Here is a 52,225-nt window from a genome sequence, read left to right as displayed (position 1 = left end):
CAGTCAATGCTCTATTTTGGAGGGAGTGAGTGGAATGAGCTTGACAGATGGCCATTGCCTCCCTTAAACCACCAGGCTTAAACCAAGATAATGGTGGCCTTATGCTGCTTCCACATCTGTGGCGTGAAACACTCCCCAACCCCAATGCAAGGTTGGGAAGACCGAGGCAGAAAGAGGCTAATGTGGAGACCACAGCAACACATATCCTTAAGGAATGTGGGGCCAGAGAGTAGGACTGGTTCTCCTTACAAGAGCCCTAATGTTCGATGGATTTCCCAAGATCTTGGTACACCAGTGGCTTTGGAGGTTCAAGCCCACTTCACATTCTGCAAGAGGACAGCCGTTCACTTCAGCTTAGAAGATAGGTGGAAATTGATTTTCAGTTTATAATGTTTCCTAGCACCTACATGGGCTTTTCCCTTGAAGGAAATAATAACCTTTTATTTTGATGTTTAGGGTCAAATTCTGCTTTTAGTTACACCTGAGCAAATCCAGTGCAGTCAACAATATTTCATGTATTAACTGAAGGCAGAAATTGTTTTAGGGTACAAATTTGAAATAGGTTTGAATGGCACTTTCTTTGCAAGTCTGGTGCAAGGCTGCCAGCTGGTTACATATTTTTGTGGTAATTTTAATTTATTATACCTTCTATGCGATATACTCTCACATTACAAGAGTTGAATAATATATGTATGCCTATTTCTGGATTGCAATTGATACTCCCGCTGTGTTCTCTATTGCTTGGAAGCATAGAACTTTGCAAACTGATGTACTCTTTGAAAACTGAATAATCTGTCACCTTGCACAGGTAATTTTATGGTTGGTGAGAGCATGGAGATGCAGACTCTGGGCTGGAAATGTTGAGGTATGGAATTTTGTCTCCAAAGGAGAGTTATGTCTGTTTTTGTGGAAATGCCTTATCAGCATTTTGCATCATTTTACATCTTTGGAATTTAATCCGGAAAAATATTTCATACATCTTGTCCATCCTTAAAATAAAGTCAAGAAGAGTGTCTTTTAAACACTTAAAACATTAGGAACCAAATTCTCAGCTGGTGTAAATCAGTTTATATCTTGTGAAGTCAACAGAGCTATGGCAATTTACACAAGCCAAGGAGAGAGAGAGAGAGTGTGTGTGGTCTCAGAAACAGAAGGCTTAATTCTAATCTCAATTATACTGGGTACAAATCAAGAGTAAATCCACTGAAGTCAAGGGAATTTACATCAGAACTGACTTTTAGGGGTGAATTCTGCACCCACTGAATCAGTGGAAGTATTTACAATTGAATTCAGTAGGTGCAGGACTGGCCACTTAATGTGCACCTCAGTTAAGCCCTGCTGGCATGTGTTTCAGGGTTAAAGTACTACCGTTGTCACCTATATTCCAGAGTCCAGACAATAAACTTATCATTATTACCTAATAAAACTAATTACACTCCTTTTGCTCATTTGAGTTCAATAAAATAGTCTTGCTGTTCTTCACAAAAGATGGAGTGAAATTTTAATTTTTCCCTAATCTATCCCAATCAAAATTTTAAAAGAAAGGAGTCGTTCTAAAACCTTGTCTGCATTAGGTAAGTTACTTATTGGTCATAATAATGAACTAGTTTGACTGAACATGTAGTTGCTAGGGTAGCCAAGAACAAACCACACTGATTTAGCTATACACCTTGATGGCAAAGGGTGCTACAATGGGTAATTTTATATGCTTCAGAGGAGTGGAAGTAGGAGGTTGTCAACCAGAATCCAGGGCAGCCAGCTCTGGGGAAATATGGCTACTCACTCTGTATGGTTTGTACTTTTCTGTTTTTTTGTTCTCAGTGTGAGATAACCGAGAAGAACCTCCGCAATCAAACCTTACCAAGAGACCGATTTCTGTGTACAAACCTGAGCCTCCAATTAATTTTGTTTCTCTCTCATTATTCTGCAACTTGCCCTGCATCACCTTCCCTATAGATGTTCTTATTATTAAATAATATCATTAGGCTGCTGATTTTTAGCTGCTCCTGTGCTTGTTTAGTTTGCCTCTTACATTTTTGCTTCATTTGTTTTTTTTGATGCTTTTTGTATTCAGTGTACTTTTGTTCACACAAACTCATTTTTTTAAATGAGCATCTTCAAGGTTCACATTGGACTCTATCAGAATACTTAGTCTAGCACTATTTTTGAGCTATTTGCAACTGTTTGGGTCATCAGTTTACACTATCACCACTTGGCATTGTGACAATTTTAGACCAGAACAGTTGCATTACTCCACTACTGCTATTTAAAGAAACATAGGTTTGGATCCGCAATGCTGCCATCCTGGAAAATTGGAAAGTGTGTGTGGGATGGGGGGAAGGGAATGTTATGATGATCAAAATGTTTGAGGATCTTCACACTCCTAAGAAAAAACAGATTTGAATGCTGCTGTGTTTTTTAAAACAAAACACGAAAAGAAAGAGAGAGAACCAAACAAAAATGAATGGGCTTTGGTCAGCAACCAAACTGCAGCCCTCTACTGACCAAGTGAAAATGAAGGATTCTTTATTGGGACTGTGATGCAATTGAACGTGTGTGATTCTAGTATGAAAAATCCAAATATAAATAGAAACATGATGAGGTTTAAAATAGACACTAGCATAAGCAAATGTAAATCCAGGTTTTTTTAAGTAACCCAGGATTTATGGGGCTCCTGAGAAGATCAAATATTAAAATTTCTACATATGGAGGAATTTGTGTACCAGTTAAAGGTAAATGTCTTACCATGGAGATACCACACTATTTTGTGACTTCTAATATAGCAGAAGTATATCTAAAACTAACACTGTGACTGAAAAGCAGTATCTGGAACCAATGAAACCTGAGATAAGCATTAATATACATGAAAAAGATATTATGGTTCCACAGAGTGATGTGTTTGCTGCCTTCATGTGGCTCAGTAATGGAGCTAGGAAAGTATCAACATCTATACCAGTGGTTCTTAACCTAGGGATGTGAGATGCCCTTTTGGGGGGTGCGAGACATGTCAAACAAATTAAGCACAGGCATGTAAGTACAACTACTTTTTCATCAAACCATTATACATTTTTTAACAATTACTGCCTTAAATTTTAACTGTGAAATTAAAATAAATATATAATTCACTCTCTTTCATTCTATAATTTATGATATATCTACGTTTAAAGAACTGACCTACTTCAACAATTTTTGATAAGGGGTATGAGAACATATTTTTGAGAACCAAAGGGGTGCAGGCTGCAGTAAAGGTTAAGAACCACTGATCTATACTGTCATGAAAATGTGTTTGTCACATTTCATGCACACTGAACTCCAGAATTAAATCCAGTTCTATTGCAGCATTCTTCCAGCAGATTGTCTGGTTGGGAAAGATAAGTGCATAGTGTATTTCAACTCCAATTAGGTAATGGCACTGCAGACTTCAGAACTAAGTGATAGTGCCAGTTGAATATGAAATGTGAATACTGTAACACTTTTTAAAGGGGTGAAATGGATATGGAATTGATTTTTTTAAACCATGGTTCTTCTCTGAAGAATGTGACACTGTAAATAGAACATGTTCTTACCCCTTGTGTGCACTCAGTCACATCACTAAAACAAGCAGATAAAAATAAAGTTTTCTTACTTTTCGCTCTTGAGCCTGTAGAGCCAACACAGCTAAGAGAGAATAAACTGAATTCTGAATTTCTTGCCCATTCTCAACAGAATTGTTAACTTACCTCCTCCAAACACTTATGTTTGTGAGTAGTCCCCTTGACTTCAGTGGGACTACTCATTTGCATAAATGTTTGGAGGAGTGGAGCCTAAATTGCAATTGCAGGGTCCTGGTCTACACTATAAAGTTATGTTGACGTAAGGGTGCCTTGTGTTGACCTAGTCGTGCATGTGTCTAGACTTAAATTTGTCTCCCAACAATGTAAGTGCCCTGTTATGCCAACATAGTAACGCCACTTCCCTGAATGACATCAAGCCATGATCGATGTACTACGGTCAACACAGCACGAGTATAGACACTGTTACCTGTGTCGATCCTAACAGTCCTCTAGCAGCTGTCCCACAATAACTCAAACTGACTGCTGTGGTCACCATTTTGAACTCCACTGCTCAGAGGCCACAAAAATTGGAACCTCACCCCCTCCTCTTAAAAGGAATTTTAAACATTCCTTTTCCTGGTTGTCCAGCTTGGCAAGCACACCTAGCGGCTCTCCATTGTTGAATGCAACTGCCTAATGACGCACTCCTGCCTGAAGTACACAGGAAATAGTGGATCTTCTCGGTGCATGAGGAGAAGATGCTATGCAAGTACAGCTCCAAACAAGCTGTAGAAATGTGGACATCTACAAGCAGATGGCTTGGGCGATGCACGAGAAGGGGTGCAATAGGGACCAGCAGCAGCACTGAATGAAAGCAAAGATGTTGCAGCAGGCATACCAGAAAAAGGCGGCCCAGGGATGCCAACAATTGATCCAGTGCCAAACTGCAGATCTACTGCTCTTAAAACAAGCTGCATACCTTGGGGGAGATCCCACAACCATCCCACATATCACTGTGGATACCTCTGAGGAGCCTGAGTCCCAGGCCCCTGCCATGAACCAGGAGGAGGAGGTGGTGGATGAGGAGGAGGAAGATGGGGGACAGGCAACTGAGGGATCCAACTGTGCAGCAAGACAGGACCTGTTTTTGACTCCACTGCAGTCCAATCAGTCCTGCCAGTCAAGCACCCGTGAACCAGATGGAGAGGAAGGAACTTCGGGTAAGTGTGTAGATAAATTTTCCATTACTGCGATGACATCCTCAAAATAGCAGGACACAGCTTTTGACTTTTCATTAATTTGCTAGTGGTATAACAGAGAGAGAGTTGCTATCTTTTCATTCTCCTCTAGAGTTAGGCAGGGGGGGCATGCAGAACAGTTTACTACTTAGTCATCTGAAATGTACTTCTGCCTCTAGCATGCAGGAAATGTCAGTGACAAAACTACCATTTGAAAACCTCCAACAATCCACAAAACAGTTACAGGCTAGACAGAGGCAGGATCAACTTCCCCAAGGCTGTATTACACTTTTACCTTCTAATGGTTGATGGGTGGTTTTAGTTGTTTGCTATTTTTATACCAGATTAAAAAGGTGACCTATATAATAAATGTGAAAGGCTTCCTGTCCGGTTACTAAGCACCTGAATCAAGAGACCCCACTCCTTTTGAGGAAAGATTATTAAGGCTTTTTCAACATTAGAAGAATGGTATTGTAAAACATGTTAATTTCTGTAATAGTCCCCGTGTACATAACAAGCTGAATGATGAATACATACTGTATCTCTTCTTATGCTGCCAACTGTCATTTTAAATATATATATTTTCAAATTTTGCCACTAACAATGGCATGATATTCTTAGACTTCTCTCTCCCTATATAGCATAGTTATGGGAGACATGAGTTTCAGAAACATTCTGGTCCAAAAAACTTACTCTGTGAGACCAAGAGACATTAACCCAAGGAATAGTGAAGTCTAAAAATAGTGGGATGCATGGACATAAATAAAAATTAGCTATGTCACTCACAACCTCCATAACAGTGTACAGAAATGTCAGCCTGTAGCTGTACTGTTAGCCAGGAATACCTTAGTGCTTTAGGACAGGTACCATGACGCTCCTGCGTAAAGTTCCTCACATCTTCCTTAACTGTATTTGGGAGCTTTCTGTGAGTACAGGCGTGGCGCTGTGCATAAATAGCGGGCTTGTTTGCCTGTAGATTGATCAGCCTGGTTTGTGCTGTTAGAGTTGCTGGGCCCCCACCCTGCCAGGTGGCCTGCCGCAGGTAGGCTACACACGTGCCTTAGTCCTGACTCCGGTACCTGAGCCAGGCTACACGGGTGCTGTTGGCGGGGGGCTGGCTGGGCGGCGTCACTGCCCTCTGAGGCACCTGGCTGCGGGGGGAGGGGGGGTGCTCGCTGTGTGTACAAGGGGAGACCGGCTGACCGGCACGTTCCCGCCCCTCTGACGTCGCGGCCAGCCACTCCCGAGCCTCCTCCACCCCCAGCCCCGGAGCGAGCGAGACCCAAAGACAGTGGCGCGGGCCGATGACGTCACATGGGCGACGCGGTTCCGGTTGCTCCCTGAGTCGCGGGTGCCGCCGCTGAGGGGGCTTTGGAAGTGTCGTGGTGGTGCTGGCCGTTGGGGGTGGGAGCTGCCGCGCGCCGGTAAGTGCGGTGCGCCCGGCCCCAGCGCGTGCGCTGAGCCTCGGGACGGGACTCCCCCGTCACGAGTCATCAGCCCCGGGAGCCGGGGCCGCGCGCTCTCCGCAGCCGGGTACGGAGGCTCCCGCGGTTGGAAGAACAGCGACTGTCCCCAGTCAGGTTGCAGGCGATGCCTGTCTCCTGGCGCTGCGGCGCGCTCCTGCGGCTCAGCTGCCCCGGCACCAGGGCTCAGGCGTAAGTCCGAAACAGCTGGGGGTGCTGGTGCCCCACGTCCTGCGGCAGGAGCGTCTGTCTGGCTCTGGCTCTGGCTCTGGCTCGCCCCTGCATTGAGCAGACAGCGCCCTTTCCAGAGCCAACCAGAGAAGATTTTCTGTCTTCTTAAAATCTCTCTCCCCCCAGGTCTCTTAAAATCAAACTTCTGTCTGAATTAATTTCAACTTCTGTTGTTATAATTAATCTCTAACATTACTATAACTGAAAGGGTAGCAAAACGTGCTGTACTTTGTTCTGTTTCGCTTTGTGCCTTTCAGGGTATTGTGTATGCATGGTAGTTAATTTAACTCTTTCCCCTATACAGTTGGTCTGGGATCGCTCCCTATTTGTCTGCAGCATTTACACAGCAAAAGGATAGGGGAAAAGAAGAACACTTAAAAATAGGATAATGTGATTGGAAAACCAACAAATTATGAGACTTCCAGCTAAGAACTATATGCAACTACATATAATTCTTTAAAAAAAAATGAAGGGGTGAAACTGTTTATTGAAAGTGATAGCTTTGGGAAATTTGCAATAAACAGGCTGTCTAAACAGCATGGAACTTTATTTAAAAAACAAACATCTGAGCCATGCTTTCAAAATTCTGTCCTCCTGGTATTCTTTCTTCAGCATATACATTTGGAATCATTTTGAACTCAATTTTGATTTGGGTAGTTGCAGAATTTAAATGAGTCTAGTCAGAACACAGCATAGGCTGTCCCCTTCTGGGTTTAAGATAAATCATTAAACAGGTGGTTGTAGATTGCCACGTACTTTTAGGGGCAAAAGAAAAATGCAGACCTGTTATTTACCAGGCTGCACGTGGCAATAGACTGTATAGGTAAGGGATGCAAGGAGGGTATTGGGTCACGATGCAAACTGCAGGCACGCACACAACTAAAATTAATTAATTTAAAGTTTTATTAGGGATAGTTACAAGGGGTAGGGGAGCAGCGTATGATTAGCTAATAGGGTTAATGGAACTTAAAACATACAATGGCTAAAGTATTTACTATCAAACAATATTTATAAACAAAGATGCAGTAAACAATATTATAAACACGGATGCAGCATTTAGTAATAACCAATACTTACGAATACAAACCAACTCATAACGACCGGCAAACGTAGAAACTCTGCTTAAAACATGTGAGCTGAGAGAGGCTTCGAGGTGATCAGGCTCGGTTACGGGTGTGCACAAGGTACACAGGATTCGTTTTTCTTTCTCCTCTTCTGCCTGCACATGGCAGACCAGCCTAAAATACCCAGTATGACATCATAGAAGTGTCATAGGGGACGGGACCCAAAAACTGTGTGTGTTCATTTCTGATTGGTACAGGCAAAGTTTACACCAAGTAGGGGAGCAGGTGCCTGAAAATCTGGCTTTGCCCCCAAAAGGTAAGGAAATGCATATAGTTCAGAATGCGTTTAACACTGAATGACAAAAGAAGAGGTTAGAGCAATACCGATATGGGCAAGTTTTAGGATGCAGACAGGAACTTATCTTAACAGTGGTATGCTATCTGTAGCTAAGAGGTGATTTTCTAGAAAAGTATTGAATACTACAGTTATATTTGTTACTGCTTGCTCTTGTGCGTTAGTTGCTTGTTGAGGCACAGACCAAGGCTTAGAGTGGGGGAAAAGCTTGTCTACCATTCTTGTTTGTCTCTCTTCCTCCCACCCCCCCATTTACATTTGGTTTAAAGTGATACTAATCTAAATTAGACCTCTTGTGCTATTTCTGAACTATTATTTCTTCTGTTTCTTGCAGAAACAGTCTTGGGGGGGAAAAAAGACTTACTCTACAAATTCAAGCTTCTTTAGACAAGATCCACTAAAGCCATTGGAAAGCAAATGTCATCAGAAATGCCAGCAGAAAATCTGTTATCCACAGATGTTCCCGATGTGGAAGAAAAGATTAATTCAAATGAAAATCAAGTCAAGAAAGAGGAGCCAGGATCAGACAAGACGGAGAGCATTGGAGTTATGTCAAAGAGGCAAATGAAGAAGCTAATGAAGCAGAAGCAATGGGAAGAGCAAAGAGATTTACGCAGGTGTGATTTGAATTATGTCTCCTATGTTGCTGATTCCAATCCAGTATTTAATTTTAATGATTATATATGTGAACAGAATATGTACATAAACTTCGTGCACAGCAAAAAAGAGAATTAAAGCCAGTGTTGGTTCAAATGCTGGGCTTCTCTGTAAGAGCATCAGGGAGAACTTATTTTAGATGAATGTCCTCGTCAATAGTGTGTGATTAGCAACTGTTTCTTAGGAGATTGAGGATGTCAGGAGGGCAAACCTGCAAATACTCTGCACTAATTGGTCAAAATGGTTGTTGCTGAGCAACAAGAGGTATTATTTCTACTTTCTGAACTGGCAGAGTGTGCTGCCCCTGTATTACTGCCAGTCCCGGTAGCTGATGAGAGAGACTAAAACCAGGAATCAGTGAGAGTCTCTTCTTTTTGATAATACAGGATGTTGTCACAATCAGATTGGCTCATCTTTTAGGATGATACGATGGTAGGAATTTATTTTGGGATAAAGAAAGGGGTATCAAAGCATGGGCTCTTCTAGGTCAAGCTGAACCATGGTGATACCCCAATTGGCACCTTCCCAAGACAGTGGCTATTCAGAATGAACTTTTTGAGCCTCAGTTTCCTGCCTTGATCTTAAGCTGACCCTTCCCACCTCTCACACTGTAGCATACTTCCTTAGCCACTGAAAAGATACATTTTATACTCCAGATTCTAACAGGTATCTTTTCACTGAGACCCCTAACTGGCCCTTTTGTCCATAGTGGTTGTTACTAGTATATCACCTGATCCAAGTCCCATTGAAATGGATGGGATTCTTTCCGGCGATGTTAGTTAGCTCAGGATCAGACACATAGTGTTACAGGTTTTCTCACTATTCTACAAACAGAGAAAGATGAGTGTTGGGTGGTTTCTGAACTTGTCTCTATTGCTACAATACTACCCAAGAATCTGGGGCAGCCTCACACTATCTCTTATTTGAACTTTTCAATAAAGCATATGTACAGACCTGGCAATCGTTATTTAACTTTTTTTATATTTTTTTAGGCAGAGACGAAAAGAGAAACGCCAGAAAAGAAAACTGGAGCGTCAGTATCAGTTGGAATCTAACAATGAAGGGAGTGACAGGAAGCGTATACGTAGGGATGTTCTTCCTAGTACTCTTCGCCTTATTATAGACTGCAGTTTTGACAACTTGATGGTATTAAAGGTAAATTAAATTTTTCTGTTGGAAGCAAATGGATTATCTGATACTAATATGGCATGATCTGAAAATGGAAGAATTTATGGTCAGATGAAAATGAAATAATCTTTCTTGGTGCGTGAGGGATAACTTATATGTTAGCTTCTTAAATTTGTCAGATTTCAAAAGATTACCTCTATGTAAACTTGCTAAAAATAGCAGTCATCTTTCTGGAGATCTGTTCTTGAAAACTGATTTGATTCCAGAATAGAAAGTAGAACCTTATCCCTGATATCAGCCATTAAATGCTCTTGTGCTCCAAGAGCACTCTGTTGGAGGGTACAGCAGAAGTCTTTCCTCTCCCTGATCCCCTTTCCTGTTCCGGGTATGTTTGAGGCCCCTAGCAGAGTTAGTGAGAACACATGGGATACTGCGTGTTCAATGTTATGGTGATACCCAGCTCTGTTTCAGTCACCTCTGAGCTGGATGATCCAGTAGAGCAAGTAATCTAGAGTTTTAATGAAGTGTCAGGATAGATGAAGTTGAACTGGCTTCTAGGTAATAAAGAAGAGATTGGAGTGATTTTGGTGGGTAGGGATACGGAATAGGGAGAATAAAAAAGTACCCCCCCGTACTCTAAGGAAGTTTTTTTTCACCATTTGTAAGCCAGGTGCCATCCAGAGCCGTCCCTAGGATACAGCAAATCGGGGCAACTGCCCCGAAACCTGCACTTTGGCAGACTTTGCGCCTCTTGAGGAGGTGGAGGAGCCCACCTACCAACCTCCCTTTCCCCCCAGCACCTCCTGCTCACCTGTGGGCCCTGCCAATCACCGCCTCCCACACCCTCCCAGCGCCTACCACTGGTTCGGCATCTGGGGGCGTGGGGGGGGCAAGGGTGCAGCGCGCTTGGGGGAGGGGCAAAACTGGGTGGGGAAGAGGCGAGGCAGGGTGGGGCTGTGGGGGAAGGGGTGGAGTGTGGGTGGGTTCTAGGGGGAGCACCCCCCTGGCAGACAGGCACAGAGTTTCTGTGTCCCTGGCCCTGTACCCCTATAGGGACGGTCCTGGTGCCATCTTAGTTTTACTGTACTTCTTGTTGACTAAACAACCGCTGTAGCCAAAAAGGCATTTTTTCATCTCCATCTGGCTAGAAGAGTGTACTCTTTTTTTTCTTTTTTGATGCAAGCCTTTCTATCATCACCTATGTCTTTATTATTTGTATTATTGTAGCATTTAGGAGCCCTTGTCGTGGACCAGGATCCTATTGTGGTAGGTGCTGTACAAATACAAACCCCAAAGACGGTCTCTGCCCTGAAGACTTTAAAGTCTGAGAAATGCCTCAAGAGTAGACCAGCGTATTGCACTCTATGTGAGGCTGCATGCTGAAACACTCAAACTAGCACAGCATATACTAGCAGCTAGAGTGTAATACAGAGAGCATATAACACTAGTACTCAATGGCACTATTTCCAGTAGGTTTCTGGGTAGAGTTCAAAGTGATTTTCTGACCATACTTAAAGTCCTAGATGAGTTGGAACCTAGGTACCTGAGGCTTTTCTCTTTATGCCCTACCATCACAACTGAGATCAGAGGTGCTCCTCTAAGATACATGAGAAAGAGCTGCTGGTAGGGCATTTTCCATAAAAGTTTCTTGACTGTAGAATGCACTTCCTTCTTTTGTGTGCAAAGACCATAGCTTTTTTCAGGTATTTATGAAGGCTTAGGGATTAGAGGTGGAGGGTCTGGAGACTGATTGTTTCATGGTACGGCTGGTTAGAGAAAGGCCATTGTGTGTTTGTTTTTTATCTGTCCTTTGCTGAATAATCTAAACATTTATTTTTATGTAACTGAAATAAAAAACATGGTATTGATGAACTTCATATCCGTGACTTGTTTGAAATAAAAAAAGAAAGTATAATTTGCATGAGGTGTTTTGTGTGGGTGGGAAAGGGTGTTTTTATAATTAAAATATGCATGGTGATAAAAACAACAAGGAGTCTGGATTCCTTGGTGCATACAGACTAACACGGCTACCCTCGATACATGATGATAAAGGAATCTATTCTATTCCTGGAAGTACTTACCCATACTACTATTGAGTTACAGATTGTGTATTATTCAGTCGTTCATTGACTTATAATTACATAAAACAGTGTGAATCAAGTCACAATTTGCGTAATAGTGGTTAAATGTACTCTGTGGGAGATGCATATGTTTGTGTGTACATAATTCCCTCACAGCTGTCATCCTCCTTTTCTTTCGAAGGGTCTAATGCTGTCCCACTCCGGAATCTATTTTGCTGGTTAAAAGCTTCCTTTCTCTCTCTCTAGCTTCTGACTGACTCTTGGTAAAGCATTTTGTGGTGATCTGTCTGAAGGACTGTATAAAAACAAATTGTGTTATATGCAGGATGTCAAGAAGCTTCACAAGCAAATTCAGAGATGTTATGCAGAAAACCGTAAAGCATTACATCCTGTACAGGTATGTTACAACAGCTGTTTGTATTTGAGCACTGGTCATGCTTACTGATGTACGGAGCATGCAGAAGAGGCAGTCTTTGCCCAAAAGAGGGTACAGTTTTAGTAAAATGAAAAAAAAACTTAGTTTGATCATATCTCTGTACTTACTCTATTAAAGGAATGCTAACACTACCTTCCTGCTAGTGAGCAACATAAAAATGCTTACATAGATAAAAAGGCATGTGAATGCCAATATAAAAGCTGCCATCCCAAAATACATTTTGGATGTCCACTTTTCTTTCTGCAGCACATAAGGCAAAAAATGTTTAGTCCTTAACCCTTTTGTACTGTCCATTCAAAAATGTTCTTACTGCCAGATTCCTTTAGTAAATAATGAAAGTGAGTTTTAGTTGACACTTCAGAAAAAAAGCTTGCCTGATAAGGCGTGCGTGGAGACAAATCAGCATCTTGAATTTGGATATTGTACACTTTTTTTTTTTTTTTTTTTTTTTGGTATCCCCAAGTTTTACTTGACCAGCCATGGAGGCCAGTTGAAGAACAACATGAATGAAAATGACAAAGGATGGGTCAACTGGAAGGTAATGACAGATAATTAAGCAATTCTGTGACTCAGTATTTTTCCTGGGAAATTTCTATCTTAATATTCATTCAAGGATTGCTACAGTTACTTTGGCTTGTATCTTTTTTCCATGTACTGTATTTTGTCAAGACATCAAAAAAGTGGTATTAGTTTATCTCTTAATGACTTCAGTTTTGAATGAATGTAGTGTTCATATGAGTGACTGCCCTGACTTAAGGCTAGCTTTGTATCAGTAGGCATTTCTTCAGTTAATATTACTGATGCATCTCTGTTCTGACTTGTAATGTTCCCACTCCTTGATTCTTGCTATTCATGACTTTTTATCTCAGATTGTATTGACTAACAATAAGCTAAATACATCTGTTACACCTTGATTTAGACTAGATTCTGGTTTCCAGAGGTGAAGTGTTAGTGAGCTGACCCATGTTATCTTGCCTGGCTCCAGAAAATGGCACCAGTACTGTCAAGAATGGCACATTCAGTAAAAGACTGCTGACATACTGGGTTTCTTGTAACTCCTTTTCTTTAATAATGTTCCCACACTATTTTAATTGTTTGCTTAGGAGGAGGTCAGAGTTCCTTACTCAGTTCTATCAAACGTTGTGTGACCTTGAGCAAATCTCTTTGGCTACGTCTATGCTGCACTAAAACACCCGTGGCTGGCCTGTTAGTGTGGGGCTATACAATGATTTTAAATAATATAGGATCTACATGTGTGTCTGTCTTACCTAGAGGCTGGGTGACCCTGACTTCTTCAGATACCCCCAGTGGGCGGGGTCTAGTCTGTTGGTTCTGATTTGCCCACACAACTACTCCCTCTATTGAGTGATCATTTTTAAACCCTGTGATAGATCTGTACGTCGTTTCTTTCCTAACAACACTTGAGTGTTTGTAGAGAGTTATTCTTTCCTTCCTGCTTGATTTTTCTTACAGCACCTACTAACTAAACCAATATATTCATACAATAACTTGGTCAAAAAACTATGTTAATAAATTATAGAGCAGTTCCATCACACAAGTCCTGGTGACTGCTTTTAAAAAGCAGTAGCAGAAATCTTTCTTCCCAAGCAATAGTTGAGCATTTATCCTGGCTTCCCTTTTGAAAAAAGATCTTAGAAGTGATTTAGGTCCACAGGGACTTTCTACAGGGAGTCACAAGGGTTTGGCCTCTTCTGAGAGTCCAGAGAAATTGCAGAAGGCCTTAAACTTTTCTCAAGCCACTGCTTCTGAGAGCTGTGCTGGGAACTGTGGGATAGGTACCTAGAAAGCAGTACAGTGGATATGGGACAAAACTGTATTTGACTAGGCATAGACGGTGTCAAAGTTAGACTCGGGACTCACAATTTGTCAGACCACTCCGTTTTATTAGCACAGCGCTCTGCTAATAACACCCAGAAAACGTGAGCACCATGCAAGACACAAACTATCTTATTTATACAGATAAAAGGGCGAGAACTTAACAAGATAACAAAGGATGCAGAATCTGATAAGTTTACCTGGGCTAGGCATACATATCTTATTTCGTTACTAATTATTACCGATCTTCTGTTAATGTTTCACCATTAGCACCATTGTTTATGCCTAATGTTTCTTTTCCTGGCACCTGTATTTCAACATTTCTTATTTCTGCTTAAAGGTACATACAACATTTCTTTAATCCATTCATATTTTTACAATATAATTCATTCTACTTTCACAACAGCATGGTCACCTGCTCCATTGGTTCTTCTGTTGGTGTTTAGCCTGGCCAGGCATTATTCAATAGCGTAAGTAACCTCTGATCTAATTTGTATCTCAAAGGATATCCATATTTCATCAGAGCATTATAATGAGCTAATGAAGAAGGAAGACCTCGTGTATCTGACATCAGACTCCCCTGATGTGCTGAATGAACTAGATGAGACTAAAGCCTATGTAATTGGAGGTCTGGTGGATCACAATCACCACAAGGTAGATGGATACTACGTTCTTTAAAGCTGCTCTTTCAGCATCTAATTTAGTGTTCTTACTGAACACGTGCAAATCAGCAAAAACGGATACTTTTAAAATAATATATTGGTTGATTTTGTGCAGTAAAATTCTTAAGAACCGAAAGTGGACGTGGTTGTATGTAGTGACTTTTTGTAGTTCGTGTCATTAAAAAAATTGGAGGATAAATTGGCAAATGATTCTTCAGAACAAAGCAGATTGAACTACTGTCAAAACCAGAGAGCTAAATGGGGCTCTGTTGGCCTGCAGAATGTAGTCACTGCAGTACCAATTTCTTAATTTTTCATAAGTGTTAAAGGAATATTAGAATTTAAAATAACAAACCAAAAACACTACTCTCTTTTAAAAAAAAAAAAAAAAAAATTTTATTTTTTTTTTAAACAGCTCAGGTAACCTTGAGTTTTAATATTTGCTAAACAAGATACAATTCTGAAAAATTTGTATTAATTCTTAGTGTTCAACACACATACTATCTTAAAACAGACTGTGCTTCACACTGCCTGAAAACAGTAATTATCTTACTCATTTTGTCTTTCTTTGCTAGTGGTAGAAAGCTCACAGTCTTATCAGAAATAGTGATTTTTGGTTAACTTTTTGGGGGGTTGTCTTTGCTGCAGGGGATTACTTACAAAAAGGCACTAGAACAGGGAATTGGTCATGCACAGCTTCCACTTGGAAATTTTGTGAAAATGAACAGCCGGAAAGTATTGGCAGTTAATCATGGTAAGTCATGAGTTTGCAAAATAAAAATGAAAATGTGCAGAATGTGTCAGCAGTATCACATTATATGAATCTTCAAAAGTACATCAGAGCATAAAGACCTAATTCTTATTTCAGTAGTGGCTGGGTGCCTTTAATCTTTATAAAAGTGAGATTTTTTTCCAATTGTGCCTGAGTGACTTAGGAACTTAAGTCCCATTGAGTTGTCCTATGGAAAACATGGCACTCTGGAAAATCCTACCCACGGTGGCTAAATTTCCTCTTTGAAAACGGTTAAAGGACCAGAATATTAGGATTTACCATTGTGTTTCTATTCCCTTTAAAAGATAAATGCAAGAGATGAAAAACTGGCCTTGTTTCACAGTTTTGGTGTGCATTGATTATGTGGTGGATAGTTGCACAATTTATTCAATTGGCTTTTAGCAATGTTCTGTTTTCTCTCCCTGATTCTCTTGCATTGGCATTCATCGAGATCCCAGAATGTATGTACTTGGTTTTCGGCATCTGATAGGTTGAGGTATACAACCACATTCTCTACCTAATCTATCTTTCTTTTTTAAAAAAAGCCCTAGTACTTTCAGTTTTGACACCTGGGTCCTTTAAGTGATTAGTTACATTTAAATATAAGCATATGCAATATGGTTACTGCTCAACTTTTCTTTTTTAAATTTGGTTTTACTATTTTGTGTCTTTATTTTTCACCATTTGAATTTCTTCTACCATCTCTTATTTTATTGAAAATGGCCTTTTGTCGTTGTTGCTAAAAGTATTTATCATCTTAAATATTATCAGATGTTGATGATGTGTGCAATGGCATGCTCATCCAGTCTCAGAATTACCAGTAGATATACATCATAAATTTAGCAGAGAATCAGCTATAACTCTGCTTACTTAAGCTTAATCATTAACTAGTGACTTAAGTATTACCAAAACGCATATACTGGAAGCATTTCACACACACACAGCTGTAGCTTTTAATATTGTGTCACAAGGTAGAGAACAGGGTTCCACATATTATCCATTTAAAACTGCAGGATATTAGCTGGGTCCATTTTAGTAGTTCTCCTGCAACAGTTGTATACTGACCTCTAGTATCATTTCTGGGTGCCATCTTCTAGGCTGAGAGTCAGATCACAGTTCTGTTTCTGATTCTTCTGCTGATCCACTGTGTGTTTTTGGGCAAGTCTCTTAGTGTCTCTGAATCTATTTGTAAAATGGGATTTTTTATGTTTATCTGCCATTGTAAAGCATTTTGAGAACTATAATTGAAAAGCACTAAACATGTAAAGTACTTCTATTAAAATCCCATGTTAATGCAATATCCTTGTTGAGGACTTCAGGCACAAAAGACAGAAAATTCAAAAATAGGGTGCCTTTAACTATTGTAATTCAATCCCTTGTACATATTATAACCTTAATATTATTTGGCCCAATTTCAATAGGAATACTTTCATGCGAAGTACAACTTGTCATGAATAAGGATGGCAGAATTGGGCCAACAAAGCCCCATTTAGCTCTCTGGCTTGGACTTGCCGGGAATGCTTCAGGCCTGCCTCTTCCTGTCCCTGCTCCACTCCAGGCCTACCTCTTTCCACCCCCATTCCACCTCCTCTCCGGAGCACGCCACATCCCTCTCCTCCCCCCAAAGTCCTAAATGGCGCCAAACAGCTTAGGACTTTCTGGGGAAGGAGAAGGAGGAGCAGAGATGCAGCACTTCCGCGCTCCCTTCCAGAAAGTACAAAGTGCTGGGAGCGAGGAGGAGGAGCAGAGAAGCCCCATGTCTCCTCCCCCCCCAGAAAGTCCTAAGTGCTGCCAAACAGCTGTTTGGTGATGGGGGAAGCACTGGGAGGGAAAGGGAGGAGGCAGAGAAGTGGAACTTGTGCAATGCTCCCTTGTAAAGTCATTGCTCTTCCACAGAATCTTACAAGCAGGCAGCCAAACGACGTTATAAGGGAGCATTGCACAACTTTAAACAAGCATGTTCCCTAGTTGAGCAGAGACATAACATTGGAACAAGGTTAAGCGGGACAACGTTAAATGAGGAATTATTGTATTGGAAAATGTTTAAAATTCCCCTCCACCTCTGAACTTACTTTCTAGTTCTGGCTGCTATATTGAGACCATTCTCTCTATCAAGATTGTGAGCTAAGAACTGCTAGCTTGGATTCTGAGTCCCTCTCAGCATTAGGCAGAGAAGTTAAGCAACTTTCCTCCATTTCCCTATCTGTAAAATGTAGATATTTATTTGTCTGTTTGGAGGATCATTGTGAGGATCTAAGTGATTATAAAGCACTAAGAAGATTAAGCATACTACATAGAGTAATTATAAAATATTATAACAAGGCAGGTCAAATTTAGGGTGCACATTGACTTGTGTCCTTTTATTTAATAACAAATACAACTAAATCAGCGTGGCACAAGTGTAACATGTCAGAGTGCGGTGGGTAGGAAGAAGGGATGACTGTTCTTGTTTGGGTAATTTATCTTTTCTTCAGCATTCTTTAGCATAGTAAAAGGAAGCAGTACATTTTGTGCCTCGGTTGGGTATATCATCCATTACTTGGTACGGCTGTTCTAAATAATTTTCAAAACATACTTATTTGGGGGGCAGAGGGAAAGCTCATACAAGAACAAGAACTGACTGCTGCATCAGTACTGGATTTTCTGTTTAATCCAAAGAGCTTTATTTATTTTGCATTGTTGGGGGAAGAGGTAAGATCTTTGCAACAGCTGGCTTACGTTTTTAAACGTGTGTTCTTTAAGAATTAGTCTCTGTTCCTGTCAGAAATTCAGTTACTTCACTATTGAAGAGCTGGTGGTCTCTCTTGGTTGCAGTGTTTGAGATAATCCTCTCTTATCTGGAGAAGAGAAACTGGAAGGAAGCATTTTTCAGTGTCTTGCCACCACGGAAAGGGGCCAGTCCTCTGGACAAAGCCAATGATTCCTCCAAACGTGAGCTGCATGAAGAGGAGGCTGGTGAAGATAATAGCTCGGACAGCGACTAAGCAATGTGGAAGAGGGCAGGAATGAAAAGTGCATGTGGCACAAAGGATAGAAATAAGACATGAATTAGATGAAACCTCAGAGAACAATCTATCTCATGAGTGTTATTTGTTTAAGTGGTTACACTTGGAAAGAAGTGGTAAAATGTTACTTTTACCTTGAAAATACTTCATTTTTGGAGCTTTTTATAAAGTACATTAATGGCAAATGCAGAACTTATTTTGTTATGGAAGCTAATATTTATTTTCTTTTAAAATATTTTATTTGATACAGACAGAGCGGTTTTATTTTATTTTCCTGAAGCATGTGATGAAACCTAATAATTAATGTGTTCATAATTGTCCATGCTTTGTGCATGTATCCTTGATATTTTATTATTGTTCCCTACTCACCCCTATCTTATATTTTGTCTTAAAAGCAATGAGTGTCAAAGGTTAATGAATCTGAAAGCTCCTTCCGGCATTGCCTGTTGCAAAGTATGTACAACTTCTCACCATCAGTGGGGTTTTTTCTGTGCAAAGATGGTCTTGTCTCTGAAAAAAACATTGGGAGCCAGGAACTCTGCTTTGGACACTTTAAAACATAATTTTTTAAAAAACGTCATCTGTCACAGCAGATCTGCCTATAGAATGAGTATCCTACTTCTCTGGCAGGGTTGTGAATATTTAAAAAAAAAGTTAATCTTCTTGCCTCCTGAACTTTAAGCTTTCTGTTCTAACTAAATTTTTAAAATAGCCATTTCAGAACTGAAGCAGGCCAGAAAACAGCCTTGGGGGCAGGAGGTGCCCTTTCACACCTGTGAGGCCATTCTCTCATTCCTTTCTGCGGGGGCTATCCAGAAGGTAGACAGTTGTAGTGTAGCTTTTGGAATGTGGACAAGTACCTACCGAGAGCAAGTCTGCAATCATCAATAGACTCCCGAAGAGCATTTGGATGATAGCGGCTTCTGAGCACTTGTGACATGGGCTGGTTTTGAACAGAGGACATAGATGTCCACTGTCACCACTTTCAGACTGGGAATTGAACTGGAATATGTGTAGATGTGCATGTGGCCTATAGTTTTACAGGGTTGGCAACAAGCAAATTATGATTGGACATGTTCAGTGTGATCATTTTTGTGCTTTCTTTTTTTAATATAAATAAATTTTGAGAACTCATTAGGCAGCCATCTGATAAACTACAGTGAAGATTCATCTGCCTTAGGTTGTTGGCAACAGTTTGTTGCTCAAATGAAATGCTGTGGTGGGTTTATTGTGTAGATATGCCACAGAGAAATATGTTACATTTTCTCTCTGAACCTGGAGAAACTTTTGGACAAAAGCATTGTCTTGTTTTGTTTGAAGAGCCAAAGAAATGTGCAGCATAAACAAAGTAAAGCACTCGCCAGTACCAGTTTCCTTTGTTAACAAACAAATGTGTAAAATAGCAAAGGTACAAAGTGTACATTTTACAGCTGAGGTATTGCATATTGCTGTACATAGTATTCATTAAATCTGATCTAAGCATTTGACGTTTCAGTTAAGATTTTCTAATTCTGCCACGTCTTGTTTCCTTCTCAGATTTGAGCACATGAAAATTAAATGCTACAATTTATTCATGTGCAATTAATTCCACAACTCTAAAAGGTAGTTCTTGTGCATTGTTGTATTGACCAGACCTTTTTTTTTGGTATGGTGGACGTGAACATTTTTTACAACAAAATATATTCTCTTGTCTCTTCACTGGTGTGATTTACATATTAAGGAAGAATTCATTTTTTTTAACCCAAAGAAGCTCTGAAACGGACACTTTTTACATCTTCTGCAGATAACTTTGAAATATATTCATGTCTTTGTTTCAACATATTACACACTATTTAAAACAATTTCTTTCTTACGTTTTCCTTTCTACTATGTGTTAGCCACTGCCTCTCTCATTTGGCTTCTGCCTCAAGTTTTTGGTTTCTCTTTTTTTTTTTTTTCATTTGCACTAACATATCACCATGTCTTACTGTGTCAAATATAATGATTTGAAAGTAGTTATAGAGTGCTTATCACCATTTTTAAAATAAAGAGTTGCATAATATGAAAATCAGTCATTTGCAAGTAGGAGACTCTTGATCAATGAAATAGAGCAACACAAAATGAAACATTCAGGACTTCTGTCATGGGCAAAGTGATTCATTTTGGAGAGGAGATGTGACTCACTTAAAACTTTCTACTAACTTCAAATTTGCACTGTTTAAGACAAGCAACATCATTTTTCAGCTCAGTTGGCAACTGTAAGGCACCACGGTCCATATGTGAGCCAGATCAGTTTAACTCGATTCATTTCTCTTTCTCCTAATGCATCGTCTTCTCCTTTGTCAGTGTTTTAAAGGACATGCACTTTGTGGCAGGGACATCTTAGTTTTATTTCTTTTCTAAGGGTGAGTATATTGTTGTTGATAAACCATAAGCAACATGAATTGAGCTGTGCAATCCTGATGCTGCTCTGAGGCAACATCCAGAGTGATGACAAAAGGTAATCAGTCTTTTTCCCCCCTTCTTCTCCAGATATTTAGGTGGTGTTTATCACAGGACACTATATCTCCCACATTCATTTTGACATCAAGTTTAACTTTAATTCACTGTTTATAGTCAACTTAATAGTATTCAACATTATTCCTACATATTTGTTGTTCTTTTATCTGCTTCCCTCTTAACTGCTTATTGAAATTACTTTGAACTTCTACCCAGCCAGCAGAGCTCTGTGCTCACTTTTACGAAGAGTGAAGCTCTTGAAAACTTGTCCTTTAGTAAGGACTGTAAAGGGTATATAACTCATCGCTATTTGTTTATTGTGCATCGCAAAGATTGTACACTTACTAAATCAGCCCAGTCTCCAATACCATGGGAATAGCTTCCAAGAGCAATGGAGTATAAATACTCTAAGGAGTATTGGAGTGCAACTGAGCACTTCATGAAGTGTTTAAAAATGCTTGAGGTGGACTGTTTTAAACTAGTGTAGCAAAATTCTCAATTACTGAGGGACAATCTCCACTCACTGATATATTTTGCTTTCCGCAGCCAAATCTCTGTACAACTTTTCATGAGTGATGTAGCTGAGTATTTGGATTCTAGTAACTATATTGTTGAATTCTTTTACCTAAAGCTGGGTTATTGCTGATTATGTACTCCATGTATCATATGACTTTTTAAAACAAACTTTGTTTTGTGGATAATCTAAGCACTATACCTAGATGTACAGACACTCTTTTCTTAGCCTATGTATTACATAATTTCTTTAGCTTTAATCAAATTTTAAAATTGAGCCTTTTCAACCAGATAGGATCCTGCAGACTCAGCTGTTAGTGTCAGGGACAGTGATAGTTTGAAGATAGGCCATCTCATTTTATTATAGTAGGATGAAATGTGACTGCCTCACAAGAATAGTCTTATGGGAGTGTCCATCATTGCTACGTACTGTCTTCTTGAAGGGAAGCCAAGTAACTAAAAGAGCAGGTGCTCAAGGGCATGGAGTGAAAAGAGGACATGCACACTTTCTTTAGCTTAAGAAAATTTCATCATGAAGCATTTTTATTAGGATCAGTCATGAATTTGATTAAGTACAATGGGTTGTCACTAATACATTAAAGGACTGTTTGACCTGTTAAATATATTTATTGAAGCACTTAAGCCACATTGTGAGTGTACATATCTTGCAACTTATCTTCAATGAGAGAGACTGGGGGGGGGGGAGACTAGCTTTGTGTACTTACGCAAATAAGTGCAGATGGTATTGGAAAAAACATTAGAAAATGTTGTTGATGTTGTGTTCTTTGTAAACCAATACATGTTTCACTCTAATATATTTGCTCAATAACCTGCCAGGACCACAAGCAGCTTCAGAGGAAAGTTAAGCATGCTATTGAAAGGACACTTTAGCATTGTTGCCATCAATTGTTTAGTAATGACTCTCTCATACTCTATTAGCAGGGCCGCAGCTCCACCATTTTGTCCCAGGCCCCCTGAATCCTCTGGGTGGCCCTGTCTGTTAGATTGGGCTTGTTCTACTGTTCTTCAAACTGACTTTGTATTATTTACTTTAAAGAACAAAGGTAAGTAATGAAATAAAATATCAACTCAACCAAGAGATTTCAATTGTTTTCCTTGCATCCTTAACTTCCCCTGTTGTCATTTACTCTTGGAGAAACAATAGCAATTGCTTACATGGAAAATTAGTATAATTTAAAATATTTCAAATTGTTTCTTTTCAATGTGACTTAGGCGCAAACAAGGAGTGATAGCATCCTGTAACCATTCTGTTGTTTTGTTAACCAGGGAGCCGCAGACAAAGGTTGAGAACCTCTGCCTAGATCTTTTAGCGAACCGAAAACAGAGGTGTGACTTCTCTTATCCAAACATGCCCAAAAGGGTGGGTTAAGGTAGGGTTCCAATAAAGGGTTCCAGTTTTAAGTAGGCTGCACTTGCCACCATTTCTGTGATCTTGGGTTTATTTAGCTGGGACTTTGTCCTCCCTTTCTTTCCCCTCATTTCCCTTCCACCCCCCCACCCCCCAGTGTCAAATACATGACACTTCTCAGCTATTATGAGAGGAATTGATCTAGATAATTACTTACTTTTTTTTTTGCAGAAAGCATGTCATTCTGCCTGTAGTCATGCTTTTTCTAGTAAGCTAGGATTGAAAACTTAGGGTCAGCTTTTTAAAAACTGGTGCGTGACTTGAACCTTGCAAAACATACATGTGCCCATGTATCTCTATAAATACATGAGCAGTTGGCGTATCCACACACAATGTATCCATTTGTGGGCCTGACTCCTGTGCACAAATATGTGTATATATGCACATACTTGTTAGGGGGCAAGTCAACTGCCAAGCTTTTAAATTTGTTGCCTGAGGTATTTTGATCAAGTTGCGACCCTCTCTTATGGTGTCATATGCTATACTCTAGAATGCAGAGAAAAAGATTAGTTCTGTGGTTACAACTCCACCCATAGCTGAAGTTGTAATCAAGGTGTAATACAGTACTGCCCAATTGCTGTACAGTGCATCATTTCAGAGAGGCTAGAAAGCATAACAGCAGTGGATATTCTCTTCACTTGATATTCCAAGTTAATAGCAAATTTAGGTTTCCTTAAATATGAAATGCCTGTGTTAAGAGTCTTGCAGGGTAGATAAAACATCTTTTATTTACAGTTCTCTTAACCTTACTTGTATAGGCATTTTGAATGAAATATCCAAAAGTTTCTGGAGAAATCATTCTGTGTGTACTCTTCAGTGGTTTTTGATGAAACACTTAACGGACTAAATGAAATTAACACAAGTTTTTGTTTTTAAAGGGGAAGCCAGTGTTAGGTATGTTTGTAATTATTGCTGCTAATAGTACATATTGTACATTATAGTAATAGTACATACACTTGAAGGAAACAGTTGTGCTGTTTCAGAAGCTTTAAAGAGGAAGTTATTCTCTGGCAGTAAGATGTCTCTGATCAGTGGGTAACTTGCTGTAGCGGAGATGGGGCTTCTGTCGGAGTGCTAAGGAAGGACTTTGGCTCCTTCCTCTGTGTACGTTTTCAGAAATTGGGATTGTAAGTCTCTTCCCTCTTGTGGACAAATGACCATTTCTCTCTCTTTCTGGAAAAGATTTTTGAACAATAAAGCTTTATACCACATTAAGCTTAGGCTTTGTTTTTCAATGTTTGTTTGGCTTTTAACATGCGTTTCTGGTAGTATGAAAATAGTAGCATGGAGGATCTCCAACTGCATGACTCTTTGAGAAGAAAAAATTGTTGGTCTCTGAGAAATTACAAAATTCCTTCCCTGGTTTCCCTTCTCATCCTTCCAATGTAAAGTCTCCACCCACAGGTATTATAAATTATGTACTTTCACTCACTATAGAATGCTAGTAGTACTTCTGAACCAGTGTAAATAGAGTGTACCCCCCTTTTTGGGTGAGGGGTCAAACTCACTATATCCTGGTGTGCTAATACAGGTTACTGCTAGCACAGTCTCATGATCATGATCATATAAACAACTCAGATTGCCACTTTCTTGTAGAAGGGGTAGTCTCCTTATTGAGACTGGGTTTTTTGGTTTTTTTTTTGGCATGTGCTGATTTGTTAACCTTTACTGCACTCCAGATGTATAATGCCTGTAAGGTGGTGATCTGAGGGAGGTGAAACTGTCTGGGTACGGGCTGTAAATGTGTCTTTGGTAGCTGAGGGAGACTGACTAGGAAAGCATGTTTTATTTAGAGGACGAGGGAGATGTGCTGGTTGATGGTGCAAGGCAAGGTGGAATCCAAAAGCTAGTTGACAGGAAGAGTTTGGGCACATTCTGAGGAATAGCAGGAGGTTTTTACTGTGTGGATGAAGAAATCGGGAGAATTTACAGAAAGGTCAAACCTAGTGGTGGTTGAAGTAAGATTGTCAGCAGCTGCAAATAAGTATACTTTGCACTGCTTTGTTAATGAGGTGCAGTCACTGGGGAAAGTGATACATGAATGTTCTTCCTAAAGAGGCTGAATCAGTGGTGGTAATAAAAAGAGATTCTCAGAAATCTAACTCCCAATTAACTTGGCATACTGCTGTATTTTTCATACTGCCATTGAATTCTCTTCATCCCAGTGTAAAAATAAACTCTAAACTGTTGAAAATGTTCAAGGATCTTCCATACAAAACCTCAAAGTGCAATATGTCTACACTATGGCATTGAATACATTTCTAGCTGTATAGTGTCTTAGAATTTCCATCACCTACCTTGTTCCATTCCTTTACTTGCTTCTGATGCTTTACTTGAAGGCCTGAATAGAACAGGGAGAGCTTATAAAGCCATAAAAAAAGAAACAGCAGGCATTTTGTGTGAGCTGATATAGACAGCAATGGCTTAAAGGGTTCTTTGATGCCTGTAAACCTTGGCACTGCTCCACTTGTATAACTTTGTACCCAAGAATGGAATCTCTCCTACCTAGCAACAGTTTCAATTCAAGCTCTAGCTGACAAGCTTGAATCACAAAACCAACACTTTCACCACTGACGTTTTTAAACTTAATTCCATTCTTCGTTTCTATTCTAAATTCTCTGACTTTTCTGCATGAAAAGTTTCCTTCCAAAAACTAGTCTAACTTGGTGAGTTAATTTCTTTAAAGAACAATTGAATAATACAAACAAAACAGCTCCTAGGTCTATACAGGCATAGTCAGCAACAGATATACAGAACATATTACCCCCTGAAGATTTGTAGCCCAGGCTCACCTCTGGTACTAAAAGGCAAATCTCTTCCCCGACATGTCATTTATGTGTTATTGATGACTGTGGGCAACAATGAGAAAAAACAACTTTCAAGATTTAGAAGCAGAATAATCCTTTGCCCCATGTAAATGATCAGGATTTGGGGAGTTTTGAAATAGGAACATGTACAATTTCAAATCTCTTCCAGAGCTTCATATAGTACCTTGCCAAAGCATGAAAAAGTTACAAAACCTATTACGTTTTTTTAAAAAACAAAACCAAAAAACTCTGTTCAATATGAAAATGTGTTTTCTCCATCTTAATTAACATGGGAGTGAGCTAAATTCAAACTGAATGTGTTAGGGCAGTTGTGAAAAGCCTGACTAATTGAAAGTTCTTTCTGTGCACTATTTTAGGCCCTAATCCTGCAAACGTACACAAATGGGCACAAAAGTAACTTCACCTGTAAGCAGTCTGCCTTCAATGGAGCTACCCAAATGCATACATTTTAAGCACGTGCGTAAGTGTTTGCAGGCCTGGGCTTTTGTTTCTAATACAGAATCAGCCTCTGTGACAATATTTCAGTGCTTCTGTTCCTGGCAATATTTCTGCCAGGACTGGAAGTAGAGAAGCACCTGAAATCAGGAGGAAGATAGAGAAATTCTTCTCTCAAGATTTACAGCTTCAGTTTGCAGACATCAGTGCTTTAGGTAAGTTTCAGAAAATCGTTCAAAATTTGAATCCTTCTCCTACAATGAACATGAACTCCTAACCTTTTGATTTTAACAAATTCCTGATCCTACCAATTAAAGCAGACTTTACCTGAACTTGTTCACTTCTTCCCTTGGTTCTGTCCCAGGGGCGTGGGAAAGCTTCATGGTATCATGCACATTCAAGTTCTCCACTGCCCTTCCTTTTGGCGTATTTTGCCGATAATTCAGCAAGTCCCTGCTAGTCATTTCTGAGCGAATCAAATTTGATACAAACTCTTTCTCTGAAACACCAAAAACCGTCAAAAAAAAAATTCTTTGAATGAGATTGCTTTAAAAAGAAATTTAGGAAAATGGAAAATGCTGTTTTAAATCTGAATTGTATGTAAATATGCACAGCCTATATAGTTCATGAGTGCTAGACTGTTCATATTAACAAACTATAATTGTTGGATTTTTCAGTTTAAAAAAGCTGGAAAGGATTTTCCAGTTAAACAATGACAGTAGTTGCTCTAACAATATTAACCACAGGTTTCTATTGTATATCCACCTTTGCCCAGCCTCTTTTCCCTACAGTGTTAGTCATATCTGCCTCCAAATTGGTTGGGTAGAATTTTTCTGCAAAACAAAGTGAGCAGAAATGTTTAGTAGAGTTGAAAAACTACACCACTTGCTATTTTGTTTCTTTAAACCCATAGCTTACTGACATCCCCTTTCTGTGAGATGTAGGCTGTGATATTCTGAAGTGGGGGTGGGAGGAGAGAGACTCTCTCTCTTTCTCTTCCAATAGCCTTTGGGACCTAGCTCGTTCAACTTGAATTTGGAACATCACTAGAGCTCACTGACTGATGAACTGAGTGTAGCATGACTGTTGGAGATCTAACTTTCTCAGGATAGATCTGAAAATGTAAACTAATGCCCGAGGAGGCTCATTAAGTCAATTTTCTACCAAAAAGTTTGCACCTGTGGTTCAGGCCTATGTCTAGCTAGCAGCCCTAGCCAAGTTCCCTGCATAGACACGTCCAGGTAAGAAGTCTCTAAAAGCAGAATTAAATAAATTTATAGCAGGGCTGGCTAAATAAAGAAGTTGGCTGGTATGATCATCCGGGGCAGTGTAACTACTGTGACAGACCCAGACCAGTGGGGTACAGGAGTCTGGTAGAGGGCAAATATACTAGTCACTGGATGAGTAGCTTTCTGTTCCCTGAGTGACCAGAGCAGGGGCTGCACTAGAGTAATCAGGAACCTGCTAGAACCAATTAAGGCAGACAGGCTGATTAGATCACCTGCAGCCAATCAAGGCAGGCTAATCAGGGCACCTGGGTTTAAAAAGGAGCTCACTCCAGTCAGGGAGAGAGGAGCTAGAGGAGAGGAAGTGCGTGTGAGGAGCTGGGAGCAAGAGGCGCAAGGAGCTGAGAGTGAGAGGGTGTGCTGCTGGAAGACTAAGGTGTACAAGCGTTATCGGACACCAGGAAGAAGATCCTGTGGTGAGGATAAAGAAGGTATTTGGAGGAGGCCATGGGGATGTAGCTCAGGGAGGTGTAGCTGTCATGCAGCTGTTACAGGAGGGACTATAGACAGCTGCAATCCACAGGGCCCTGGGCTGGAACCCAGAGTAGAGGGCGGGCCCGGGTTCCCCCAAACCACCTAACTCCTGATCAGACCCAAGAGAAGCTGACCCAAACTGTGGGAAAGATCACTGAGGTGAGCAAATCTGCCAATAAGCGCAGGACCCACCAAGGTAGAGGAGGAACTTTGTCACACTACCCATAAGTAGGTAATAACATGACTGGCAGACATTGTGCTGGCATAACAGTGTGCATTAAGCAGGTGCTGAGGCTAAAGCCAAAGAATGAGTGCTTGTAGCACTTGTGAATTGGTACTGTAGCAGTGTAATACACACACTTTCCTGTGGTGTTTTTTTTTTCTTTTTCTTTCTTTGAGCTGTGTGTTTTCAGGGGCCTTTCCAATTTACGGATCAACTTCTACTGCCATCATTGAGATATGATCCTTTTTACAAAAGATGTACCTTTCAAAAAAAATAATTCAACCAAGGCTGCTTTGGGAAGGGCATGCTGTCGATACCCCAGTAATCAAAACTACTACCCCTAGTCCAACCACACACGACCAGATTCTGCCCTCACTTTCATCTTTGCAGTCTCACAAATTCAATTCAATGGGAATTCCAAAGGTATTGCATGAGTGTAAGGGAATGCAGAAAATGGCCTTGTGATTAACTGGGGAAATGTGTTTGTAATTTATAATGTGTGACTCAATTTTCCTGTTCAATTTTCTATTGCTTACTTTCTGAATGCATAGAGCTAAATCAAATGAGGTTGTAAAGGGGTTGTTGCAGAACTGAACAGAAGTGAAACAATGACTCAAATAAGACAGTCTCTCACATACCCACCTTCAAGGGAGTGAAAATAACAATGACTGGACTACCAGTTGGTGATGAATTGACTGGCTGGCTAAATTCAGGCTAGGATGTTTTACTCTTCCCAAGGCTAAGCCTCAGATCAAAAGACCCACACTGGTTAAAAAAGTTCCCTGGCAGAAAAGTTTTTGGGGGGAGGTGAGCTGATGGAAGCTGGCTGGGATGTATGTGTCAGTGGAAAAGCTGGGAGGATCCACTCAGAGCCAGAGGGAGAAAGCCACAAGCAGTTTAGGGTGTTTCTCCCATGCAAGAGATGGGAAGTAAGCCAGACACACCTCCACTATGGATAGAGTGGCTAAGCTTAAGGAAGGGAAAATGGATGTAGGTCTTGTTTTAAATCTGTTTCTTTAACCACTGTGTAGCTTTTAGGCAAAAGAAATGATGCTGTGTTTTGAAGAAGCTGTGTCTGTCTCATCAGGGGCAGCTCTAGGTATTTTGCCGCCCCAAGCACGGCAGGCAGGCTGCCTTCGGCGGCTTGCCTGCAGGAGGTCCCTGGTGCCGTGGATTTGGCGGCATGCCTGCGGGAGGTCCACCGAAGCCACGGGACCAGTGGACCCTCCGCAGGCATGCCGCCGAAGGCGACCTGCCTGCCACCCTTGCGGCGACCGGCAAAGCGCCCCCCGTGGCTTGCTGCCCCAGGCACGTGCTTGGCGTGCTGGTGCCTGGAGCACCCCCTGTTTCTTATTGCAAATGTGTGCTGTCTTATGCTCCCAAAGAGAAATCCAGATGGAGCTGCTGAATTAGTCACAGTTAGAAACCAGGGAGCCAAGTCCTGGTCTGAGTGTGTGTGGATTGTGGAGTTCCACCCACAAGTTGTAAAGACCTGACACCTGTGGGGTTGCATTTGGTGAGACTGTAAGAAAAGATAGTAGTGCAGCTAGTTAGGTAACTGTGACAGGTCTACTATTATTTTAACAAACACGCTCATTTTACCTCTTGTACTTGCCCTTGCCAGCCACTCTTGGATTTCTGCAAGGGAATCTGTCTGTAGAATGTCACGGAGTTTTTCCAAGACCTGGAAGAAGGGCAGTACAATAATGATTAAAAAGGGGGTACAAATATGCCAGGCAGATTTATAGTAGGGCAGTGAAACGATTGGTTTTTTTTTTAATGTGAGATTTAAAAAAGTCTACATTCATTGCAGTTTTAATCACACTCTTAAACAATAATAGAATACCAATTTACAAGTTCACTCAGTCCTACTTTTTTCAGCAAATCACTAAGACAAACAAGTTTACATGTACGGGAGACAATACTTCCGACTCTTTCTTTACAGTATCACCTGAAAGTGAGAACAGGTGTTCATGTGGCACTGTTGTAGCCAGCATTGCAAGGTATTTACATGCCTGATATGCTAAACATTCATATGCCCCTTCATGCTTTGAATTCTAGAGTTTAAAGTTTTACATTGTTTTTGTTTTTGAATGCAGTTATGTTTTTTAAAAAAATTCTACATTTGTAAGTTGCACTTTCACAATAAAGAGATGGCACTACTGTACTTATGAGGTGAACTGAAAAATATTATTTTCCTTTTTTCAGTGCAAATATTTATAATCAAAATAATATAAAGTGAGCACTGTACGCTTTGTATTGTTGTAATTAAAATAAATATATTTGAAAATGTAGAAAAGCACCCAAAATATTTATAATACATTTAAATTGATATTCTGTTTAAAATTGTGATTAACACTGCAATTAATCACAACTATTTTAATCTAGTTAATTTGTTTTGTGTTAATCGCTTGTGTTGACTTCAATTAGTTGATAGCCCTACTTTATAGCACTAAACTGTTTACAATTTTTGCCTGTTTCAGTTCAGCCCCAATTTTGTGAAATTGTGTGCAAAATTTTACAGTTGTACAAACTGCCCAGAATGAAATTGCCTTTAAAAAAAAAACAGTTTTGTGCCACCCTGGTAGACAGATGTTCATACCATGGAATGAGGAGAGCACTATCTATGGAGCACTACAGGGGAACTGGAGCTTTGGGGAGTATGCCATGTACATAGCATTGCAGAGAGCACTGATTGCAGCTCAGGTAACTACTCCTCTGCTCCGTCCATTTCTAACATTTCCAATAGGAATATTTTAAGGCTTCCAGTTTGGCAGGGGCAGCTCCCTAGGAACTCCCAAAATAACGTCTGAATACAAATTAACAGGTCAGCTAGATACAGGCTGCAAGAACTGAAACCTCCATGCGCCCCCTTCTGGGAAATGGAAACATAACACAAAAGGTTACCATTACTTTTATTTCCTGATCCAGATAGTTTGGAACATAGTTTATATTCTCTCTGACTTCTGGCTTGTAGTGCATAAAACGGGCTGGAGAAGAGGGACAGGTAAGAGAAGAAGCATGGATCTCATGGCCAACTGCAGTCAGAGGACGAGCTGGTTGTTTTTTCAAAGGATCTTCCTAAGTAGACAATAAGGTATGAAAGGATTCAGCAGATAGCAGTTACACACTTAAAGGCTAAATGAAGAAGTACCCAATCTTGCATCCCTAGAAGCTAATGATTATTTTACCGTTGGCTTCAATGGGAGTAGAAATCATCACTAAAACTGTTAGAGATTCCATGCAACAGGGCCACAAAAAGGAAGAAATACACTTCATAATTTAGTCTCCAATCGCTGGTCACAATAGGTGCAATGCCCCAATATGCCCATATGTTGGTGCCTTTAACCCAGATCCACAAAGGGAATATGTTGAGTGAGTTTAGGCACCTACAGAACTTTGTGGATCTGGGTCATAATCCTTAAATCTGGATTTTTCATATTAAAAAAGAAAATCTCTGTGGATATGAGTCATTGTAGGCAAAAGTTTGCCTTCAAATCCCTGTTATGGGAGAGTTATAAACTCCCGAAAAAGCAGGGAGTTGGAAAAACACTCTATGCAAACTGGTGCCAGGAGATCAGGACTCCTGGGTTCCGTTCCCAGCACTGACAATATATAGTGTTGCGCGAGTCACTTAATTTCTCTGTACCTCAGTTTACCAATCGGTGAAAAAAATGAGTATAATATTGCCCTTAACAGGATGTTGTGTTTGTAAAATGCTTTGGGGATCTTAGAAGAAGGTGCTCCAAGTGCAAAGTATAACTGATTGAATTGTTAACTACAGCACATTACTGAGCATGGCTATAAAAGAAAAACTGTCCTCTTGTACATACTGCAGCACATGCTCAGACTCTTAATTAGTTTAAATTATTGACATGAAAATGCTGAAGAATGAAAAGTTAGACAATGTTTATACATTTAGAGATGAAACCACATCATTTCAAAACTCCCTCCTCTACTTGCTTGATGTTTATGATCCCTCATTTTGGGTCTTTGTAATATTTTAAAGGGTGCAGTGTGTGTTGCACAGTTGCTCTACCTGGCAGTGTGAGAGCTACAAGTGAACATACAGGACTTAGGTGCTGAGGCATAGAGCCGCTATGAATAACTGCAAATCTCTCTCTACCTTTCTCAGTAAAGCAAGGGAGTCTCTTGACCTTCTAGAGAACTCAGCCATTTCTTCTCTTCCAGGCTCTGGAAATTAATACAGAAATGTGTTTTCAGTTAGCTTATGTTGAAATCAAGACAATAAAATTTAATTTTAACAGTCTGTGGGGTTGTAGGGGCAAGGTTGCGGAAGATTGGCAAGGAGCTAAGTGGCAGACCGAGTATGTGATTGAATGTGGGCGGAAGATGCATTCAGTGAACTTTGTCTGATAGACCTTGCTAAGATGTGGTTTAGTACAGTTCAGCATATTTTTGTTTGTAAACAAGTCAGCTTATATAATATGTACAATTTATGAATGTAGCCGGCTGTTGACCCCATATAACCCTGAGATAAGCATGGGGGATATAACATCGCAAAAAACTCCCCTTGGCGGAGTCCTGCCTGGCAGCTGTCCCACGTGCCTCAGGGACTCTCCGCGCAGCTTGGAGCGTAAGTCCTTCTTTCAGTAAAGCCTTGCTTATTACCCTCAGGCTGAGTGTTATTCTTTCACCAATATCTCGGCCCCTCCTTGCGGGCACAGGGGTTATGCAAAATTGTGGCTACTCACGTGAGCCTGGTCGCACTGGACCTTTCCCAATGTGTGGATAAGCTTGGAGGCTTAGTGTAGTGCTGCTAGGAGATGGCGTGCCTATGCCTTGCCCAGTTAGCCCATGTTGCTGATCATATTCTCGCTGTGGGATTAGGATTTTGCCGACAGCCTGGTATGGTCTTGAAAAACTTCCTGCATCTCTCACAACACATACAGGTGCATTATTTAACCCTGGAGGAGAGGAGCACACAGATGCAAACTTTATCACCATAAACAGACCATCTCAGAGATAGGGCCTCTGCTGGATGGGTGGAGGCTGCAGCTATCAAAACTCATTGATTTTTGTGAATTTAGTGCCTGTGAAAAGGAGAATGTATACAGTATCAGAATATGTGCCACACAGAAAGGAGAGTGCCAGCATCTCCGTGACTCTTATGCTAATCCAATAGGCCTTAATCGTGACTCTGGGTCATCTGCTTGGCCCCTCGTAACTTGTTCTGGCAGAGACCAAGAATGCTGCAGAAGGTGTGTGCACAGCCCTTGTGGGGAGTGGACACCTCATGTCCTTTGAGAAATGACCCTTCTACCTAATGCTTGAAGAGAGATGCTTTGACAAGTTCTGCATACAGCTCTTTCTAAGTGGAGAAAGGAGAAATTTTTATTTACATTGCTTGCAGGATTGGCAGCTTCTGTGCAAGTTTCCTCTGCATCTCAAATAGTTCTGTGTGTTGCTCTTAGCAGGCCGCTCTTGGGGCTTGTCTGCATGGGAAAGTTAGTGCACAGTAAGCTAGGGTGCGAATTTAAAGCACACTAAAAGAGTGCTCTTGAGTGGCTTAGCTTAATGTACTCCTAAAGCATTAAGCTACTGTGCATGAAGGTGAGAAATGTGTGTCCACACTGTGAACTAGTGCAGGGGGCTAGTATGCACTGGGTATTCCACACTAGCTATTGCAGACTTTTTCCTTCATGTAGACAAGGCCTTACAACCCACTGAGATTTGCTCTAGATTCCCTTACGTTTTTAAGTTGGTATGGAACCAAAACCCCAAGTGTAGCCCTTCGAGGCCACACCTGGGTAATCAGAAACCACCTGTTATAGTTCCCCCAAAACAGACAAAATTAAATCAGTAGGTTTTCCACAGTTCTGCTTGTGACCATACAAACACCAAGTCTCTGCTTATATAGCTAAAGGAGCCACTGCTAGCACAGCTGGCAGAGGGAACTAACTATTAAACATTTGAATAATAGGTATGATCTATTCCAGTAGAGGGCAGAGTAACATAGATGCTGGCCTGTTTGTAGTCACCTGGTAATCTAGTGGTGATGATGTCCTAACTGCTTTCCTTTTTTCCCCCTCGGGACAGCTGTCCAATATAGCAATACAAATTTACTAAACGGGTTAATAGATAGAAAATGTTAACAGACCGCTAAGTATTAACCATGGGCCTGCCTGCAGGCCTCCTTTCCTTGGATAAGGGATGCAACAGTTACAGTGTAAGGCTTTCTAATTTTTCTTTCAGATGCCATCAGGCACATGTGTTTTGCTTTTATAAACTTACTTTAATAACTTGTGTATCCTTCTTATCTCTGTGCAGATTCAGAGAGTTCAGGGCCAGAAGCGCCATTAGATCATCTAATCTGGCCTCCTGTAAATCACAGGCCATTACATTTCACCCGGTTATCCCTGCATTGAACTCAGTAACTTGTTCGGGTAAATTGTATCTTCTAGAAAGGTATCCAGTCTTGATCTGAAGATAGCAAGAAATGGAGATACTGCCACTTCCCTTGGAGGTGCTTTCCAATGGTTAATTACTGTCACTCTTAAAAAAATTGTGCCTAATTTGTTTGTTTGAATTTGTCTGGCATCAACTTCTGGTCATTGGTTCTTGTTATGTCTTTCTCAGCTAGATTAAAGAGCTCTTTAGTGCCTGCTATTTTTTCCCTATTAAGGTACTTATACACTGTAATCTAATCACCTTGCAGTCTGTTTTTTGATGAACTAAACAGACAGAGCTCTTTAAGCCTTTCCGCTCCAATTTTTCAACATCCTTTTTAGAAGGTGGTTATCGTAACTGTATGCATTATTTCATATCAGTCTCGCCAATGCTATAATAACCTCCCTACTGCCCTGTTTATACAACCCAGGACTGCATTATCCTTTTTTGCCACAGCATTGCCCTGGGAGCTCATTGTGAGTTCCATGTTCACTCTGACCACTAAATCCTTTTCAGGGTCACTGTTTTCCAGGATACAGGCCCCCGTTCCAAAGGGCTGGTCTGCATTCCTTTTTCCTAGGTGTATAACTTTGCATCTGCCTGTATTAAAACACATTTTGTTTGAATTGTCTCAGCTTCCCAACCAGCCTAGATCACTCTATGGCTGCTTTGTCCTCGTTGTTGACTGTTCCTCCAATCTTTGCGTCATCCACAAATATTATCAGGAGTGATTTTATATTTACTTTCAGATCATTGATGAAAATAATGAGTAGTATCAGTCCTAGTACAGAATCCTGCTAGAAACACACCTGCATTCAATTCTAATTCCCTATTGACAACTACTTTTTGAGATCCGTTGGTTAGCCAGACCTTAATCCATTTAACATGTGCTTTATTGATATTATATAGTGCTATTTTTTTAATCAGAATGTTCTGTGGTACTAAGTCAAACATCTTACAAAGGTCAATGTCTTTTATATTTATGCAGTTACCATTATCAACCAAACTTGTAAGCTCATCAAATGAAATAAGTTTTGCTTGACAAGGCCTTTTCCATAAAACCATGTTGGTTTGCATTAATTATCGGTTGACTCCCATATCATCTTTTCTATTATTATGCCCAAGATTGTTGTCAGGTTAACCAGCCTATAGTTACTAGGGCCATGCTATTTGCCCTTTTTGAATATTGGCACAATGTTAGTACTCTTCCAGTCTTCTCGAATTTCCCCAGTATTCCAAGATTTATTAAAAATTAACATCAGTGGGCCAGTTATCTCCTCAGCCAACTGGGATGTTTTTAGCCAAGTTTTTCAGCCCTGCTGATTTTAAAATGTTTATCCTTAGTAGCTGTTTAACATCCTTTTCATTTGCTATTAGACTGGAAAGCTCTTCATTATCAGAATCATGTGCCTCTTTCCAAAAACAACAGAAATGTTTATTGAATACTTCCACTTTTTCTGCATAATTAACAATTTTACCATCTCCATCTAGGAATTGGCCTACGCTGGTGTCTCTCACTGGGTTCTAGATAGGTCACATGACCAGTTTGAAGGGGAGGTGGGGATGATTGGAGAGCAAGCCCGTCCCACAGTTACCCTTCAGCATTGCCCTAGCTGGGCCTGGCGCTGCAGGACAGGGGCCCCGCTGTGAGGTGAGTGCAGAACCTCCCTCCCCTCTGTACTGGACAGAGGTTGCAGGCTGTGGTGCTAGGGCAGAGGGCTCAGCTATGCAGGGGTCAGTGCACCCTCAACACAGGTAGGAGGAAGAAGTGGCCATAGAGGAGGAGGACACTGGCCTATCATTTTGGGCCTCTTCCCTCTCCTCCCCGTCCCTCCCTCCCCCTGAATTTGGACCCTGGATGTGTTGCAAAAGAGGACAAAATGCAGTTGGTGAGTGTGACAGAGGCCCATTTGTGGTTCACTACTCTGTGTTAGCAGCTCTTCTCAGGCCTGACATACTTACTACACTTGGCACACTGTTGTCGTTATCTTCATCTAAAGGGTAGCATGTAAGATACCAATGGAAAACTCATAACTCACCGATCATTAATATTCTTGCAAGATGTCTGCACAGGGTGTGTACAAAGAGTTATGGATATGTGCTAGAATTATGTTTGTTTGGCAAGCCATCCATAAGTCCAGTCTGCCCTAGACAAAGGAATGTGTATTTGTCTGTCTGTCCAGCCTGGGCATCAGGCAGAGACAATGAGAGTCCATCTACATATATAAGGTAAACAAAGCTATCCAGTGAGAGAGAAAACACCATGGCATTTACTCCCCAGCAAGAGAGAGAAATTTTCTCTTGGCAATAAAGGCAGGTGTGTCAGGTAAGGCTTCTTCTGAAAGCTAATGACATACCATTAATGACATTAATATCATTCTGAAATGTATGTATTAACACTATATGAAGAAATATGGATACTCAGTGATCTCATGCTTTAACGTCTGTGACCAAACACAGGGAGAAACAGCTGCCTTCCTTCCTGTCTGGGAGAAATCCTATCTACCTGTCTCCAGTGAAATTAAGCAAAGGGAAGCCTCATTTTCTACAACTCAGCAGAGGGATGGGAAGTCTACAGGAAGAGAAGAACAGCATGAGGTCATCCTGAGCCTTGGAACAAAACAGTAAGTTTGGGAAGATGTATTGAGAGAGGAGAAGTCATCTTGGCATCTATTATTGGACAGACACAAGGGGCCAGAGCTTTTGCAAGCTGAAAAAGATAGTCCTTCAACCATGGGGTGTCTCTTGGAATGGAAGAGTGGTAAAGACCTTGAACAAAGACTGTAGCTTATTAAGTTAGGCCTCAGCCATTAGAATGTGTATTTTTACTTTTCTTTGTAACCCTTTCTAACTTCATTCCTTCTACTTGGTATCACTTAACCCTGTGCCTTTTTGTTAATAAATGTGTTTTATCTTTCCAATAAACCGACTCTGTGCTGTGCTTGAGTGTGTATTTATCCCAGTAAAATTATTCGTAGAATATCAAGGTTGGAAGGGACTTCAGGAGGTCATCTTAGTCCAACCCCCTGCTCAAAGCAGGACCAATCCCCAGACAGATTTTTGCCCCAGATCCCTAAATGGCCCTCTTAAGGATTGAACTCACAACCCTGGGTTTAGGAGGCCAATGCTCAATTCACTGAGGTATCCCTCCCCTGCAATAAGTTTTTGTCTCTTTAAAGGAGTAAACAAACCTTATTATTTCTCTGAGTGTTTCAAAAGAAGGCTGGACCCCTCAGGTCAGACAGTTTGGGGGAAATTCAGGACTGGGAATGTGGAGTCACGGCTGCATAAGGTAACTGGGAGATCAAGACCACTCTAGTCTTATTGTCATCCTCGTGTGTCCCTAATGCAGCTGTTCCCCCAAACTTTTAAACACTTACATGCGTGCTTCAAAGTTGACTTCACTGGGATTATGCGTGTGATTTAAAGTTGAACAAGTCTGTACTTATTCGCAGGATCGGAGCCTTATAAATTTAGGGCTTCAGAGCAGTTTCCATTATAACTCCATGTGTTAAACTTATAACATTCCAAAATGCATGTCTTTTGGGCTGAAATTTTCGATGTTTGTTCCCTGACAGAAGGTGACTGTCAGGTAAATGTAGGCGCAAGTCCCTTCAGCTAGGTTTTTAATAATCCAAGAATGAAAAATATTTTTTCATAGTAAAAATAAATTTAAAAAGTTAAGCACAGTTTTTATCAAGTTTACAGCAAAACCAATGGATTTATTTTGCTGAGAACTTCTGATTTATTTTCTTATGAAAAATGTGTGACTGTTTCCCTTCCCCCCACTTCTGCCTTTGTATGGTTACCCCCCAGATGTGAATGGATTGTTTTGTTGTTGTTCTTGAAACCAGACAAAGACAAAACTAGACAAATGACTGTGGGGAAATCATCTAGCATGAATGAACTATCAGGAATTAAATTAACCTGAGTGATTTTATTGTAAATCTCTAGACAGATAAAGATTTCTAGAGTAGTAACACACCCTACGAGGAATTGCATCTACTGCTTTGACCAGGTTCAAGAGGCTCAGCAAACAAAGAACTGAGAATTGTATAAAATGCCCAGCCTGATATAAAGGAGGGTTCACTCTCACTTGATGCAAGAACTAATAGGACACTTTGACCTAGAAGGACAAACTGGGCCAAAGGGTTTAAAAGATCTGGAAACCTACCAGGGTTCTGTGTGGTTAATAGGTGTTACTTGGTAGTGGGCCTGTAAGCTGTTTGTTGTTTTATGGTATGTTTTCTATATCATTCTTTTCCTCTGACTACATGCTTTGCTTTCTGAAGACTGGATGGTTCCTGGTTAACCCTTTCATTGCCCCCTGAGTGAGAACAGAATGGCTGTTGCTGCACTAAACTCAACCTTATTAAAGTGATCACAGTGAATTGCAGGAGGAATTGGAGCATGCGCTATAGATTCGCCCCAATCCTTTAGGTGCTGACAATGCACAAGGAAAGAACAGGACAGGTTTCATTTTTCTAGAAACTGGATGCTTGTGCTGCTGGCAACACCACTGCGCTTTTCAATAACAGGGATATGAAAAAATTGCACAGGGGAAAGGAGTATGACAGGGATCAGCAGCAGTGCTGCACAAAAGCAAAGGAAGCATGGCAGGCACCATGAACAGACTCAGAAATACTGATTAAAAAAAACCAAACAAACCTCAGAATATATTAAAATACAATTTGTGGTATGTGTGCATTATATATGGGGGAAAATCCTCTTCCTGGTGTGAATTTTAAGAATGCTGTTGTGACTAATATGCTGTAATAATTATGGATCTATGAAAAGTTGATATCTGTGTCTTGAGTGCTTGAGGATGGGCTGAGCGCAATCTTTAAATTTAAATGTTAAAAGGAAAAAGCCATGCAGATGCTTACCCGAGGTCCTTTCCCTTTCATCGGGCTCATCTGCAGTCAGCTGGTGGGATTGACTAGATTGTGGTGGAGTCTCAAATAGGTCATGGCTGGAACCCCCCACCACATCTCCCTCTTCCTTCCCATTCATGGCAGGTGTGTCTGTCTCAAGCTCCTGAGAGGTATCAGAGTGGTCTGTGGGGTGCAGGTGGGGTCTTCGCTAAGTATGGCACGCTGCTCACAAAAGTGACAGGTCTGCGGCTCAGCACCAAATCAATTGTTGCCCTCCCTGGCGGTGTGGTATGCCTGCCGCCAGTGCTGTACCAAAGGCGAGTGAGGCACTTGCCTCGGGCGCACAAAGTCGAGGGACACCGAAAGCGGTGGAGGAAAACTAAAGCCGCTGGCATGGAGATATTCATAACCTGGGTGATCTCTCCGCGCCTCCCCCGAGCATCCCCCGGCCCCGACTTCCCTTCCCCCCCACCTTCCCAGCCCTAGAGCAGAGAGTCCCTGTCTCTCCCCTGCAGCTCCATGCTGCCTCCCTGCAGCAACTGCTGCCATTGGGTCCTAGTGCCCCCCATCTTGACTTCCAGGGCAGACTGACTCTGAGCCTGCCCTTCCCCCTCAGACCCTTTCATTTTCCAATGGGATCCTCCATCAGCCCAGGGGGGCCCCCGCCGCAGTCACTGCTCCTGCCCCATGCTGGGCAGGGAGGCAGCCCCATCTCTCACCCCCAATGACGCTACAGTCAAGGGCAACAGCAGGGGAGGAGGCGCACACAGCACCCCCCGGCACCCACCACAGAGGAGGGGAGGGAGCTTCCTGGACCTGAGAGGCGCCCTAGGAGCACATGCAGTGACAGTGGTGGGGGTGAGGGTGCTGCTGGGTGGGCAGGAAAGGGGGGTCTCCTCTCCCAGAGCTTGCTGCTGACGGCAGGGGAAGGGCTATGGGGGGAGTCCTCTCTGGGCCCTGTCCCAGAGCAGCCTGCCTGCATCCCAAACTCATCCCCAGCCCTGCCCCACCCCAGAGCCCACCACCCCAGTCAGAGCTTTCACCCCTCCACACACACTGCACCTTCTACCTGAGCCCCTCCAGCACCCCAAACACCTCAGCCCCAGTCCCTGACAGAGCACTAACCCCCCACACTCCTACTCTGGCCCTGAGCCCCTCCTAGCCCCAAACAGAGCCCTCACCCCTACTCACCCTGAGCCCCTCCCACACTCCAAAACGGTCATTTTCAGCCACAGCCCTCATCCCTGCACCCTCTCCCTCTGTGCTCCCTCCCATCCCCAAACTCTCTCCCAGAGCCTGCATCCCAACCCCCTGCCCCAGCCTAGGGCCTGCACCCCAGACCTCCTCCCTCACCCAAACTCCCTCCCAGAGCCTTGGAGGGTGGAGTTTGGGTGGGGGTGGGTTCTGGGCACCACCAAAATTTCTACAAACCTGCCACCCCTGATCCTGATCCTGCCCTGCAGACCTGATTTCCCAGCATTCTCAGGACACATGCTGATCCCTAGTGGCCAATGCTGATATCCAGCACTTCTCTCTTCTCTTAACCTGTGAGTCCCTCTCTGGATTAGAACTGGACTGGAACCAAAGACCGTCTTGGAAGCAACATGACCATCCCAAGCAGTTCAAAATCATGAGTTAGACACCCCACCCCCCAAATCACAGGCTGTACTGCCACCGCTTAATTAATTCTTCGGGGGCAATTTGGCAGCAGGCCCTTCCCTCCGAGAGGGACTGAGGGACCCGCTGCCAAATTGCCACCGAAGAGCTGGCCCTGGAGGAGGGTGCAATTTTATATTCTTGCCTCAGGTGCAAAAATACCTAGTTAAGGCTCTGCCTGCTGTAGTTCCTTGGCTTTCATGTGGCACTACTACTTATCCCTGTCACACCTTTTTCTCTGAATCCCCAGTGCAATTTTTGCATAGATGTCTGTGTCTCTATGGCTGGTCCATAGCTGTGCTTGCACAGCCTCTTCTCCCCACCAGCCCAGGAGAGCCAATATCCCCTGTCTACTCCAGGCAGGAGTGTGTCTAGCATAGTCATTGGGCAGCTGCACACAAGGGAGAGCTGCTAGTTGTGCTCACCAAGGTAGGTAACCAGGAATAGATATTTCAAAAATACATGAGGGGCTAAAAAGGAGGTTGTGGTTGCTGGATTTCATGTCGCGTGGGCAGTGGAGTTTGAAATACTAGTTTGCCACCAAAGAAGTTATCTCCTGCGTAATGAAAGAAGACCCATCAACACAGCAGAAACCATTGTGGAACGTGAGAGGACCAAAGACTTTGATGGCTTCTCTTCCTGAAACCTCCCATGAAGAGGAAATGTGCAACTGAATTCCTCCCAACTGCTGAACTTGCAATTTGAAGCAGGAGGAGGGAAGGAATAAAAGGTGCTAACAAGGAGAAACTGTATCTTTCATGCTGCTTGGACTCTGAGGAACAAGAATGATGAAGCATAAGCAAAAGATCCCCAGTGCTGGGCCTGTGTTAGCATTAAAGGACATATAGCGCTTGCCTGTTATAGTAGTTTCTATTACCTTTTGAAACTTAAGACTTCTGTGTGTATATATGTTTACCTGCTTTAACCTTGTAAATAACTCTTATTTCCTTTTCCTTGTTAATAAATTTTTTTATAGTTCACTATAGGATTGGCTACAAGCATTGTCTTTCATGTGAGATCTAAGGTGCAATTGACCACGGGTAAGTGTCTGATCCTTTGGCACTGGGAGTAATCTAAATATTGCTGTGATCTTTCACCAAAGTATGCTCACTTGCGTGTCAAAATAGATTGGAATACCCCAGGGGACTGTCTGTGACTCCATGTTAAGGCTTTTATAGTACCTGAGGAGTTCACACTTGATAATTGGTTGGTGAAATCTGAGTAAGGAACTCACAACCAACTTGGGGTTTGTGCCCTGTTCCCTAACAGTCTGCCCTGTGGTTGATACTCATGCTCTTGAGCCACTCCCAGGACCGCTGGACAGACACATGCACAAATAGGTCAACACAAGGTGACTTATGTCAACCAAACTTCATAGTGTAGACCAGGCCAAAGGCAATCTTATATTCTTTCAAAAGCCTCCATTCCAGATACAAAAAATAGTGTTACCTGTTATGTATCTTTCAAAACTAGTGTGGAGCTGCTTTACCCTTCATTCCTCTCTGCAAAAAGTATGTAAGCCAAGTGCGCCATAATTACTCCCTCCAGTCCTACATCCACTAATCTAATGCTTCTCTAATAACCAATTAGAGAGGGGGTTTTGTTCCCCTTAATGACTCACAATATATCTTTGGCAAAAGGCACCTGGCCATGTCTGACCACTTCCCCCCCAATACCACCCACACAGTGTATTTATACAGAAATTACACACAGGTGGGAAGTTTGATGCTGACTATCCAGATAGCTCCATCAGTCACAGCCTTTCCCAGGACCCTGTATCATGACCACCACTATATTTCTGGAGAAGGGGTATTGAATAGGGACTCCCTCCAGGGCCCAGCAAATGGTAAGGACTGTAAACAAAAACCCCAGAAACAGCTGCCCCTGAACTTTAAGGAAGTTTTGCAGCACAGGGCCATTTTGTTAATTTGCTAAGTGACATGGAGCCCTTCCTTTCTCAGGGCCTTTGTGGGCTTCCCTCCTTGTACCTGCTGATTCAGGAAAGAAGGGAGTGGGAATGATGATCACACTGAGGGCTTATGTGGCAGTGTGTAGCACACTATCTCTAGACCATTGAGCTGGCATTACAAACTATATTGAAACGTATGGCTGCCATTGGGGAAGGGTGAGAGTTATTTAAGTGATGGCAGGTAGCTATGACATGTTGGTAGTAGTATAAGGAGATTTTTTCTCAATATGCTGCGCAGGGCTGTGCCAAATACAAGATGGGAGGAGATGGGCTTCCTAAGGCTATGTCTACACTACCCTACAGATCGACGGTCCAGGGTTGATTTAGCAAGTCCACCAAATCGACTGCAGATCACTCCCCAGTCGACCCCAGGACTCTACCTCAAATGAGAACAGTAAGGTAAGTCAACGGGAGAGTGCCTCCTGTTGACTCAGCGTAGTGTGGACCCTGCAGTAAGTCGACCCAAGCTCTGTCGACTGCATACTTGAATAACATAGCTGGAGTTGCGTAGTTTAGGTCAACTTACCGCAGTAGTGTAGATGTAGCCTAAGTATGATTTCTCAGAGCCTACGTCTCACCTTGTTCCACGGTAATCATGTTACATCCAGCCTATTGCTAGTGGGTTCTCGCAGCTGTCATTTATTGTTGCCTGCTCATTTACATTTGAATTGTGCTTGGTAACTGTTTTTTTTTTTAAATGAAGTAGTTTGTAATGTTTTCTCCTTCAGAGAGAATAGTAAAACAGAATAGGTAGGAGAAATAGGTCCAAACTCTGCTGTCAATTTCAACGTTGTAAATTTGCCTTGTACAGAACACAATGGAATTAACTCCAGATTTACATCTGTATAACTGAGAGCAGAAATTGGCACTTAGTCTGCATATGCAGGTCTATTTACAGGAGATGCCTTTTAATTTTTATTCTCTGAATGGAGATGTAGCAGCGAATGTTCAAAGTCAGAGTAGGTCTTCACTGCACAGTGAGGGTATGTCTATGCTGCAAAACAAACAAACAAACAAACAAAAACACAGCAGCAGAACCTGGGTCAACTGATGGGCTCTTGAGGCTTGTGTTGTGGGGCTCAAAATAGCAGTGTAGATGTTGTGGTGTTACTGTAGTTTTAAGGGAATGAATAGAATCTTCGAGGTGTGGGAGCTGACAGCTGGAGGAGGCAGTCTGGCAAATTCTCACTGCTTTTTCCAGATTTAGATCTTGCTCCTGTAACAGTCCCTTTCTTACACTGATAACGTTTATACCCATCACAATATGATCTCCTATCACTGACTGTGATAAAGCCAAAGGAGACCTTTTCAAAGATTTATAGAAAGCTATTTAGAAAATTCTGTTATATATATACAAAATATACAAATACATTTGTGCTATAAAAAAATCATTAAAAGAAGTGAGATGTGATGTTAGTGTGGCTTTAAGAGGGTGACTAGAATTTCCAAGGTGTGGGAGCTGACAGGTGGAGGAAGCTATGGGTTTTAGCTTAGACATTAGGCTGACCTGAGCTAGGCTGACCTGAGATAAGATGCTCTGTGTATATGTTAACTATGTATCCAATAAAGACTGTTGTTAAATTACCAGCTATGAATTATTAGTAAGGCTAGCGGATTACTTGAATATAAAACAACACAGTCATGTATGCTCCGGCTGGAGCCTACGCTCTGAAACCTGGCAAGGAGAGAGGGTCTTGGAGTCCAGGGTCCAGCCTAACCGGAATATCTACACTGTTATTTTTAACCCCCTTGCGCAAGCCTGAGTAAGATGACCCAGGCTATAAGACTCACCGCTCTGTTTTGCGCGTGGGTGATTGTGGTGTTCTTTTGTTACTGCAGCATAGACATACCCTGACTGTCACTCAGGTTAGCCTAGCCTGGGTTTGAGCATCCCCCCTGCTAAGCCATACTTGAGTTACTGCATCCGCACTGGTGCTGCACCCTGCCCCCCACACACACACACACATCCCACAACGTGTGTGTCACTAGGACTTCTGGGGCAAATCCCATCTTTGTACTGAGATGCTCTAGGATTGTTTCCCAGTCAGTTGTGAGACAACTCATCTGTCTTGTGGGGATTGGAGGGGTCGGGGGGAGTGGGAGAAGGAGGATTGTGAGTTCTCAAGTGATTTATCCTACATCTTCACTGCAAAACTGGTGAGTTCCATCAGTTAAAGTGGATCCTGGGCTCTAATCTGTACCCCCTGCCCTCACTGGGTAAACTAACCCTGGCTTATAGCGTCTAAGGGCTTGTCTACATCAGAAAGTTGCAGCGCTGGTGAGGAGGTTACAGCGCTGCAACTTAGGAGGTGTACACATCTGCAGGGCATCACCAGCGCTGCAACTCCCTGTTTGCAGCGCTGGCCGCACTCCCGTTTTGTCTCGGGTGTAGAGGATCCAGCACTGGTAATCAAGTGTAGGCACTTACCAGCGCTTTTCTTGACCTCCATGGAATAAGCAGGTATCGCAGCATACCTGAGGAAGCCTCTCTGGCAATCAAGCAGGTCTCCTTTCCCGGTTTGCTCTCGCGTTCCCCGAACCCCCGTGCAAGCAGGTCTCCTTCCCCGGTTTGCTCTCGCGTTCCCTGTACCCCCGTGCAAGCAGGTCTCCTTCCCTGCGGTTTGCAGGGGGGTTCGGGGAACGCGAGAGCAAACCGCGGGGAAGCAGGTCTCCTTCCCCGGTTTGCTCTCGCGTTCCCCGAACCCCCATGCAAGCAGGTCTCCTTCCCCGGTTTGCTCTCGCGTTCCCCGAACCCCCATGCAAGCAGGTCTCCTTCCCTGCGGTTTGCTCTCGCGTTCCCCGAACCCCCCTTGAAGCCGCCCAACAGCGCTGCAGTGTGGCCACATCTAACACCACTTGCAGCGCTGGTTGCTGTAAGTGTGGCCACTCTGCAGCGCTGGCCCTATACAGCTGTACTAATACAGCTGTAACAACCAGCGCTGCAAAATTGTAGATGTAGACATACCCTAAGAGTCTGGGTAAAAGGTTTGTCTGTGTGTACAGTAGAGGGGTTTGGGCTAAAACCCAGGTAAGAGCCAGGGTTAACTCTACAATGAAGACTTAGCAATTTCCATGTATTAAGGTATCTGGAGGAAGGAATCACAGGATTCTGAACATGACAAGATAGGGTAGATTGTATTCTCCATCCCAAAAGGGCTCAGGTCTTCAATATTGCACAGTAGGAGACCTCAGTGCTTTTCTACCTGTGTTATGAACATGTAGTGGTACGTTCCTCTCCAGCAGGGGGTAGCGGGGCCTGGATGGTTATGCCCTATTAAAATGAAGCAATTTTGTTAATAGGGACAATGGGAGATAGGCACCTAATTGACATTTGTGCCTTTGGAAATTTCTTCCTGAAGTTATCCTTTAACTTTCAACTTGTTAAAGTTAGTAACTTTCCAAATGGGAAGCTGGTGCCCTAGAATGTCAGTTTAGTACCCTGTTAATTGATGGCAGACTCTCACTCTAAACAAGGCTAACTTTGAAGAATGGATTATGTAAAAATGACACCTTCTTACTCAACAAGTTGCTCCTGGTGTGTATTCAGAAATGGAGCTGGTCAGAAAATGAGGTGGGGGAGCATTACAACATTAAAAAAATATATATCATTTGTGCTGAAATTTTCTGACCAGCTCTAATTCAGAGTCGCACTACACCATCCTCTTGATTGTAGGGATTTTAAAAAACAAAAGAAAAGCTAACTCGTGTCAGTTGTACTGTCTCTCGAGTACTATAGAAGAATGAGTTTGGTTCCAATATGGTTCATGAATCATTATCCACAGAATTGTTAATTAAGTTCCAACCGCAGGGCCAAATTCTAAATGCTAGGCCCACAAACCCAGTCTGAGACCTTTTAGATTATCTGACTTTCAGTATCTCCGTAGCTCTCCATCTCCTTTCCTCTCATTCTGGTACCTAGAGTTACACTTTGGAGATATATATATATATATATATATATATAATATATTTTTTGTGAAACTGGAAACAAGTGAAGGATTTTTCGTGTGTGCTGCTGAGTAATTTTTTTTTTTTTTTTAAGAAAGACCTAAAACACACACATTTCTTTTCAGGAGAATCAGGCTGGATGTGCAACCTAGTTATGTGTCTCTAGGAGGATGCTTTACCTTGAATATGGCAGACTGTCCTGGGATGTGGGATATGTCTGGAGAGAAAATAAGTTCCACTTGCTCTTCTAAAAGAAGAATCAGTCGGACTTCTCTGTGTTGTTACATGGTAGTTGAACTCAGGCTCAGGCTGTTGTTTGAAATTGATATTCATGATGTAACTGCTATTGTCCCCACAACGACTCTTGGGGTAATGGGTCCTGACAGTGTCTCAGCAGCAGAGGCCAAATGCTGGAAGTACAGAATAACAATAGTCATGGACACGAAGGGAGCAGAATACTTGAATTGCTACTTGTTTTTCTTGTGACTGTTTTACATTTTGTTACTGTCTCTCTAATATTCTTCTGGGGCAGCCTTAAGCAGGCATAGGCTCAGCAGGAGTCTGTCTAAGGCTCCACTTCTAGGGGATGGCATAACAGTCTTGGGACTATTGGTCAATTACCGCCAGCCAGCCCTGAACTGCTCTTCTACACATGTGAAGTCTCTGCCCACATGGTCCACCATTCATTGCTGCACACAACTGAACAGAAACAGGGACACCTCTTCGTAGGAGGAAATGACACAGAAGGGAGACTGGATTTGTTGTTGAGTTGTGTGGGAAGAAGAGGGCAGGCAGTAATGGGTGAGGAAGAGGTGGGGCAGAAATGCTACTTTCCTTAGGATTTTGATATATTTATTAATACTAGCTGATATGGTGATTGGATGGTAAAATACCATTCTACAGTTTGCTGTTGCCTAAAACTCAGATAGTGTAGTAGATAGATATATTTACAACTCACTACGTAGCTTTAGATATCTTTAAGACTCAGTACCTTCAGCTTGTTTCTCTCCCCCCCCCGTACAATAATTCTTTCACACTGTCTCTCTCAGCCCTGAATTTATCACCTTAGATAGGATATATTTGAGGCCACCAGCCCTAATGCAGCATCCTAAGAATATTTGAATTGTTTTATGCCATCTCTATACTTACATCATAAAAATCTTTCTCACTTATACCTCTTTCAATCTGTATCAAAAGTAATTATCTTTCCCATGTGTGTGTTGCCAGAGGAGTAAAACATGGGAGTTTTTCTGTTCAGTCATACTTGCTTGGCTGACCTTGACTAATTTTTCTTTTGTAGATTTCCAAATTGTTTTGCATGACATTGAAAATTCCTAAGAAAAGATTAAAGCTATTGTGTCCTTTCAGAAGTCAGATGTAAGAGTCTTACCACCTGATTTCAGATCTGGGGTTTCTCTGGAACCAACATGACTATTTAATTCTTCCTCTTTATTACTGGCATTTATGTTACAGGGTTAATCATATAATGGGAAACAATCAATAAGCCATACATCCATTGTGGGTATTCTGCATGTCACATCATGTCTGTATTTCAATAGCTAGATGAGTACATAGGGTGTGCTGGTGGTTGTAATTTTCCACCTCCTCAAAGCTGATTTGAGAGAGAACTCTAGTTCAGAGGACTCCTGATCATTAGTAAATCAAATTCAATCTTTCTAGGAAAAGAAGGAAATAAAATCAAGGCATCATCAGAAAATCCCTGTTTGTAAATGCTACATGCTGCCAGTTGTGGGTATGGCAGGGTGGTCTGCCCCTTTAAGGGCTAGGCAGCCTAGAGCCAGTCTGGCCTGTTCTGAGGCAGAGACCCTTTAAGAACAGGCCTTTGGGCTTGGTAGAGGGGGTTTTCAGACCCAGCTGGGATAAATTGTATGATTGCCTGTTGAGCACCTGAGTCCTACCAAGGCTGACACAGCACAGTTGAAGAGGGGAGCTGGAGGAAGCTGGCTGACTGCTTATGGAAGATGAGGTAAGAGCTACCAGGGGCAGGGAGGGTTTAGCAAGGAAGCTCCTGAGTTAGGGGAGTTGTTCAGCTGTTGGCTATATGTTGAATGGTTTTGTTTGTAGGAAGGGGTGGTACTGGAGATTCTTGGTGCCACCAATAAGTGGTGCCCTGAAGAAAGTGTCTGAAGATCCCAGGGGTGTCACTAGTTCTTTCCTTGACTGTGGAGGCCAGGCAGCAGTTTACAGTGGGCTTTGCTAGTCAAGCCTGTTCTCTGATAAGTTGCCAAATTCTAATTAGGAAATACTTTTGTGCATGATCTGGGAGCCCTGCCAGTTAGTCAGCAGCTAACTGAGTAAGAAAAACAAAAAGCACTGCTGCCATGTATGGATTGTGAACTGTTAGCTAGTTCATAGCTAATCCAGATTAGTACAGTAGAAAGGTGGTTTTTGATGGGTTCCCTGAAAGATACTTATAACAATTACATTTTAACTAAACTGCCTTAAGGAAGGGTTAATGTTTTTACTTAAACATACTAATGCATGGGTTATTTTACCTTTGGGTCTCCTCTGAGCACAGGAATCCCATTGCTTTCAACAACTATTTGTTTCTAGTAGCACCCGCAGTGGGGTAAATATTTTCCAGATATATATAAGAAAGCACAGTCCCCACCACAAAATACTCACAAACTAAGCACAGAGAAGAGGAGGTAGGCAAGGGAAAAACAAATTGGCCAGGGATTTACCTGTGCCCCCCTCCTGAATTTCCCCATTCCCTCCCCCCCCCCCACCCGAACCCAGTGGTCAACTAAACTAGTTTTTTAACATTGTTGCCGATTAGTCAGTTGAAAATTTGAATTGAAATTGAAACATTAATACACACTTTAAAAGCATATACAGTGTATGATCAAATACTTGTACCTGAAAAAGCATAATAGGTTTGAGAAGTATGAGCAAAAACTAGCTTCCTCACACAGCTGTTACTTTTTATGACAATGTCTGCACATTCATTTTCATGATGTTGGCCAACCTAATAATTTCAAATTCAGATTTGTATGCAAGATCTGAATGAGCTGTCCCCCAAGAGCTTGGAGGATTGAGGGCAGTGGAAGGCTTTAGGACCAGACTATATTTTCCTAAACACACCTACTCTGCCTCGGTATCCAGCAAACAGAACTGTGTTGCTAGGGTTGCCAGTTTTGATTGGATGTATTCCTGGAGGTTTCATCACATTACATAGTCTTTAATTAAAGATTAGTCTTTAATTCCTGGAAACTCCAGGACACTGCTGGAGGGTTAGCAACCCTGCGTGTTGCCCAAATGACCAATTTTGGCTGGTATTGGGTTACAAAGCACCCCTTGGCCTCGTGGCTAAGGGGTGAAAACATTATTTATTTTGAGGGCAATGAAATGTTATCTTTATTGTCTGAGTAAAGGGCATCAGAACTGATTGAGGGAGTCACCGTCACTGCTTGTTTTGTGCTAGGGCTTGTCAGGGCTGAGCTCTGGCACACCTAGGCTTAGCAGTTCATAGCCCTGGGACATCTGGGCTTGCCAAATAAGTTATGAAAGTAAAAACTTGCTAGAACGCTGGCACCTCTTTCATTGCAAATTAAACACTGATCACCCTCAGCTGAACTACAGTCATTAAGCAGGGGGTTTGGATGCCAGATTCCAGTGGAGAGAAACTGGATGGGGGAAAACATAGTGGGTGCTGAGCACCCAGCAGCAGCCGATCAGCTCCTCCCACTTCCCCCGCAGTGCCTCCTGCCCACCATGACCAGCTATTCAGTGTGCAGGAGGTGCTTGGGGGGGGGGGAAGGGATAGTGATGTTGGAGTACACTTGGGGAAGGAAGCGGAATGGGCAGGAAGAGGCAGGGGGGCCTTGGGGAAAGGGGTAGAGTGAGTTCAGAGTGGAAGTCGAGCACCCCTGGCAAATGACAAAGTCAGTGCCTATGTACCTCACCATCCATTTTCTGGAGACATTATTACATAAGCTGAAATTGAATAAATTTTACCTCAGTTCACTTGCACAGTGATCTGATTGGTGTCCAATGGGTATAAATAGCACTTTCTGTGACCAAGAGTCAGATTCCAGTTTCATATGCTTCCTGTATGATGGCAATGCTGGCCTCTTGCATGCATTCACAAGACCAAGGTTTTTCAATATTTAATTGATTAAAACTGTGCTGTAAATGTCTAAACCCTTTCATCTAGCTGAATGATTGCACAGGACAAACGCATGCCTCGCTTACATAACGGCCTAGGATGCATTGTCGTCTTGACAATCCATTGATTAAAATGGAACTTCTGTAAGGAGAAAGTTGCATGGCAAATAGCAACATTAAATCTAAAAAGAACAAGGTGTACTTATGGCACCTTAGAGATCACAAAAGCTTATGCTCAAATAAATTTGTTAGTCTCCAAGGTGCCACAAGTATGCCTTTGTTCTTTTCATTAAATCTAAAGGAATTTAATGTTTGTGGCTTTTTTTTTTTTCAAACAAATATACAGGGAATGCTCTTGGCAGAAGGTTACTTACTGCTTAATACTTATGTCTTAATGGGTGCCTGAGCCAACTCTCATTGACTTAAATGGGCGTTAGACTGGGCCCTAAGTTGCGTACTAGCCTGTTTAATTTCAGTAGGACTCCCTGGTAAACTTCACCATAGTTAATTTGATTACTGTGATTTGATTGCAAGAAGAAGTCTTCAAACCCATGTTGTGTTGTACTGCATCAAAGCAAAAGCACTATCTTTTTTTGTGATCTACCGTAACCAAGTATTCTGCAGGGATATCTATAAGATGACAAGATATTGTATATAACATTAAAATAGTATTACAAATCCAGTGTTAAATAGTTACACAGCACTCAGTTCAGATTTTATGAAGCTTCTGATTTGCTCTGCAGACTCTTGTTCTCCTTTGCTTGCCTGTACAAGGAAATGATCCCACTATAATTTATACTAGTATACCGCCCTGTGTGGACACACTCTTATTCTGGAATGAGTATGATGGGTCAAGAGCTACTGCCTGGATTGTGGATTGTTTGGGAACAGGGAGAGTATGGAACTAATGGGATATGTTTATGTGGGAAGGGGAAAATACGTATACTTGATTGGTGAGGTTTTTTGTGGGTGGGTGAAGAGAATACTTTTCCAGGAGATTTCCCATGTATTATCAACTAAAGCAAAATACTTTTGAGGAAGACCCCAGTTGAAATGTTGCTTTTCTACTCTACTTATCTTCTTGGGGAAAGCATGAGTGAATAAATAGGTTTTAC

The 52,225-nt window shown here is 41.9% G+C and overlaps 2 protein-coding genes across 3 annotated transcripts; one reads left to right on the top strand and one right to left on the bottom strand.

Moving 5' to 3' along the window:
• The first annotated feature begins 6,077 nt into the window (after window positions 1–6,077).
• On the top strand, window positions 6,078–19,948 carry TRMT10A (tRNA methyltransferase 10A). 2 transcript variants are annotated; one of them, XM_030564430.1, is made up of 8 exons: window positions 6,078–6,195; window positions 8,219–8,501; window positions 9,534–9,696; window positions 12,076–12,147; window positions 12,650–12,724; window positions 14,527–14,676; window positions 15,333–15,438; window positions 18,271–19,948. In XM_030564430.1, the coding sequence occupies exons 2-8, from the start codon at window positions 8,302–8,304 to the stop codon at window positions 18,438–18,440; spliced, it is 936 nt and encodes a 311-aa protein (XP_030420290.1). In that variant the 5' UTR covers window positions 6,078–6,195; window positions 8,219–8,301; the 3' UTR covers window positions 18,441–19,948. The 2 variants fall into 2 exon arrangements, with proteins under 2 accessions (XP_030420290.1, XP_030420291.1); XM_030564431.1 differs by lacking the exons at window positions 12,076–12,147; window positions 12,650–12,724.
• A 389-nt stretch (window positions 19,949–20,337) lies between these two features.
• On the bottom strand, window positions 20,338–47,315 carry C5H4orf17 (chromosome 5 C4orf17 homolog). Its single transcript, XM_030564429.1, has 8 exons — window positions 47,162–47,315; window positions 32,843–33,055; window positions 32,254–32,321; window positions 31,041–31,208; window positions 29,730–29,811; window positions 26,472–26,643; window positions 25,179–25,222; window positions 20,338–24,054 (listed from the first exon to the last, which is right to left on the bottom strand). Exons 1-8 carry the CDS (start codon window positions 47,313–47,315, stop codon window positions 23,882–23,884), a joined length of 1,074 nt encoding a protein of 357 aa, XP_030420289.1. The 3' UTR covers window positions 20,338–23,881.
• Window positions 47,316–52,225: the final 4,910 nt, after the last annotated feature.

The sequence above is a fragment of the Gopherus evgoodei genome, chromosome 5, assembly GCF_007399415.2.
Source record: "Gopherus evgoodei ecotype Sinaloan lineage chromosome 5, rGopEvg1_v1.p, whole genome shotgun sequence".
In the NCBI taxonomy this organism is placed as follows: domain Eukaryota; kingdom Metazoa; phylum Chordata; order Testudines; family Testudinidae; genus Gopherus; species Gopherus evgoodei.
The sequence above is the reverse complement of the archived record's forward strand: the minus strand, read 5'-3'. Positions and strand labels throughout refer to the sequence as shown.

Coding starts and splice junctions, on each gene's coding strand:
- C5H4orf17 (XM_030564429.1), bottom strand. CDS start 47,315: ATGAATATCAATTTCAAACAACAGCCTGAGCCTGAGTTCAACTACCAT. Junction 29,812..31,040: donor ATCTGGATCAGGAAATAAAA/GTAATGGTAACC, acceptor CCCTTCTTCCAG/GTCTTGGAAAAACTCCGTGA. Junction 24,055..25,178: donor AAGTAAAGGAATGGAACAAG/GTAGGTGATGGA, acceptor AATCTTTTCCAG/AAAGAGAGAGAAATGGTCAT.
- TRMT10A (XM_030564430.1), top strand. CDS start 8,302: ATGTCATCAGAAATGCCAGCAGAAAATCTGTTATCCACAGATGTTCCC. Junction 9,697..12,075: donor ACAACTTGATGGTATTAAAG/GTAAATTAAATT, acceptor TGTTATATGCAG/GATGTCAAGAAGCTTCACAA. Junction 14,677..15,332: donor TGGATCACAATCACCACAAG/GTAGATGGATAC, acceptor TCTTTGCTGCAG/GGGATTACTTACAAAAAGGC.